Below are 72,089 nucleotides of genomic sequence, written 5' to 3' on the forward strand. Positions count from 1 at the left end.
AAATATAAGGGGTGCTTTTAGCAAGTGTGCCCATTGTAGCTAACTACTGAGTTTTTCTTATTTTGCTTTGCACATATACCGTACTGAGTTTTGCAATATGGGGTTATTGCTATATGTATATATATATATATATATATATATATATATATACGAAATGGTATGTGCAAATTTGGTGGGAACTTGAGAAAATTTGGCGGGAAATGAGGATTATTGGCGGGAAATTCTAATCCTCGAAAATGACAATTGCCTTGATTTTTCTCGTTTATGTGTATTTTTTCCGTGATTTGGGTGTATTATATCTCATTTAATACTCACGGTTTACGAAAAGGGCGAAGCTACTTGCGTTTTTCTTGCGCTGGTTTCCTTAGTGGCGTCGAAGGACCACTGTTTAGGGGGTTGGAGTATAAAATTTACCTTACTTCTTTTGGCTGATTTCTGTGTGGCTATGGGTGCGGCTGCGGCGGTGATGGCGATGAGGTGATGGTGATGGCGGTGGCGTTCGGCAAAAATTGCGTCAAAGCTAACTTATGCTTTATTTTTACTATTATAGCGGCCGTATAGATATTGCATGTAACGTTGGTTCACAGCCAGCAAATAAGGCTGTTAACACTTAGGACTTCACTTCACATACAAACTGATTTTCACACAAGAAATAATATTATGCAGTGAAACTATTTCTTTTATTATATTAGAGATTTTTAAAGGAGGCTTTACAAAGTTTTGTGTCACACACGGGATGGATAAATTGCGAATAAGTAATAAAATATAAAAAGAAATGTCAAAACAATAATATAAATGTATGTATGTACGTACATAGTCACATCTGTCAACCCATTGTTGGGGTTGCCAGAGAGGTGAAATACGCTCGCGCGTTAGCGTAAAATACAAACATTTCAAATTCTTAAATTTAATAAATATGTACGTAATATATGATATTACGTATTTGTACGTGCAAATAATTCAGAATGCGCACTTATACGTAAAAGGTACATATATAAATAAATGCAATATAAAATTCAGGTAAATTCATGTTTAGGTTTTCTTAAGCCTAATTTCTATTAAATAGAAGGGTTGGCTGTTGGCGACTACGACAGTCGCTCAAACAGCTTGCAAAACTTTTAAATTACCTTCTCTTAAAAGTGGGCGTTGCCACGCCCATTGTCCAAAATTTTGCTAATTTTCTATTCTGCGTCATAAGATCAACCCACCTACCAAGTTTCATCACTTTATTGGTCTTTGGTAATGAATTATCGCACTTTTTCGGTTTCTCGAAATTTTCGATATCGAAAAAGTGGGCGTGGTTGTAGTCTGATTTCGTTCATTTTAAAAAGCGATCTGAGATGAGTGCCCTGGAACTTACATACCGAATTTCATCAAGATACCTCAAAATTTACTCAAGTTATCGTGTTTACGGACGGACGGACGGACATGGCTAAATGAATTTCTTGTTTCGCCCAGATCATTTTGATATATAGAAATCTATATCTATCTCGATTAGTTTATGCCGTTACAGAGTACCGTTATGCGAACAAAATTAATATACTCTGTGAGCTCTGCACAGCTGAGTATAAAAAACACAGGTAATGTAAAATATCTTTCCTGTGGTACCTATAATGACGTATCACATAAATAAAAAAAATATATATTAAAATAAGTAGCAATCTTGTAAAATAATCTTCAGTCGCAACAAAAGTGTTTAAACATAAAGGCGCATAGTCACAGCAAAAATAAAATATGTTTTAAATTTAGTTGCAGCTTTTTGACATAATTTGCTATGAGCTATCTGTCAAAAAAGCTGCAACTATATTTAAAAGTTATTTTGTTTCTACTTTTACTATGCGTCAGAGTGTTTTGCAAAATGTCATGCAAAAATCTACAAAATATTAATATTAAATAATTCATGTGGCGAAACAAAAAAAACGCGACGAAATAAAACGAAAAGTGGGTAGCCCACTGTAAAAAATCACAATAGCTCGAAACAACGAGTGTTTGACATCAAACATACGAGCTGACATCTCCTATTTATTAAGACCGAGCTTCTTTTTTATTTGCGGTCAGCAAATTTAAAATTTTTCCTACAACTTATGCTTGGAAAATATTCATATATTTCTGATTTTGTCACAGCGACTAAGAGATCATATCATATCACACAGATATATTCGGAGAAATCGCCGTGATTTGTGGTGCTCTTTAGAGTAGGTAGAATCTTAAATCACGGATACATTCATTCATACTGTCTTCGCTAACTTTTCGCCTGCGACTGGATAGGGCTGACTACATTCACGACGGCGGTGTAGCCGCCACATCTGTCATATTATTTGTACATATGTTCTTATGAGCGTCGTTATTTTCGGCGCGACAGAGCAGCACGAAAATCAATCACGAAAGCTGTTGTAGCCAGATTAAACCTAATTCTATTTTTGGGAAGCGACAGTGAGTGGCGTCCTTTTTATTTTGTCAATAAAAAATAAAATAGAAGTAAATAACATAACAAAAGCTAAAATCATTCTTTTGGACGTTTTTTAAACATAATTAATATTTTTTTCTAAATTTTTCGCTACTGTTTGCTGTAATTTATATTGGTGGCTGCCGCTTTCAAAGTAATCAAAAAGCCAATGCTTGGCTATGGTTGTCGTCAAGCTTTGCTTTATTGTGGTTGTGGTCTGTAGACACCGTGTTGAATGTGATCAGCCCTGATAACACAGCAGCCAACTTACTCTGAATACATTCTGGTATAAAGTTTATGATCTTGATATTGAATATAGATTCTTCAAACTGAATAGGTTCCGCTATAAGTTCCATAAGCATTTAGCCGGCGTTATCAATATCTTTGGCCTGGTTTTGTGTTATATAGAGCATACCGACGGCTGAGGAGAATGTCACTCTTTCTTGTCTGCCGATTGAATAGCGACCAAGCTGAGTATACTTTTAAAGAGCACATATCTCAGGATTTGGTTGAATAACATCTCAGAATTAGTTTCAAGAACGCGCCATTGTAGTTTTGAAAAAAGTTCTGAGAACTTGTAATCTACACGAATGGAACATGAGTTCCAACCGTCAACTTGCGTTCTCTTAAAGACATGCCCTGCATGCCTGCAAAATATGAGTAGTGTAAAAAGTGGGTTCTTAAGACAGACCTCACGATCTTAACGTGAAAATTCCTGATTAGACAATTCTTAACCTACGGATTTTCATGTCGTGGAAAGCGGTCGAGATGATGGATTCGTTATCAGACTCTACCGATGTTTTTGATTTTTTGTGTTCTTTTGTTTGTGTGATGCAGTCTTGCAATATTTATATTTGGACAAAAAGTAAAAAAAAACTTGTGAAGAACTACAAGGAATACTCTCAAGGATCTCCCAATTCAAATGATACCAAGCATATTGAACAAAATCTAAACTCACAAAACGCAAGATCAATTTTTATTTTCAAAAGAAAAAAAAAAACTTTGTAAACAAAACTAAGGGCTTAATAGAATTAGAAACTTTAAATAAACGAGAGCTTAAAGAAAGAGAGTATTAAAAACCGAGTCAGATAAAAAAAAAAAAAACAGCAAAGAATGTGATTCACAAAAATGAGAAAAGGTATTAAGTGGGAAATTTACAAACAATTCTTTAAAATATGTTGTAATATGTAAATTATAATAAATGTAAAGAATATATATGTTGTAATCACCTGGCACGGTTGATAATCTCAACCCACTATTTTCAAGTATGTAGCTTTTAGAGTTGCAAGAAACAAAAAATGTTGTGCATTCTCTGCAATTATTTAGGTTAACATGTATGTACTGCAAAATGTAATATGTAGTAAAAGAAAAGAGTGATGATAGCCAACAAAATGCTAACATTATTATCTACATACAGATTAGAGGTACTTATGTAAATAATTAACTGAATTCAATATATATTTACTATATAAATATACATACCTACTATATATTATGAACTTAAATTATAATTATGAGAATATATTAAAAATATTAAAAACAAGTAAGGAAGGTTAAGTTCGGGTGTAACCGAACATTACATACTCAGTTGAGAGCTATGGTGACAACATAAGGGAAAATAACCATGTAGGAAAATGAACCGACGGAAACCCTGGAATGTGTTTGTATGACATGTGTATCAAATGAAAGGCATTAAAGAGTATTTTATGAGGGAGTGGGCCATAGTTCTATAGGTGGACGCCGTTTCGAGATATCGCCACAAAGGTGGATCAGGGGTGACCCTAGAATTTGTTTGTACAATATGGGCATCAAAGGAATGGTGTTAATGAGTATTTTAAAAGGGGGTGGGCCTTAGTTCTATAGGTGGATACCGTTTCGAAATATCGCCATAAAGGTAGACCAGGGTTGACTCTAGAATGTGTTTATACGATATGGGTATCAAATTAAAGGTATTAATGAGGGTTTTAAAAGGGAGTGGTGGTTGTTGTATAGGTGGTCGCCTTTTCGAGATATCGCCATAAAGGTGGACCAGGGGTGACCCTAGAATTTGTTTGTACAATATGGGTATCAAAAGAAAGGTGTTAATGAGTATTTTAAAAGGAAGTGGGCCATAGTTCTTTAGGTGGACGCCGTTTCGAAATATCGCCATAAAGGTGAACCAGGGGTGACTCTAGAATGTGTTTGTACGATATGGGTATCAAATAAAGGTATTAATGAGGGTTTTAAAAGGGAGTGGTGGTTGTTGTATAGGTGGTCGCATTTTCGAAACATCGCCATAAAGGTGGACCAGGGGTGACTCTAGAATTTGTTTGTACAATATGGGTATCAAAAGAAAGGTGTTAATGAGTATTTTAAAAGGGAGTAATCCTTAGTTCCATAGGTGGACGCCGTTTCGAGATATCGCCATAAAGGTGGGCCAGGGGTGACCCTAGAAATCGTTTGTACAATATGGGAATAAAAAGAAAGGTGTTAATGAGTATTTTAAAAGGGAGTAATCCTTAGTTCCATAGATGGACGCCGTTTCGAGGTATCGCAATAAAGGTGGACCAGGGGTGACTCTAGACTTTGTTAGTACGATATGGGTATCAAATGAAAGGTGTTAATGAGTATTTTAACAGGGAGTGGGCCTTAGTTCTATAGGTGGACGCCGCTTCGAAATATCGCCATAAAGGTGGACCAGGGGCGACTCTAGAATGTGTTTGTACGATATGGGTATCAAATTAACGGTATTAATGAGGGTTTTAAAAGGGAGTGGTGGTTGTTGTATAGGTGGTCGCATTTTCGAAATATCGCCATAAAGGTGGACCAGGGGTGACTCTAGAATTTGTTTGTACAATATGGGAATAAAAAGAAAGGTGTTAATGAGTATTTTAAAAGGGAGTAATCATTAGTTCCATAGGTGGACGCCGTTTCGAGATATCGCCATAAAGGTGGGCCACGGGTGACTCTAGAATTCGTTTGTGCAATATGGGTATCAAACGAAAGGAGTTAATGCGTATTTTAAAAGGGAGTGGGCCTTAGTTCTATAGGAGGACGCCTTTTCGAGATATCGCCATAAAGGTGGACCAGGGGTGACTCTAGAATGAGTTTGTACGATATGGGTATCAAATTAAAGGTATTAATGAGAGTTTTAAAAGGGAGTGGGGGTGTTGTATATGTGAAGGCGTTTTCCAGATATCGACCAAAATGTGGACCAGGGTGACCCAGAACATCATCTGTTGGATACCGCTAATTTATTTGTATATGTATTACCTGCCAAGATTTTAAGGGTTTTTTATTTCGCCCTGCAGAACTTTTTCATTTTCTTCTACTTAATACGGTAAGTGTCACAACGATTTTATAAAGTTTTTTCTAAAGTTATATTTCGCTTCAAAAAAACAATCCAATTACCTTACCATGTTTCATCCCTTTTTTCGTATGTGGTATAGAATTATGGCATTTTTTCATTTTTCGTAATTTTCGATATCGAAAAAGTGGGCGCGGTCATAGTGGGATTTCGCTCATTTTTCATACCAAGATAAAGTGAGTTCAAGTAAGCACGTGAACTAAGTGCATTAAAGATATGTCGATTTTTGCTCAAGTTATCGTGTTAACGGCCATGCGGAAGGACAGACGGACGACTGTGTATAAAAACTGGGCGTGGCATCAACCGTTTTCGCCCATTTTCACAGAAAAGAGTTAACGTCATAAAATCTATGCCCCTACCAAATTTTAAAAGGATTGGTTGATTTTTGTTCGACTTATGGCGTTAAAAGTACCCTAGACAAATTAAATGAAAAAGGGCGGAGCCACGCCCATTTTGAAATTTTCTTTTATTTTTGTATTTTGTTGCACTATATCATTACTGAAGTTGAATGTTGACATAATTTACTTATATACTGTAAAGATATAAAATTTTTTGTTAAAATTTTTTTTAGAAAGGTCGATTTAATATAAAAAATAGAATGGTGTTTTTTTTTCTTTTAAAAAAATGTATAAGTAAAACCATCTCTTGTTAACTTTTTTTTTATTTTGCTATTATTTTGTGACAAAAATGGTACCTAGCTATACTTTGGAAGTTATACAGATACAGATACTATGACTAAGTATTCTAATAGATTCGAACAAGAATCGTATTATCAAATTTTTCAGACACGCACAATAAATAGACATACACTTCATAAAGTTAATTTTTTATTTTTATTTATTTAGATTTAATATACAACTTTGCGGAATATTTGCTTACTTACTAGTTTGTTCAGGTAAACTACGCCTGTCCATGCTAGAGCGTTTGACGTCCGAAAACTTTGTTTTATTTTTATTCTCAGTTGATCAGAGCTCACAGAGTATATTAACTTTGATTGGATAACGGTTGGTTGTACAGGTATAAAGGAATCGAGATATATATAGACTTCCATATATCAAAATCATCAGTATCGAAAAAAAAATTGATTGAGCCATGTCCGTCCGTCCGTCCGTCTGTCCGTTAACACGATAACTTTAGTAAATTTTGAGGTATCTTGATGAAATGTGGTATGTAGATTCCTGGGCACTCATCTCAGATTGCTATTTAAAATGAACGATATCGGACTATAACCACGCCCATTTTTTCGATATCTAAAATTTCGAAAAACCGAAAAAGTGCGCTAATTCATTACCAAAGACGGATAAAGCGATGAAACTGGATAGATGGGTTGACGTTATGACGCAGAATAGAAAATTGGTAAGATTTTGGACAATGGGCGTGGCACCGCCCACTTTTACAAGAAGGTAATTTAAAAGTTTTGCAAGCTGTAATTTGGCACTCGTTGAAGATATCATGATGAAATTTGGCAACAACGTTACTACTATTACTATATATGTGCTAAATAAAAATTAGCAAAATTGGATGAAGAAAACGCCCACATTAAAAAAAAAAAATTTAATTCAAATTTTAACAAAAAATTTAATATCTCTACTGTATATAAGTAAATTAAGTCAAAATTCAACTCCAGTAATGATATGATGCAACAAAATACAAAAATAAAAGAAAATTTCAAAATGGGCGTGGCTACGCCCATTTTCATTTAGTTTGTCTAGAATACTTTTAATGCCATAAGTCGAACAAAAATTTACCAATTTTTAATTTGGTAGGGGCATAGATTCTATGGCAGTAACTGTTTTCTGTGAAAATGGGCGAAATCGGTGGAAGCCACGCCCAGTTTTTATACACAGTCCACCGTCTGGCCTTCCGCTCGGCCGTTAACACAATAACTTGAGCAAAAACCGATATATCTTTACTAAACTTAGTCCACGCACTTATCTAAACTCACTTTATCTTGGTATAAAAAATGGCCGAAATCCGACCATAACACGCCCACTTTATCGATATCGAAAATTACGAAAAATGAAAAAAATGCCATAATTCTATACCAAATACGAAAAAAGGGATGAAACATGGTAATTGGATTGGTTTATTGACGCAAAATATAACTTTGGAAAAAACTTTGTAAAATGGGTGTGACACCTACCATACTAAGTAGAAGAAAATGAAAAAGTTCTACAAGGCGAAATCAACAGCGTTTGGAATCTTGGCAGGAATACTGTTAGTGGTATTGCATATATAAATAAATTAGCAGTAACCGACAGATGATTTTCTGGATCACCTGGTCCACATTTTGGTCGATATCGCGAAAACGCCTTCACATATACATCTAAGGGCCACTCGTTTTTAAAACCCTCATTAATACCTTTAATTTGATATCCATATCGTACAAACACATTCTAGAGTCACACCTGGCCCACCCTAATGGTGATATCTCGAAAAGGCGTCCACCTATACACCTAATGCCCCCTCCATCTTAAAATGCTCATTAACACCTTTCGTTATTTACCCATATCGTACAAACATTCTAGAGTCACCCCTGGCCCACCCTAATGGCGATATCTCAAAAAGGCGTCCACCTATAGACCTAATGCCCACTCCCTCTTAAAATGCTCAGTAACACCTTTCTAGAGTCACCCCTGGCCCACCCTAATGGCGATATCTCGAAAAGGCGTCCACCTATAGACTTAATGCCCACTCCCTCCTAAAATGCTCAGTAACACCTTTCGTTTGATACCCATATCGTACAAACATTCTAGAGTCACCCCTGGCCCACCGTAATGGCGATATCTCGAAAAGGTGTCCACCTATAGACCTAACGCCCACTCCCTCTTAAAATGCTCAGTAACACCTTTCGTTTGATACCCATGTCGTACAAACATTCTAGAGTCACCCTGGGTCCACCTTTATGGCGATATCTCGAAAAGGCGTCCACCTATAAAATACTCATTACCACCTTTCATTTGATACCCATATCGTACAAACACATTCTAGAGTCACCCTGGCCCACCCTAATGGCGATATCTCGAAAAGGCGTCCACATATAGACCTAATGCTTACTCCCTCTTAAAACGCTCAGTAACACCTTTCGTTTGATACCCATATCGTACAAACATTCTAGAGTCACCCTTTGTCCACCTTTATGGCGATATCTCGAAAAGGCGTCCACCTATAGAACTAAGGATTACTCCCTTTTAAAATACTCATTACCACCTTTCACTTGATACCCATATCGTACAAACACATTCTAGAGTCACCCCTGCCCACCCTAGTGGCGATATCTCGAAAAGCCGTCCACCTATAGACCTAATGCCCACTCCCTCTTAAAAAGCTCAGTAACACCTTTCGTTTGATACCCATATCGTACAAACATTCTAGAGTCACCCTTGGCCACCTTTATGGCGATATCTCGAAAAGGCGTCCACCTATAGAACTAAGGATTACTCCCTTTTAAAATACTCATTACCACCTTTCATTTGATACCCATATCGTACAAACACATTATAGAGTCACCCCTGCCCACCCTAATGGCGATATCTCGAAAAGGCGTCCACCTATAGACCTAATGCCCACTCCCCCTTAAAATGCTCAGTAACACCTTTCATTTGATTCCCATATCGTACAAACACATTCTAGAGTCACCCCTGGTTCACCTTTATGGCGATATCTCGAAACTGCGTCCACCTATGAAACTAAGGATCACTCCCTTTGAAAATACTCATTAACACCTTTCATTTGAACCCATATCGTACAAACATATTCTAGAGTCACCCCTGGTCCACCTTTATGCCGAATTCTCGAAAAGGCGTTCACCTATAGAACTAAAGCCCCTTTCATTTGATTCCCATATCGTAAAAACACATTCTAGAGTCACCCCTGGTCCACCTTTATGGCGATATCTCGAAACTGCGTCCACCTATGAAACTAAGGATCACTCCCCTTGAAAATACTCATTAACACCTTTCATTTGATACCCATATCGTACAAACATATTCTAGAGTCACCCCTGGTCCACCTTTATGGCGATTTCTCGAAAAGGCGTTCACCTATAGAACTAAAGCCCATTCCCTTTTAAAATACTCATTACCACCTTTCATTTGATACCCATATCGTACAAACACATTCTAGAGTCACACCTGGCCCACCTTAATGGCGATATCTCGAAAAGGCGTCCACCGATAGACCTAAGGCCCGCTCCCTCTTAAAATGCTCAGTAACACATTTCATTTGATACCCATATCGTACAAACAAATTCTAGAGTCAGCCCTGGTCCACCTTTATGGCGATATCCCTAAATGGCGTCCATCCATAGAACTATGGCCTACTCTCTCTTTAAATACTCTTTAATACCTTCCATTTGATACACATGTCATACAACCGCATTCCAGGGTTACCCTAGGTTCATTTTCCTACATGGTGATTTTCCTTATTTTGTCTCCATAGCTCTCAACTGAGTATGTAATGTTCGGTTACACTCGAACTTAGCCTTCCTTACTTGTTTTGTATATCTTTGCTAATTTTTATCAATTCGTAAGTTAAATCATGCCCAAAAATGTCTTTAATTTCCTTAGATATCATGATGTTTGGTAATAGAGATAATATTTTTTGCTTATCCAAATTATTTGAGCAGTTTTCGATTTGATATTTCATGTTCTCCAAAATTTGTTCGTAGTAAGCTTTGATCTTCTGATAAAGTTGACAGTGAACCACCTCCAAGTGAATCCGAAATACTTTGCGCAATTTGCTGTGTTTTTTTTTTTTGCAGTATGAATCCCTTTCTAAATATTTTCGCTTCATTGGCGATGGATGGCTTCCAAGATGAGGAATAACATGCTTATTTATATTGTCGACGAGTTCGTTGCGTTCGAGTGACTTAGTATAGCTGCTGCGTGTTGGAAATTCCTTATATTCTTGCTACAATTCACCGCTAGTCAAGATTTCTTGTGCCTCTTCAATTTCCGTTTCAGTAGAACGCTTATTATCAGCAATCTTGATAGCATCCTTAAGTTTAAAGCGACAACTTTCGCAAATACGACAACGATGAATGTCGGAGACTGCTGGAAAATGCTCAGATATCAGCGCTGCTTCGTTTAAGCTAATGTTTCGAAGTTGAGAGGAACATTTTCTTGATAGCTGCACATATCTGTATTTATTAGTTGATTAAATATCAATGCCTAGTTTCGTTCTGGTCTGTGTCTATCCGTTGTGTTGTTTTTTATAGTCCATGGGTGCTGTGGCAGGTAATGTCAATCTATGTGTCCGTGGTAGGTAACGTTAATATGCGTGTGTGTGTGCGCGGTATTGATACGTCCGATTTGTTACCTTTTCCAAGGGTTGTTTTTGTAGGTATCTAGACATACCGCTTGTTAGCTAAACGGTAGGTTGAGGTAGGTAGAAATCGGTGATTTTTGCCGTTTGGTAAATTTTTCGTTTTTGCTTGTTCATTGTTACGTGTTTGGTTGCTGTACCTTCTGGCTTGTGCTGTTTTTTGTAAACTAGTTTTAAGGGTTCAAATATTTCGTCAGAGATAGTGTTGGTTTGTTCGTTTATTTTCCTGCCGTCAAATGTTTTTAACTTGTATATCTCCATGTTCTCAAGTACCTTTTCCTTGTACGTGAAGTATACGAGACGTTGTTTTGATGTTAGCTGGGGTGCACTCCACTGGAACAAAAATTGTTTACAGTGTATTTTTGCAAAGGTGATTTTAATACCTTTCTAACGGTATAAAAAATTTTCAAATTGGTTGATTAATTTACGCGTGATATCCAAATATGAGAAAGTAACCAAGAGATGCATTTACTTAAATAAATTAAAAAAAAAAAAACCATTTTAGTTTTCAGATATGTTATATATATTAAATAGGCCTTTCTAAAATAAAATTTTATTTTTCAAAATCGCTTGATCTTTGAAGTATTTTTTCAGTTTTAAATTTTATTTAAAAAAAAAAAATTTTTCAGTGTACTAAACAATTTTTACAGTGTAATTTTTTGAATGCTTATTTCAATACCTTTCTAACGGTATGAAGGTCTTTGAAATCGGTAAAGCCATTCCGTAGTAATCACACTTTAAAAGTACCTATTATCGTCATTTTTCTAATATTTTCGGATATTTCGATACCTTGCCACGCCCACAATTTTTCGAAAATGCAATTTCTAAAAATGAAGTTGTGTTTGGGTGGGTAAGATGTAACCCCATGCAAAATTTCATCAAATTCTGAGGGGGTCGGGTTCAACGCATATTGGATTTGATATGAAATTCATCATATGTACTACATATAATATGTCTCACAATATTGCTCCTTAAGAGCCAATTAATGGTGACTTATAACCATATAACCATAACCAGATAAAACAACTGATCGAACCTACCTTATGGAAAGCAATGTAATCGATTAATGGTTCCATACCATAACGCTAACGCCATAACCATACTATAGCCAACCAATTGGTTGGCCATATCCATAACCTAAAAATATTAGAGTGGGTGAATTTAATAACTTTTTGTGGAATATGTTTGTAATTTTTTGCGTTTTCTTAATTTTTATGAAATTTTCACGATTTTTGGGTTAAGGCACAATTAATCGATCACATTGGAGATGGTTATGGATATGGGTATGGTTACGACTATGGCGTTAGGTTTAAGGAAGTTTAATTAGCCCTTTAAGGAAGACCAGTTACAAGAAATCACTAAATACGACAGAATCACTTTTCTTCTGGGTATTGCAATAAAAATATTTTTTTAATAATTTGGGAAAAATTTAAACAACGTGACATCAGGACGGACAAGCGACATCTGTTTCGATTATACCTTGTAAATTTCTTCAAAGCCTTTTCCCCCGGGAGTCGGAGTCGAACCCGCACTCCTACGATAGTTGAAATGGTTACAAACGCATTCAGCTACGTCATGCCTTAGTTGTTGTAAAGTTTTTCCCAATTGCCTTCTTTTTGCATATTTTAATCTTTTACACATTGCATACGAAGTAGGAGTGCGGGTTCGACTCCCACTCCCGGGAGAAAAGGCTTTGAAGAGATTTACAAGGTATAATCGAAACAGCTGTCGCCTTATCCGTCCTGATGTCACGTTGCTTACATTTTTCGCAAATTATTAAATAAATTATAAAATTAAAAATTGCTTCAAATAAATGTTTTCATACATTTAAAAAAAAAAAGCAATACGGGCAATCCCCGATTAAATCATATTAAAATATTTTTTGTAGAGTTTTTTCTATAGGTAAAAATGCAATTTCCCCCTTTTTTCGAAGTTAGCCTGCAAAACATAAATATTGTTTTTCGCAGTCGGAATAGGACCGCCCTAATAAATATATTTTTAAAATTATTGCCGCAAAGTCCATAGTCAAAATAAAATAGGTTTTAAATTTAGTTGCAGCTTTTCGACATAATTTTCTATGAGCTATCTGTCAAAAAAGCTACAACTAAATTTAAAGCCTATTTTATTTGGACTATGACTATGCGTCATTGTCTGCCAGCTACAAAATAAAATTTGGGAGATCTGGTAACGCGACAACTCCCAAGCCATCAGAATAGAGCGGGTGCCGGTTCGGCCCTAACCTCAAAAAACGATCAATCACCCACATTTTTTTTTCTTTTTTAATTTAGTTTAGTTCAATTTTTTTGAGCTACTTATGATCAACAAGTAAGGAAGGTTAAGTTCGGGTGTAACCGTACATTACATACTCAGTTGAGAGCTATGGTGACAACATAAGGCAAAATAACCATGTAGGAAAATGAACCGACGGAAACCCTGGAATATGTTTGTATGATATGTGTATCAAATGAAAGGCATTGAAGAGTATTTTATTAGGGAGTGGGCCATAGTTCTATAGGTGGACGCCATTTAGGTATATAGCCATAAAGGTGGATCAGGGTTGACTCTAGAATGCGTTTGTACGATATGGGTATCAAATTAAAGGTGTCAATGAGTATTTTAAAAGCGAGTAATCCTTAGTTCCATAGGTGGACGTCGTTTTGAGGTATCGCCACAAAGGTGGAACAGGGGTGACCCTAGAATTTGTTTGTACAATATGAGCATCAAACGAATGGTGTTAATGAGTATTTTAAAAGGGAGTGGGCCTTAGTTCTATAGGTGGATGCCGTTTCGAAATATCGCCATAAAGGTGGACCAGGGTTGACTCTAGAATGTGTTTGTACGATATGGGTATCAAATTAAAGGTGTTAATGAGTATTTTTAAAAGGGAGTGGGCCTTCGTTCTATAGGTGTTCGCCTTTTCGAGATATCGCCATAAAGGTGGACCAGGGGTGACTTTAGAATATGTTTGTACTATATGGGTATCAAATGAAAGGTGTTAATGAGTATTTTAAAAGGGAGTGGGCCTTAGTTCTATAGGTGGACGACGTTTCGAAATATCGCCATAAAGGTGGACCAGGGGTGACTCTAGAATGTGTTTGTACGATATGGGTATCAAATTAAAGGTATTAATGCGGGTTTTAAAAGGGAGTGGTGGTTGTTGTATAGGTGGTCGCATTTTCGAAATATCGCCATAAAGGTGGACCAGGGGTGACTCTAGAATTTGTTTGTACAATATGGGTATCAAAAGAAAGGTGTTAATGTGTATTTTAAAAGGGAGTAATCCTTAGTTCCATAGGTGGACGCCGTTTCGAGATATCGCCATAAAGGTGGCCAGGGGTGACTCTAGAATATGTTTGTGCAATATGGGTATCAAACAAAGGAGTTAATGAGTATTTTAAAAGGGAGTGGGCCTTAGTTCTGTAGGTGGACGCCTTTTCGAGGTATCGCAATAAAGGTGGACCAGGGGTGACTCTAGACTTTGTTAGTACGATATGGGTATCAAATGAAAGGTGTTAATGAGTATTTTTAAAAGGGAGTGGACCTTCGTTCTATAGGTGTTCGCCTTTTCGATATATCGCCATAAAGGTGGACCAGGGGTGACTTTAGAATATGTTTGTACGATATGGGTATCAAATGAAAAGTGTTAATGAGTATTTTAAAAGGGAGTGGGCCTTAGTTCTATAGGTGGACGCCGCGTCGAAATATCGCCATAAAGGTGGACCAGGGGTGACTCTAGAATGTGTTTGTACGATATGGGTATCAAATTAAAGGTATTAATGAGGGTTTTCAAAGGAAGTGTTGGTTGTTGTATAGGTGGTCGCATTTTCGAGATATCGCCATAAAGCTGGACCAGGGGTGACTCTAGAAATTGTTTGTACAATATGGGTATCAAAAGAAAGGTGTTAATGAGTATTTTAAAAGGGAGTTATCCTTAGTTCCATAGGTGGACGCCGTTTCGAGATATCGCCATAAAGGTGCGCCAGGAGTGACTTTAGAATTCGTTTGTGCAATATGGGTATCAAACGAAAGGAGTTAATGAGTATTTTAAAAGGGAGTGGGCCTTAGTTCTATAGGTGGACGCCGCGTCGAAATATCGCCATAAAGGTGGACCAGGGGTGACTCTAGAATGTGTTTGTACGATATGGGTATCAAATTAAAGGTATTAATGAGGGTTTTCAAAGGAAGTGTTGGTTGTTGTATAGGTGGTCGCATTTTCGAGATATCGCCATAAAGGTGGACCAGGGGTGACTCTAGAATGAGTTTGTACGATATCGGTATCAAATTAAAGGTATTAATGAGAGTTTTAAAAGGGAGTGGTGGTAGTTGTATATGTGAAGGCGTTTTCCAGATATCGACCAAAATGTGGACCAGGGTGACCCAGAACATCATCTGTTGGATAACGCTAATTTATTTATATATGTAATACCTGCCAAGATTTTAAGGGTTTTTTATTTCGCCCTACAGAACTTTTTCATTTTCTTCTACTTAATATGGTAGGTGTCACAACCATTTTATAAAGTTTTTTCTAAAGTTATATTTCGCTTCAAAAAAACAATCCCGCACTCCTTACCATGTTTCATCCCTTTTTTCGTATTTGGTATAGAATTATGGCATTTTTTTAATTTTTCGTAATTTTTGATATCGAAAAGGTGGGCGTGGTCATAGTCGGATTTCGTTCATTTTTCATACCAAGATAAAGTGAGTTCAAGTAAGCACGTGAACTAAGTTCATTAAAGATATGTCGATTTTTGCTCAAGTTATCGTGTTAACGGCCATGCGGAAGGACAGACTGACGACTGTGTATAAAAACTGGGCGTGGCATCAACCGATTTCGGCCATTTTCACAGAAAAGAATTATCGTCATAAAATCTATGCCCCTACCAAATTTCAAAAGGATTGGTTAATTTTTGTTCGACTTATGGCGTTAAAAGTATCCTAGACAAATTAAATGAAAAAGGGCGGAGCCACGCCTATTTTGAAATTTTCTTTTATTTTTGTATTTTGTTGCACTATATCATTACTGGAGTTGAATGTTGGCATAATTTACTTATATACTGTAAAGATATTAAATTTTTTGTTAAAATTTTACTTTAAAAAAATTTTTTTAAAAGTGGGCGGGGTCCTTCTCCGATTGTGGTAATTTTTATTAAGCGTACATGTAGTAATAGGAGTAACGTTCCTGCCAAATTTCATCATGATATCTTAAACGACTGCTAAATTGCAGCTTGCAAAACTTTTAAATTACCTTCTTTTAAAAGTGGGCGGTGCCACGCCCATTGTCCACAATTTTACTAATTTTCTATTCTGCGTCATAAGTTCAACTCATCTACCAAGTTTCGTCGCTTTATCTGTCTTTTGTAATGAATTATCGCAATTTTTCGGTTTTTCGAAATTTTCGATATCGAAAAAGTGGGCGTGGTTATAGTCCGATATCGTTCATTTTAAATAGCGATTTGAGATGAGTGCTCAGGAACCTACGTACCATATTTCATCAAGATACCTGAAAATTTACTCAAGTTATCGTGTTAACGGGCGGACGGACGGACGGACATGGCTCAATCAAATTTTTTTTTGATCCTGATTATTTTGATATATGGAAGTCTACATCTATCTCGATTCCTTTATATATGTACAACCAACCGTTATCCAATCAAACTTAATATACTCTGTGAGCTCTGCTCAACTGAGTATAAAAATTCTTACAGACTAGATCAAAGATATTCAAACGATGTAATAAAATATAAATTATACTAGGCAAGATTACAATTTTTGTTAATAATATAGATCAAGACTTGGAAAAATCAGTAATATGTCTCTTTGCGAACTGCTAAATTCAGTAAGAGCCGGAAAATAAGGTCGAAATCGTAGTAACTCGATAGGCAAACATAAAAATAGAATGGCAAAATGAACGCATTGCTTACTTTGATTTGTAACCTATTTTCGTTTGCTGCTAATGTACCATTGCATTGCATACAAATTTACATACATACTCCCGCTATAGCAGAAACGATATAATATAGAGACATTGCATAGACGAAAAATCGTGTGAGGCAAGCTTCACAAAATTCTAGTAGGTCACATACACCACTTACCACAGCAGAATTTGTTAAACTACCACTGTCTGTATTTGTTATTTCATAATTATTTGTACACTTTTTATTCAGCTAATGTGTTCAGAAAATTAACTTTTACTCACTAAAACTCCAATCAGTGTATTTCTGTGCTTAAATTATGTTAAAAATTGTGTTAAAGTTTTTGGTGTGGTGAAAGTGACCTACTAGAATTTTGTTACGCTCCGCTGCTTTCCACCGAAGTTCGCGCATGCAATATCTTTATATAAAAAAATGTTTGGCTATATTTAGGCGGGAGTTACCCACCGACGTGTGCCGCACGTACGGACGTTTGTCGTACGAAGCACGTTTGACCGAACTCTCAAGCCCGTAGGAATCAATGTGTGCGGCTGTATACATGTACATAACATATTTGTGTGTGTTTTGTTTACAACAAAGCACTGTTGCCATTGGCCAGTTTGCATGCATGCTTATGTAAACATCAACTTTTTCCAATTTAATTTTTGATATTGTAAAATGCCGGAATACATATTAAATAAGTATAAAAAGATTACATATTTATAATCAGCACTTTTACATAATTATTTCGAATTATTTTCACAATTTTTCAAACTTTAATTAGGTGTTTTTGCATAAAATTGCAAACTGTCAAAAATTAGCGCACAAAAGTTTACTAGGCAACTCTGTTTAGTGAGAGAGCGATCAGCTGACACGTTTTTACGGAAAAATCAAAATTGTTTTGATTTCTACGTTCCGGACTATGTACGTACGGCCGTTGCACGTCGGTGAGTTTTCGTTTACATTGCACACTCATAAGATAGGTCGTGTCAGGTGACACGTTTTTGGTACGTACGTTCGTGAGTAACTGCCGCATTAGTCACTCATATTTGTTGTTTGTACACTTGATAATATCACACTAAACAAGGGCAAAGCCTACAAGACAGCAAGCATAAGAATGCTGCGATCCCACTTTTTGCTAATTGCTGTTCTATAACACATGTATGTTGAGATGTATGAATTATACAAATAGCGTTAAGCATATATTAGAGACAACCACCTTTTAAGAAGTTTGAATATATACAATAGAATATCGGTACTTATTGAATTATGTGAATTATATTTAAGGAACTGAAATTGTAAAATAAAGTTAGTCTATTAGCTGACCACCACGTCGTTCAGTTTACTCGGCCCTATTAATTTATAGTCGCTGCTGTTATTAGTGTTCTTGCTGTTTGGAGATTTCAGCGGTCACAAAAAACGCTTTGTGATCCTACACTCCATATTATCTGATCCTGACTCTGCAACGCGTATATTTTAGGTGCATTAATTTGACCAACCACATTCACGATAGTAGGACGTTTACTATTCGAACAAATATAAAATACTTTACATCGTAGACTTCTTGGTGGTTTGACGTTTGTTGCCATAAAGAGTATTTTAAAAATTTGTTTCAAACAACAGCAATATACACGAAAGAAAAAGCGTCGCATTGTCGATTATATGAATGAAAACGTACGCATCCATGTGAATCGTGGCTCAACACGTCAACATGGTGTTGCAGCTGGATTAGGTAGTGTCAATGCTGGCGCTAGTGATGGTGCAGCTAGTTCTGCAACGTTTTCTACACCACGTTCTGCTATACAATCTTAAAGAGATACAAACTTAATATCACAACCAGCAAACGAACGTATCAGTATGGTTTAGATCCACTGAAAAAATAAATTATTTTAAACATTTGTAGTTATGGCCATGTACACTGAAAGAAAAAGACTGGTAAAATCAACCGAAATACGGGCGAAATTTTTGTAAATTTGTATCTATCGCAACAAGATGTTGAATCAACTGCGAACAAATCGTTGATTCGTAATTGACCGTTTTTGAAGTCAAATAAACAAAAAAAGTTTTTTCATTATACTTTACCCATAGCTTTGTTAAATTAATTAATTATTACTGTCGCTCTAAGAATACCAATTAAATTAACAGATTTAATGTTAAGATGAGACTAACAGCGAAAGCCGTAGAAATTACAGAGATTTTTGTTCGTTCGAAATAACCAGCGTAAATTAAAAGAGTTTATTATCGAAATGACACTACCAGCGTAATCTATTGAAATAATACATATTTCTGTTTTTTCTGGATTAATAGCGTTACCTTTTTCATCAACAGAGTATTCTGTTCATATGACATTAATACCTGTGGAAAAAATAAAAGCCGGATAAATATATATTTAAATTTACGTAGTTTTTTATTTGTATAAATTACACATAAGTACATTTCATTTCTAATGATTTTTTTGCTAATATGTAGTAATATTAATTAAAATAATAATAACTTAAATCTGAATTCAAACAAACAAAAGTTTAAAACTTTTCACAATATTACGTAGTCTTTTTATATTTGTATAAATTAGACATAAGTACATTTCATTTCTAATGATTTTATTGGTATCTTTAGTAATATTAATTAAAATAATAATAACTTAAATCTGAATTCAAATAAATAAAACTTGTTCCGAATTACTATCGACGGCTTTGTACGAAAGTATGTTGCCATATATATGGGGTATTCCATCCCATTTCGACCAATTTTGAACCCGACCCCTTTAGAATTGGCTGAAAGTTTTTCTTCTTTTTCTAGCTTACGAAAAACGATTTTCAGAATTTTTTCAAATTTTTTCATCCCACTCAAAAAAAGTTATGAATTTAAAAAAACACCGTTTTTGTTTTCAAAATGCTATAAATTTTTCAAAAATTGACCGTTTGGGATCTTTTTTTTTAAAATTTGTTTTTAAATGTACTTTTCGGAAAAAATTAAAAATTTTAAAGTTTTTTTTGTAATTTTTCAGTTTTTCGAGATTTTTCGAATTTCGCAATTTTTTTTTCTCGTAAGAAACTTCAATCAATTCTGCAATCATCCCCACTTATCCCGGAGTGAGCCGATTTTTTTTTTTTAATTAAAAAAAAAAAATTTTTTTAAATGTTATAGCATTTTGAAAACAAAAACGGTATTTTTTTTAAAATTCATAACTCATTCAAGGTTCGAATCGAGCTCAAGGCCAGAACAATAATTTTTTCTAATGATAATTTTTGTTATTTTTTAAATTTTATAAATTTGAAAAATTGTATTTTGTTTTTGGAATAGTAAGTAGAAAATTTTTCAGACAACTTGCCATAGCTGCGCAAATAGATCCATTTCGAAGGGTGCTAAGCCTTCATCATCAGTACGCTTTAGGCATGCTGCGCTAACCATTTAGCTATACAGCGGTGGTTTGTTTGACTGGCAAATTTGCTACTTCTATTCCTTTTTACCAACTATATTTATTCAGTGTTGCTCCATCTGGTGCAAATCACTGATAATGCTGGATTTTTGTTTATTGTCAATTACTTTGTTTGACATTCCCAAGTGCTCATGGTTTATTAACAATTGTTTTTGTTTTTATCGACCTATTGATAAATCATTCAAGGTTCGAATCGAGCTCAAGGCCAGAACAATAATTTTTTCTAATGATAATTATTGTTATTTTTTAATTTTTCTAAATTTGAAAAATTGTATTTTGTTTTTGGGATAGTAAGTAGAAAATTTTTCAGACAACTTGCCATAGCTGCGCAGATAGATCCATTTCGAAGGGTACTAAGCCTTCATCATCAGTACGCTTTAGGCATGCTGCGCTAACCATTTAGCTATACAGCGGTGGTTTGTTTGACTGGCAAATTTGCTACTTCTATTCCTTTTTACCAACTATATTTATTCAGTGTTGCGCCATCTGGTGCAAATCACTGATAATGCTGGATTTTTGTTTATTGTCAATTACTTTGTTTGACATTCCCAAGTGCTCATGGTTTATTAACAATTGTTCTTGTTTTTATCGGCCTATTGATAAATCCACAATAATTATCATTAGAAAAAATTATTGTTCTGGCCTTGAGCTCGATTCGAACCTTGAATGATTTATCAATAGGCCGATAAAAACAAAAACAATTGAAAATTCATAACTTTTATTGAGTTGGATGAAAAAATTTGAAAAAATTCTGAAAAACGTCTTTCTTAAGCTAGAAAAAGAAGAAAAACTTTCAGCCAATTCTAAAGGGGTCGGGTTCAAAATTTGTCGAAATGGGATGGAATACCCCATACATATAAGTAAATATATGAATACATAAATACACATGTTTGCTACATGTATATTTGCTACATACATATTCACACACGCTTAGTACATGCTCTAGCGAAAATAATGGCACTGCACCGTTTTTTAAAACATATTGGCGTCGGGTTCAAAAACTTTGTTTCAACGTTTTCTTCAAAAATTTTCACCATATCGTTATATTATAATTATATTGTTACGAATGTTAGCAACACTTAGAGGTACTGCCATCTCTAAGCCGATACTAAGCAGTGACTGTATGCACATCCATAAATCTATCATGTATCTACATAAACGAATAAATCATTATGTCTACACATATGTACGTACACGCAGTGGAGAAGAGACGCACAAACACATACAGATATCTTAGCTGAGATGCTCCCAAAAGTATGCAATTGTAATTGTGGAAGTGTCGCTCACAAATACATGCGCATATGAGAAGCTATATACGTGCATCTGTAGTCCTAATTATGTGGCGGTAACTAAGTAAATTCTGGAAGCACCTAGAAGATGCCACGCGGAAATCACAGAGTATAAAAGCACCAGCAATAGAGGGGGAGGAGCAGTTTTGATTAAGACGCTATCTGGCAAGCAATAGCAGTATTATTTATTGCGAAATACTTTAATAAAGGCCATTTTTCCATTATTAAATGTTGGAGTTATTTATTCAACAGTTTAGTGATTCGAACTTAGTAAAAGATTGCAAATAAGGGGAATTGCAAGTAAATTCATTACAATAGCTGTCAGAAGAGGAATTGTTGAATAATTCCGAAGATTGCGAATACAACTTGGACATGGCAAAGTTGAGTGAATTGCGGATCCAGCAACTGAAAAAGGAGTTGGAGAACCGTGGATTTAATACAACCGGCAATAAGATCGAACTTCAAGCACAGCTACGATAGGTAATGGAGTCGCAAGGAATCGATGTGGACGAGTATGTCTTTTATTCTGATGGGGACGAGACAACAACAAAAATTGAAGAGAAAAACGAAACATCGCAGACAGTTACGAGCACAGACTTGAACATGATATTGGCTGCAATAACTGCTCAAACATCGACAATGTCATCTCAACTGGCAGAACAAAAGACAAATATAACATCTCAACTGGCAGAACAAACGGCAAATATATATCACAGTTGGAAGAACAGAAGCCATATTTGGCATCTCAACTGGAAGCGCAAGAGACACGTATATCCGAGATGTCGTAACGAATTTCAGCGCAGATATCATCTCAGATCTATACACAACTTGAAGAGCAGGAAGTCCGTATATCATCAAAGCTGGAAGCACAGGATACAAAAATCGCTCAATTTCAGGCAGAAGTCGAGGATTTAAAAGGTCGTATGGAGTAGTTGCAACTAAATCGCCCAGCAGTTTCTGCGAGTAATCCAAAGGTAAAAACACCATCCTTTGACGGTTCTGTACCTTTCCAGGTGTTTAAGATTCAGTTTGAGAAGACCGCAGCAGTGAACAACTGGAGTGCTGAAGATAAAGTTGCTGCACTATTTGTGGCATTGAAAGGATCTGCTGCAGAAATCCTACAGACTATTCCCGAGGAAGAGCGGAATAACTATAGAACATTGATGAGCGCTCTAGAGAGGCGATACGGAAGCCACGGAACCACTACCAAAAAGCTAATGAGACTTTGCAGGAGTTTGCGTCAGATGTCGAAAAGCTGGCATATTTATCGAATGCGGACGCACCCGTGGAATACACTGAAAGGGTAAAGATTCAGAGCTTTGTAAATGGCATACGGTACGTCGAAACGAAGCGAGCCACATACGCAAACCCAAATCCAACATTTACAGAAACGGTATCACATGCATTGACTTAGGAAACTGCCTCACTATTGAGTAAACCAGCATACAAAGCTCATCGTGTGGAAGTGGAAAGACCAGATTGGGTAGACACAATTTTGGAAGCGCTGAAGGGATCACAACGGAAAAGTGGCCTTTATTAAAGTACTTCACAATAAATAATACTGCTATTGCTCGCCAGATAGCGTCTTAATCACAACTGCTTCTCGCCCTCTATTGCAGGTGGTTTTATACTCTGTGATTTCCTCGTGGCATCTTCTAGGCGCTTCCAGAATTTACTTAGTTACCGCCATATAATTATAACTACAAATGCACGTATATAGCTTCTCATACGCGCGTGTATTTGTGAGCGACACTTCCACAATTACAATTGCATACTTTTGGGAGCATCTCAGCTAAGATATCTGCATGTGTTTGTGCATCTCTTCTCCGCTGCGTGTACGTACATATGTGTAGACATAATGATTTATTCATTTATGTAGATACATGATTGATTTATGGATGTGCATATAGTCATTGCTTAGTGTTGCTAATATTCGTAACAATCTTTATATATGTGTACGCACATTTGATATAAAATGTTTCCATTTTTTTAAATTTAAAACAAAAATCGGACTTACTTTTCAAATATAAATGAAAATAGTAGTCACGAAAATGATTCTCAATTCTTTCAGTTGCAGCTCATTCTCAGTTTTTGCTCTAGCATGTAAAGTTGCCACAATTGATTGTTTCGATCAAAACTTGTAGCATAAATGTTTGACATAACATTTTAATAGAGAACCTCTAAGCCATAGAAAAGTAAAGAATCAAATCGCTGGAAGGTAATTCACTACTGGAGTAACTTTACATGTAATCGGCAAGTTTAATTCTCGTAAAACTTTATTTTGAAACGATTCTGAAACATCAACATTAAAAAGGATGTTTTTTATTATCTTATTAGATACGTTCGCGTGAGTGAAACCTCGTAAAAACTTGAACAAAATTTTTCTAAGCGGGGACGCCCCTCGTCAGTGTTTGGCAAGCACTCCGAGTGTATTTCTGTCATAAAAAGCTCTCAGTGAAAACTCACCTGCCTTATAGATGCCGTTCGGAGGCGGCAAAAAACAAGTAGGTCCCATCCAGTCAATTTGTAGGAAGAAATAAGAGGAGCACGACGCAAATCGGAAGAGAAGCTCGGCCTTAAATCTCTTCGGAGGTTATCGAGCCTTACATTTTTTTTTAAATAGGTGTCCCGGTATCGCGTCATTTTTTGCAGTGTTATGCACAGCAAATTCAAAAAAGGATTTTTTCGTTTTGCATTGATAGCTGAAAAACTGGTTTTTTGTTGTTTTCCGAATTTGTGTGTTGTTTCGATTTGAAGGTTTTTTTTTTGGTGTTTTTTTTTTAACAAGTTGCACCATCGTCATAAGTAAAAAGTGGAAAGCGCAGTGAGCGTAAAATTCTCTTTGAAATTTGCTCATGCATTGACTGTTGTTCTCTGTTGAAATGACCAGTGAGATCAGTTGTGTTAACAGAAAAATCAGTTATATTGATTGGGAATCTGTCAATTTTACTGAATTTTGTTAACTTAAGAGCGAAAATATCTTTTCTGTTTAAATGACTAAAATAATTTGTTCGCCTGACAAAGAACTCGGTCGAAATAACCATAATTCGATCAATTCCACGGAATTTCCGTTAAGTCAAGAACAAGAGAACCGATTTGTTGATTTTACTAGCATCATTTCTTTCAGTGTACTACAACAACAAAAAGGGGATAGTAAGACGATGCAGTAAAATTGGGTATGTACAAAAGGAAACATGGTATTAACAAGTAAAGGTGTCTAAGTTCGGGTGTAACCGAACATTATATACTTAGCGTGAGCTTCATTTGTATATTTCATTTCATATAAATTACTTAACACGTGGCACCGCCTGTTTAAAAAAAAATGTTTCCCCATTTCCTCTTACAATAAAACTTGATAAGTGAAATATCACTGATTCAAAACAATTTTTGCTAGTTATAGCTTATTATTCTAGTCTACGACCCTTTTAAACTTGTTTTATATCTAAGTTGCCGTGGTATTTAACTGATCCCACTCATTTTTACTACACATTTTTCTGCTATAAGGAAAATATATGTACACAATTTCATTACGATATGTTAATTTTTCTTCGAGTTATGGCTCCCGAAACATAGAAAATTGCTTAGTTATAAAAGGGACGGTGCCACACCCATTTTCCAAAATTTTAGTTTTTTCCAATTTAGTGTTATAATTCAATTTAGAAAGTAAAATTCTATTGACACAAAGCTCCTTTTCGCTAAGATATAGCTTATTATTTTCGTCTACGACCCTTATAAAAATATTTAATATCAAAGTGGGCGTGGTCTTTAACCGATCTCGTCCATTTTTTCTAGAAATATTTCCTGCTTTAGGGAAAATTTGTGTACCCAATTTTATTGCGATCTGTTAATCTTTCTTCGAGTTGTGACTCCCGAAACATAGAAAATTGCTTAGTCATTAAAGGGGCGGGTTTTCTTATTTATTGCTATAAATCCACTTGGGAAATGAAATATCATTGATATAAAGCTCTTTTTTGCAAAGATATGGCTTATTTTATTCGACCTTTTTAAAAATCACGACCCTTTTAAAAATCTTTTATATAAAAGTGGGCGCGGTCCTTAACCGATTTTGTAAATTTTTCCTCAAAGCATTTCTTATAGTAAATGCAACCTCTCTGCCGAATTTTGTTACGATAAGTTTAACGATTTTTATTTATGATTGCAACTTTGATTAGTAATTTAAGTAATTCCTTATTGAAAATTCTTATCTTTATTTATTTGGTCAAAACAGCAAGAGAATTGGTGGAGTTTTCGCTGACAACACTGGCGAAAACAACAGAATTCCACCTCGCATCATAACAAGAGAATTCCACCTCATCTGTCAGCTACTTAATTTGCACAGCTGAAAATCGTGGTGAAATTCGCATACGCCTGAAAGTCTAAAAGAATCGTGGTGAAAGTCGCGTACGCCTAAAATTATGCAAGGACGTGCATTGAGTTTGGCCTTCAACGAGGTGGACTTCTACAACGCCTGCAACACTCAGGAGTCTATATGTTTTCCAAATATGGACCAAATCGGACCACAAATACGATTTTTTTGAATATCTCGATCCTTGCGCCACCTAGCGGCGATTTTTTTCATAGTTCGCGTTCTATTCTTGTATGTATTATGTGCTCCAAATATGAGCCAAATCGAACTCCAAATACGATTTTTTTGAATATCTCGATCCTTGCGCCACCTAGCGGCGATTTTTTTCTTATTATTGTATTGTCATCGGGCTCTGAACTATAGTCCAAGTTTCAAGCTTGTAGCTTATCGGGAAGTTACTTAAATTTCAATTGCAAAATTCGTGCCAGCCAGCCAACCAGCTAAATAAAACCGTTTAAAAAACTAACGTGAAGTAGTCCATATTTCAAAAAAAATGTAAATAACCATTATTAAAATACATAAAAGTAGCAAATTTAAAAGCTAAAGTGAATTGAAGAAAATTTTATGGAAAGAAGAAAGAGAACGCAAAGTGTGTTGCCGAGCACAAGAGACTTGGACCCGTCCGCTTTCCTCGTCACCGCCTCTTCTTCAAGTAACGAGTTTCAGCAACAAAAGTATTTGTTTGTAAAAAACGACTAAAGAAGCAAATGCACGTTCTCTTTTAAAAAATTAGCGTTGGTATAGCATATCAAAGTTGACGTAAAAAAGTGACATTTACATGTCCGTAGCTGTATATACCAATTTGTGAAGATAGTTTTAGTGAAATGTATTGCTTCAAACAAAGACCACTAATTTTTTATTGAGTTTCAGTAACTCGTTCCTTAAATTCCGTAATACTCTCTAAATTAATGGTTTAAGTTTAATATTTTTGTATAAACTACTTATGTATAACGCTTAATAAATTCTTTCATTTTTATAAAATGTAATAATACAAAATGCATAATATAAGAAAAACTTTACGTAAGCTGGTAAGCATTTTTGAGTAGGTATTTGTATCATACACATTGTCACAAACATTTTCTTGCTGTAATGAAAAAATATTATGACAACACTTCAAGGGAATCAGATATACGTCAATCAGGTATTGTAATAAGTAATATTTTTTTATAATCGTAATCCTTGATTTGTGTTCCTAAACACGTGAACCATCCACTATGCTTCGTATATACTAAAAAACAGAAACCCTAAAAATTTAGTATTAACATTACAAATTTTTATTTATTGTTTTAATAATGTCCTTCGGTGGTTTCATGATTTTGTTAATTCATTTAAAAAAGTTATTATTCAAATAAAGTTTTTTATAGTAATATTTCTTGGTGTAAAAAAAACTTTCAATCAATAATGTGTATAAAAGCAATTGAAAAAAAATATTTTCTTTTAACACAATTTATATTTTTTTCTGTTTTTTTAAATTCTCTAATTATCAGCAATTGGTTTAGGCCTTGAGGGCATTAGTAACACATTCACAATTGAATTACATTTTAATAAAAAACAAGTAAGGAAGGTTAAGTTCGGGTGTAACCGGACATTACATACTCAGTTGAGAGCTATGGTGACAACATAAGGGAAAATAACCATGTAGGAAAATGAACCGAGGGAAACCCTGGAATATGTTTGTATGACATGTGTATCAAATGAAAGGCATTAAAGAGTATTTTATGAGGGAGTGGGCCATAGTTCTATAGGTGGATGCCGTTTCGAAATATCGCCATAAAGGTGGACCAGGGGTGACTCTAGAATGTGTTTGTACGATATGGGTATCAAATGAAAGGTGTTAATGAGTATTTTAAAAGGGAGTAATCCTTAGTTCCATAGGTGGACGCCGTTTCGAGATATCGCCACACAGGTGGGCCAGGGGTGACTCTAGAATGTGTTTGTACGATATGGGTATCAAATGAAAGGTGTTAATGAATATTTTAAAAGGGAGTAATCCTTAGTTCCATAGGTGGACGCCGTTTCGAGATATCGCCACAAAGGTGGGCCAGGGGTGACTCTAGAATGTGTTTGTACGATATGGGTATCAAATTATAGGTATTAATGAGGGTTTTAAAAGGGAGTGGTGGTTGTTGTATAGGTGGTCGCCTTTTCGAGATATCGCCATAAAGGTGGACCAGGGGTGACTCTAGAATGCGTTTATAAGATAGGGGAATCAAATGAAAGGTGTTAATGAGTATTTTAAAAGGGAGTAATCCTTAGTTCCATAGGTGGACGCCGTTTCGAGATATCGCCATAAAGGTGGACCAGGGGTGACCCTAGAATTTGTTTGTTCAATATGGGCATCAAACGAATGGTGTTAATGAGTATTTTAAAAGGGAGTGGGCCTTAGTTCTATAGGTGGATGCCGTTTCGAAATATCGCCATAAAGGTGGACCAGGCTTGACTCTAGAATGTGTTTGTACGATATGGGTATCAAATTAAAGGTATTAATGAGGGTTTTAAAAGGGAGTGATGGTTGTTGTATAGGTGGTCGCCTTTTCGAGATATCGCCATAAAGGTGGACCAGGGGTGACTCTAGAATGCGTTTGTACGATATGGGTATCAAATGAAAGGTGTTAATGATTATTTTAAAAGGGAGTAATCCTTAGTTCCATAGGAGGACGACGTTTCGAGATATCGCCATAAAGGTGGACCAGGGGTGACCCGAGAATTTGTTTGTACAATATGGGTATCAAAAGAAAGGTGTTAATGAGTATTTTAAAATGGAGTAATCCTTAGTTCCATAGGTGGACGCCGTTTCGAGATATCGCCATAAAGGTGGACCAGGGGTGACCCTAGAATTTGTTTGTACAATATGGGTATCAAAAGAAAGGTGTTAATGAGTATTTTAAAAGGGAGTGGGCCTTAGTTCTATAGGTGTACGCCTTTTCGAGGTATCGCAATAAAGGTGGACCAGGGGTGACTCTAGACTTTGTTTGTACGATATGGGTATCAAATGAAAGGTGTTAATGAGTATTTTTAAAAGGGAGTGGGCCTTCGTTCTATAGGTGGATGCCGTTTCGAAATATCGCCATAAAGGTGGACCAGGGGTGACTCTAGAATGTGTTTGTACGATATGGGTATCAAATTAAAGGTATTAATGAGGGTTTTAAAAGGGAGTGATGGTTGTTGTATAGGTGGTCGCCTTTTCGAGATATCGCCATAAAGGTGGCCCAGGGGTGACTCTAGAATGCGTTTGTACGATATGGGTATCAAATGAAAGGTGTTAATGAGTATTTTAAAAGGAGTAATCCTTAGTTCCATAGGTGGGCGCCGTTTCGAGATATCGCCATAAAGGTGGACCAGGGGTGACCCTAGAATTTGTTTGTACAATATGGGTATCAAATGAAAGGTGTTAATGAGTATTTTAAAAGGGAGTGGGACTTAGTTATATAGGTGGACGCCTTTTCGAGATATCGCCATAAAGGTGGACCAGGGGTGACTCTAGAATAAGTTTGTACGATATGGGTATCAAATTAAAGGTATTAATGAGAGTTTTAAAAGGGAGTGGTGGTAGTTGTATATGTGAAGGCATTTTCCAGATATCGACCAAAATGTGGACCACGGTGACCCAGAACATCATCTGTTGGATACCGCTAATTTATTTATATATGTAGTACCTGCCAAGATTTTAAGGGTTTTTTATTTCGCCCTGCAGAACTTTTTCATTTTCTTCTACTTAATATGGTAGGTGTCACAACCATTTTATAAAGTTTTTTCTAAAGTTATATTTCGCGTCAATAAAACAATCCAATTACCTTACCATGTTTCATCCCTTTTTTCGTATTTGGTATAGAATTATGACATTTTTTTCATTTTTCGTAATTTTCGATATCGAAAAAGTGGGCGTGGTCATAGTCGGATTTCGTTCATTTTTCATACCAAGATAAAGTGAGTTCAAGTAAGCACGTGAACTAAGTTCATTAAAGATATGCCGATTTTTGCTCAAGTTATCGTGTTAACGGCCATGCGGAAGGACAGACGGACGACTGTGTATAAAAACTGGGCGTGGCATCAACGGATTTCGCCCATTTTCACAGAAAACAGTTAACGTCATAAAATCTATGCCCCTACCAAATTTCAAAAGGAGTGGTTAATTTTTGTTCGAATTATGGCGTTAAAAGTATCCTAGACAAATTAAATGAAAAAGGGCGGAGCCACGCCCATTTTGAAATTTTCTTTTATTTTTGTATTTTGTTGCACCATATCATTAGTGGAGTTGAATGTTGACATAATTTACTTATATACTGTAAAGATATTAAATTTTTTGTTAAAATTTTATTTAAAAAAAATTTTTTTTTTTAAAGTAGGCGTGGTCCTTCTCCGATTTTGCTAATTTTTATTAAGCGTACATATAGTAATAGCAGTAACGTTCCTGCCAAAGTTCATCATGATATCTTCAACGACTGCCAAATTACAGCTTGCAAAACTTCTAAATTACCTTCTTTTAAAAGTGGGCGATGCCACGCCCATTGTCCAAAATTTTACTAATTTTCTATTCTGCGTCATATGTTCAACTCATCTACCAAGTTTCGTCGCTTTATCTGTCTTTTGTAATGAATTATCGCACTTTTTCGGTTTTTCGAAATTTTCGATATCGAAAAAGTGGGCGTGGTTATAGTCCGATATCGTTCATTTTAAATAGCGATCTGAGATGAGTGCTCAGGAATCTACGTACCAAATTTCATCAAGATACCTCGAAATTTACTCAAGTTATCGTGTTAACGGACGGACGGACGGACGGACGGACATGGCTCAATCAAATTTTTTTTCGATCCTGATTAATTTGATATATGGAAGTCTATATCTATCTCGATTCCTTTATATATGTACAACCAACAGTTATCCAATCAAACTTAATATACTCTGTGAGCTCTGCTCAACTGAGTATAAAAATTTTATTACAGATATTTCATCTTCTAATAATAATGCACTTAAACAAAGTTCATGTGAAGCATCTGGATCTGCAATCAAAGCTGAAGTCGGAGACAAAAATACTATTCCAGACTCGTCAATTACGCATTTAGAAAAATATAATCTGGAAACTACTGAGGATGTTAGTCATCATAAACCTCTGAATTTTTTGTGGCAAAAGCGCGAAAAAATACCAAGGATAACGACAACCGATTCATGTATTAGACAAAAAAGCTTTGATAAATTCTTTAGCAAGCTCCGAGAACTTGAGTGGCCATAAGCTTTGTCAAAAAGAGTATTTTAACAAATTACGAGAGTATGAAAAAAAACCGGAAACTAATTTCCATAAGAATTTAGAATTACATAAAGAAGCTTTCGATAAAATTTGTAACTTTATTGATGAATATGTCATCGAAAAAAAAAATCATTTATTTTTTTCACTACAATATAATCAATACCTCTTTAGATATTATTACAAATATTGCACTTGAGAAAGGAGAAAAATATGTGATATTTTTACTCACTTTGAAGCAAAGCTAAAAAAATATATATGTACATGAATTACAATTTACATTGATACATAATAAAAAAGTTGTGGGGACGAAAGGATTTTTGGTTAATGATAGCTTATTAAATTTAATTGAAGAAAATTCAAAGTGCAGCCCTTATTCTACGATGACAAATTTTAAAAATCGAATTTGTTTGATGGAGATTGTGTTCCAAATTCAGTAATTGATGCTATTATCGACGAAGCGAATACTGTCGATGAAAACAGCACAGCAGGTGAGCTGCAAGAATTTTTTTCCACTTTTTTTTTTTAGTTTATCAGTTAATAATTATTAAATATACTTTTATTATTATTCACAGATAGTACCGATGACTTCGAAGAAGACGAGTATTCAAGCTGTGACAAACAGTACGATGAAGATACAAATTCAGATTTCGAATAAAAAAAATCAATATGTTTTTTACTTTTAAAAATACTTAGATTAAAAAACAAAAAAAATTATGTAATATTTTTACTTTGTGCATTTACTATTGTAATCAGATACGGTGTGTGAAAATCAATAAAAATAAAATTTTATTTAAGTGATTAGAGGGATAATAGTAAAATAATAATTATCAGATTTATATTCAGGATTAATTACAAATGTATGCATACTAATTTTTTGTCTATAATTAATAAAGAAGAAATAATAATTCGACGCAGAGCTGCCGATATACGATCTCACTCACACTTACATGCAGGCATGACGCTGTTCACTCGCACTCATGAAAATATTGTCGAACACCTGGCAGGTAGAAAGTCCCATCTAAACACTCTGCCTTTCTGACAATATTTGTTTAAAATTATAAATAATATGTGGTCAACATGAGCCAAAAACATTTTTTCACTTAAAAAAAAAAATGATTTTGCAATCACCTGGCAAAGTTTTAGACCCAACCAAATAATCTGGCCTATTTCTTTTTATAATTTTTCAAATATTAAATTTTAACATATTTAATTTTCAAAGTGCTTCAAAAACATTGTTAGCATACAAAAATTTATTTTTTTGTTAAATTCAAGGGTTGTTTCAGCCCCGTCACCCCTTAGCCAGTTCTATATTTAGATACCATTAAAAAAGCATTGTTCATAATTTTAATTGTGCCCATATATGTTGTGAGGACCAAATAAATCCTCATTAATTTGGCCCACACAAAACGACCCCACAACATATTTGACACGACATTAACACAACAAGTGGCCACAAAAGGCTCTAGCAACACGATCAACCAACAAATCTCAGCAACACAACGAGCGCTCGCAACATTCAACAGCAACACGGTGACCATGGCAACGCAACCATTTGAGCTAGCAACACCAAACACAACAGCCATAAAAGGAGCGACACAGCAGCACAGCAGTCAGTCAGCATGGAGCTGTGGTCTTGACCAGAGCTACTAGCGAAGTATATCCCTATTGCAGTTGACCTTCTCTATGCAATAGGAATCCACTTCATAGGAGCGAGTCGTGGAATGGTGATTGCGGTTGATCTTCTCTACGCATCACCCCCAGAGACCAAAGGCCCCGCCACAGTAACGCGCAACCGCGACAGGTGACACCCGCTCACCTCCGTCAGTAGAAGTACGCCGGCAGAGGCCGCAACAGAGCGGCAACGCACGTAAACCAGCAGTCAGTCAGCACGGAACTGTGGTCGTGACCAGAGCTACTAGCGAAGTATATCCCTATTGCAGTTGACCTTCTCTATGCAATAGGAATCCACTTCATAGGAGCGAGGCGTGGAATGGTGATTGCGGTTGACCTTCTCTACGCATCACCCCCAAAGACCAAAGGCCACGCCACAGTAACGCGCAACCGCGACAGGTGACACCCGCTCACCTGCGTCAGTAGAAGTACGCCGGCAGAGGCCGCAAAATTATGTGTTAAAGCTATGCTTGGTACGGCGGTTTTCAAAGAAACTTTGGTTTTGTTGCTGTTTTCGTTCTATTTATAGAACTACAACGAATTAACCAATTTTGTCTGTTTGTATGATTTTTAATAATCGGGGATTGCCCATATTGCTTTTTTTAAATGTATGAAAACATTTATTTGAAGCAATTTTTTAATTTTATAATTTATTTAATAATTTGGGAAAAATTTAAACAACGTGACATCAGGACGGACAAGGCGACAGCTGTTTCGATTATACCTTGTAAATCTCTTCAAAGCCTTTTCTCCCGGGAGTGGGAGTCGAACTCGCACCCCTACGATAGTTGAAATGGTTGTAAACGCATTCAGCTACGTCATGCCTGTTGTGAAGTCTTTCCCAATTGCCTTCTTTTTGCATATTTTAATCTTTTACACATTGCATACTTCGTATGCAATTATGTGTTAAAGCTATGCTTGGTACGGCGGTTTTCAAAGAAACTTTGGTTTTGTTGCTGTTTTCGTTCTATTTATAGAACTACAACGAATTAACCAATTTTGTCTGTTTGTATGATTTTTAATAATCGGGGATTGCCCATATTGCTTTTTTTAAATGTATGAAAACATTTATTTGAAGCAATTTTTTAATTTTATAATTTATTTAATAATTTGGGAAAAATTTAAACAACGTGACATCAGGACGGACAAGGCGACAGCTGTTTCGATTATACCTTGTAAATCTCTTCAAAGCCTTTTCTCCCGGGAGTGGGAGTCGAACTCGCACCCCTACGATAGTTGAAATGGTTGTAAACGCATTCAGCTACGTCATGCCTGTTGTGAAGTCTTTCCCAATTGCCTTCTTTTTGCATATTTTAATCTTTTACACATTGCATACTTCGTATGCAATTATGTGTTAAAGCTATGCTTGGTACGTAAGTTTTTATTGTTTTAAGAACTCCGCAGAATAGCATTACCGATTTGTGCTGAGTGCGCAGATATACGTATGTAAATGAGCCCTTAGTGACCAAAAAGCAAAAAAAAAAAACAGCAAATAATGCCAACTGACAACTACGAATGTATGTATAAGTATATATTTTATTCATGTATATTTAAATTTTTTTTCATTTTAAAAATATGAATTCTTCGCCTTTTTTTTCACTATTTATGTAAATAATGTACTTTGTATGGCTGCAGCCCATATTTAAATAATAAATACATCAAGCCTTGTATTGTATTTGTTGGCCTTTTAATTGCTTAATCGACTAAACTGAGATTTTATAACAATTAGTATGCAGAAGTTGGGTAAAGGGGATAGTGACACGTTTAACCCCTTTAATACTTTTTTTACACACGCTACTACAATTCACTAACACTAACAAAGCCCGCGCATGCGCAGAACATACATTTGCACAGTTTCAGCAAATAATGATTGACAGAAAATTTGCACATTAGGAAGATAGGAAGGTATTGATATAGAAGTATTATACATATGATTGTGCCTCAAATACCTGCTCAAAAATGTTTACCAGCTCTCCTACTACATATACGTTTTACAAAAAATAAAAGCAGTAAGACTATCAAAGGCCCGAAATACAGAACATTAAGAATATATATATATATAACAAGTAATGCAAAATTTATCTTTTCATCAGACTATTTTATGTTAAAAGTCCAATATGAAGCTTCAAAAGTCAATTGAAACGAAAATATAACTATTTCGCTTATAACCAATATAGTAAATATCCCCCTCTTATGAAGACTCATACGCTTTCTGCCACCCTTCTTTAAAGTTTGTAAAGCAAAAGTGCACAGGGGAGCCCTAGTTTCGCCAAGAAATATTTGTGCGTCTCATTATTTCTTGGGCAACGACCCTGTAAGAACAAATTCAACTAAATAGTATGGATAACAGTGCCTGTATTTTTGAGTTTTTATACTCAGTTGAGCAGAGCTCACAGAGTATATTAAGTTTGATTGGATAACGGTTGGTTGTACATATATAAAGGAATCGAGATAGATATAGACTTCCATATATAAAAATAATCAGGATCGAAAAAAAATTTGATTGAGCCATGTCCGTCCGTCCGTCCGTCCGTCCGTTAACACGATAACTTGAGTAAATTTTGAGCTATCTTGATGAAATTTGGTATGTAGATTTCTGGGCCCTCATCTCAGATCGCTATTTAAAATGAACGATATCGGACTATAACCACGCCCACTTTTTCGATATCGAAAATTTCGAAAAACCGAAAAAATGCGATAATTCATTGCCAAAGGCAATTAAAGCGATGAAACTTGGCAGATGGGTTGACGTTATGACGCAGAATAGAAAATTAGTAAGATTTTGGACAATGGGCGTGGCACCGCCCACTTTTACAAGAAGGTAATTTAAAAGTTTTGCAAGCTGTAATTTGGCAGTCGTTGAAGATATCATGATGAAATTTGGCAGGAACGCTGCTACTATTACTATATATGTGCTAAATAAAAATTAGCAAAATTGGATGAAGAACACGCCCACTTTTTAAAAAAAAAATTTTTTTAATTCAAATTTTAACAAAAAATTTAATATCTTTACTGTATATAAGTAAATTAAGTCAAAATTCAACTCCTGTAATGATATGATGCAACAAAATACAAAAATAAAAGAAAATTTCAAAATGGGCGTGGCTCCGCCCATTTTCATTTAGTTTGTCTAGAATACTTTTAATGCCATAAGTCGAACAAAAATTTACCAATCCTTCTCAAATTTGGTAGGTACATAGATTCTATGGCGGTAACTATTCTCTGTGAAAATGGCCGAAATCGGTGGAAGCCACGCCCAGTTTTTATACACAGTCCACCGTCTGTCCTTCCGCTCGGCTGTTAACACAATAACTTGAGCAAAAACCGATATATCTTTACTAAACTTAGCCCACCTACTTATCTGAACTCACTTTATCTCGGTATAAAAAATAGCCGAAATCCGACCATAACCACGCCCACTTTATCGATATCGAAAATTACGAAAAATGAAAAAAATGCCATAATTCTATACCAAATACGAAAAAAGGGATGAAACATGGTAACTGGATTGGTTTATTGACGCAAAATATAACTTTGGAAAAAATTTTGTAAAATGGGTGTGACACCTACCATATTAAGTAGAAGAAAATGAAAAAGTTCTACAAGGCAAAATCAACAGCCCTTGGAATCTTGGCAGGAATACTGTTAGTGGTATTGCATATATAAATAAATTAGCAGTACCCGACAGATGATTTTCTGGATCACCTGGTCCACATTTTGGTCGATATCGCGAGAACACCTTCACATATACATCTAAGGGCCACTCGCTTTTAAAACCCTCATTAATACCTTTAATTTGATATCCATATCGTACAAACACATTCTAGAGTCACCCCTGGCCCACCCTAATGGCGATATCTCGAAAAGGCGTCCACCTATAGACCTAATGCCCACTCCCTCTTAAAATTCTCAGTAACACCTTTCGTTTGATACCCATATCGTACAAACATTCTAGAGTCACCTCTGGCCCACCCTAATGGCGATATCTCGAAAAGGCGTCCACCTATAGACCTAATGTCCACTCCCTCTTAAAATGCTCAGTAACACCTTTCGTTTGATACCCATATCGTACAAACATTCTAGAGTCACCCCTGGCCCACCCTATTGGCGATGTCTCGAAAAGGCCACCTATAGACCTAATGCCCACTCCCTCTTAAAATGCTCAGTAACACATTTCGTTTGATACCCATATCGTACAAACATTCTAGAGTCCCCCTGGCCCACCCTAATGGCGATATCTCGAAAAGGCGTCCACCTATAGACCTAATGCCCACTCCCTCTTAAAATGCTCAGTCACACCTTTCGTTTGATACCCATATCGTACAAACATTCTAGAGTCACCCTTGGTCCACCTTTATGGCGATATCTCGAAAAGGCGTCCACCTATAGACCTAATGCCCACTCCCTCTTAAAATGCTCAGTTACACCTTTCGTTTGATACCCATATCGTACAAACATTCTAGAGTCACCCTTGGTCCACCTTTATGGCGATATCTCGAAAAGGCGTCCACATATAGAACTAAGGATTACTCCCTTTTAAAATACTCATTACCACCTTTCATTTGATACCCATATCGTACAAACACATTCTAGAGTCACCCCTGGCCCACCCTAATGGCGATATCTCGAAAAGGCGTCCACCTATAGACCTAATGCCCACTCTCTCTTAAAATGCTCAGTAACACCTTTCGTTTGATACCCATATCGCACAAACATTATAGAGTCACCCCTGGCCCACACTAATGGCGATATCTCGAAAAGACGTCCACCTATAGACCTAATGCCCACTCCCTCTTAAAATGCTCAGTAACACCTTTCGTTTGATACCCATATCGTACAAACACATTCTAGAGTCACCCCTGGCCCACCCTAATGACGATATCTCGAAAAGGCGTCCACTTATAGACCTAATGCCCACTCCCTCTTAAAATGCTGAGTAACACCTTTCGTTTGATACCCATATCGTACAAACATTCTAGAGTCACCCTTGGTCCACCTTTATGGCGATATATCGAAAAGGCGTCCACCTATAGAACTAAGGATTACTCCCTTTTAAGATACTCATTACCATCTTTCATTTGATACCCATATCATACAAACACATTCTAGAGTCACCCCTGGCCCACCCTAATGGCGACATTTCGAAAAGGTGTCCACCTATAGACCTATTGCCCACTCCCTCTTAAAATGCTCAGTAACACTTTTCGTTTTATACCCATATCGTACAAACACATTCTAGAGTCACCCCTGGCCCACCCTAATGGCGATATCTCGAAAAGGCGTCCACCTATAGACCTAATGCCCACTCCCTCTTAAAATGCTCAGTAACACCTTTCGTTTGATACCCATATCGCACAAACATTATAGAGTCACCCCTGGCCCACACTAATGGCGATATCTCGAAAAGACGTCCACCTATAGACCTAATGCCCACTCCCTCTTAAAATGCTCAGTAACACCTTTCGTTTGATACCCATATCGTACAAACACATTCTAGAGTCACCCCTGGCCCACCCTAATGACGATATCTCGAAAAGGCGTCCACTTATAGACCTAATGCCCACTCCCTCTTAAAATGCTGAGTAACACCTTTCGTTTGATACCCATATCATACAAACATTCTAGAGTCACCCTTGGTCCACCTTTATGGCGATATATCGAAAAGGCGTCCACCTATAGAACTAAGGATTACTCCCTTTTAAGATACTCATTACCATCTTTCATTTGATACCCATATCATACAAACACATTCTAGAGTCACCCCTGGCCCACCCTAATGGCGACATTTCGAAAAGGTGTCCACCTATAGACCTATTGCCCACTCCCTCTTAAAATGCTCAGTAACACTTTTCGTTTTATACCCATATCGTACAAACATTCTAGAGTCACCCCTGGCCCACCCTAATGGCAATATCTCGAAAAGGCGTCCACCTATAGACCTAATGCCCACTCCCTCTTAGAATGCTCAGTAACACCTTTCATTTGATTCCCATATCGTACAAACACATTCTAGAGACACCCCTGGTCCACCTTTATGGCGATATCTCGAAACGGCGGCCACCTATGGACTAAGGATCACTCCTTTTCAAAATACTCATTAACAGCTTTCCTTTGATACCCATATCCTACAAACACATTCTAGAGTCACCCCTGGTCCACCTTAATGGCGATATCTCGAAAGGGCGTCCACCGATAGACCTAAGGCCCACTCCCTCTTAAAATGCTCAGTAACACCTTTCATTTGATACCCATATCGTACAAACAAATTCTAGAGTCAGCCCTGGTCCACCTTTATGGCGATATTCCTAAATGGCGTCCATCCATAGAACTATGGCCTACTCTCTCTTAAAATACTCTTTAATACCTTCCATTTGATACACATGTCATACAACCACATTCTAAGGTTACCCTAGGTTCATTTTCCTACATGGTGATTTTCCTTATTTTGTCTCCATAGCTCTCAACTGAGTATGTAATGTTCGGTTACACCCGAACTTAGCCTTCCTTACTTGTTTGAATAGAATTTGCAATTCTATTTGAGCACCAATGTTCTTTTTCTATTGTTTAGTGTATATTTTTTTTACTTTCCTTTACTTTCTTCTAATTCACTACCGAATCTGACTTTCGTGCCTTTCAGAAAAGTGACGCCGCTTTATAGAGAACTAAGAGATAAAGAAATGTCAAAATTATTTTGCTGCAACATATTTCTCACACAAGAAAAATATTCAACATTTTTTGTGGGTGTTTTCTTATGATGTGGATACCATGCTTATGGTCATGAATCAACTAAATGGTTGGCTCATCTCTACAGCAACAACATAACTTTGTTTAAATTGTCAAAATCAGCGCGTTGGTGTTAGATGAATGGAATGGAATGAAAACATAAAAATTAGCAGCTTTTGTGTGTAGTAAGAAAATTTTGTCAATGTATTGGTTTCATTTTGAGTTTGCCATCTCCTTCTGACAATCCCTACTCCAGTGAAATTATTAATTAAATTTAAAAAAAATTATTGAAAGAGAAGCTCGGCCTCAATCTCCTCGGAGGTAAATAGTGCCAGTATTTATTATTTTTTTTGTTTGCGAAGCGCCGTGTCCACGTTGCGCACTCGTAATTCATTCGCCACTCCTTTAGTCAAGTTTACTCAATCCTTTTGATCTGTGCTCGATTAAAATGTGTGAGGCTAAATCTGAAAATTTTGTGCTACAAAACTTGGTTTAAAATTTAGATTATACAGGTCTTCGTGAAAGTAGGTGGCCATCATTTAGGTCGTATAAAATTAAAAATATTAATAGCCTTACAAGTGTATTTTAACTTTTTGGAAATATGAAATGATATATATTTTGCGGTATTATAATTTATATAATTGTTCGATATTTCGGCTTCAATCTGAAACCATCATCAGACTATCCTCTTTTTCTATTCCTGAGGATGGAAATATCGACCAATTATATAAATTATAATACCGCAAAATATATGGTGTTTTATTTATCCTTGCGGCCTTGAGCTCAATAATTAACCAAAAAGTTAAAAAAAAAATACAGTAGTAAATTTACAGGTTTCCAATTTAGTTCAAAAAGTTTTCAAAACGCGCTTAATTGAACTCAAATATATAAATTTTTAAAATCTTGCAACAACATAGCTCAACTATATGGTTGGCTCATTTCATCAGCTGATTTTATTTTTTCATTGCACTGGAGTTGGGATTGTCAAAAGGAGATGGCAAATGGAAAATGCAACCAAAACAATGACAATATTTTCTTACAACACACAAGAATTGCAAGGTTTTATGTTTTCATTCCATTCGCCTAACACCAAACACGCAGATTTTGACAATCTGAGCCAACCATATAGTTGAGCCATTAACAACAACAATTCCTAACACATATGCAATTAAAGTTAAATTAATATGATAAGGTTGCAATTTATAGTAATGGAAGTAAACAAAAAAAAATTTAAATACTTTTGAAGTTTATTGGAACAAATTGGAAAGAAAATGATTTTCCGATTTTGAAGTTTGATTCAATTCTTTAGAATTAATACTTTTTAAAGTAATTAATTTTTTTGGATCCTTTAGTGAAACAGTCTTCGGCTAATTACTGTTTAAAATTACTAAGTAGTGTAATTGTAATTGCATTACTAATATCTGTTGAGTGTGAGATTTCTGCATTACTTTGATACCATACAATCGTAAGATACTATATATACTATATTCCTATATGTCGATATTGATTTTAAATCATAGCAACTCATTATGTTTAACATTTCACATCCATTCTCTTTTTTTATAACATTTCATAGTTTCACACTTAAATCTTTTCACTTAGGTCTACGTACATTTTTTTTCTTTATCGGAGTTGGGTGATAATTACTGTACTATTGCAACCACGATTACTATTACGTTGGTAGTAACTTTACATTTTTTAAAATATGAGGCGGACGCGTGCGCATATTGCGCAACAAATATAGAAGTCGCATATCAAATATCAACAGAAATCAGCTGTTCTATCAAACATCTATTGCGCTTGCACTGCCATCTGGCGAATGCTAGCAACTGCCGCTAATGCAGGGTTAGTTCTAATCAAATATTAGCAAAAGTGCCATAGTACAAAAAGATTTCTTTGCGTGCTCACAATCCCTTATTTTTAACAAATTATTTTAATAAAATATAGCTAAACAAAAGCACTACGACTAATAATGCCCAAAGCTCGCTAATAGCCCGAATCTCCATCTTTACAACCAAAACTTTATTTATAGATTTGGATTCAAAGATTCCAAATAAGAGCGAAAAAGGGACCCGTATATAAAAACAGCAATTAGAAATAATATATATGATAAAAAAGGGAATGAAAGGAAAAATGAAGAGGAAACGAAAAAAATAAGGTTGCGATAGGAAAACAAAGTTAAGGAAAGCTAAGAAACGGAAACCGAACCAGGCCAGTATCCGAATCTGAAACTGTAACCGAAACTTGTGCTGAGTTTGGAACCGAAATTTTAACAGAAATTAAACTGTAATTAAAGCCAAAACCGAACCTGCGCTTAAATCGGACCTGAGATCAGACTAAAACTAGAGTCGAATTCGATTCTTATTTGAATTCGGAAAGTGAACCGAAACTGGAGCGAGACGAAAATCAGACTTAAACCCGATCTATAACCTATACCAGAATCAAATCAGAATCTAAATCCGAGACCAGATAGACACAGGACCAACATCTGAAGTGAATATGGAGCCAAAAGGAGCTGAATTCCGAACTGAAAGCGTAGTCGAACCTGAATTCACAAACGAAATTTAAACCAAAGCTGACACTGCAAATTGTCCTAACTAGCCATTCACATATGTCTCATCCTTAGGAACTTGATTATTAGCTGTCAAATTAATTAGTCCTCACATTTGGAAATGACACCCTGGAGACGGTTTTTACACTAGGAAAAAAATTTGTTCATAATTATCAATTATCGAAGCGAAAAATTTGTATGGGAAATGTAGTTATTTAATTACCGATTAGGAGTTAAGGCTGTGTGCGAGTTGACCTAAATTTCTACCTAAGTAGAGAAAAATCCTAAATCACTGGAAACTGTCGGTAAGTCAGTGCAAAATAAAAATATAGAATTTTTATGAGCATACTTTTCAACCTAAATTGAAATGTCAAAACCAAAAGTATTGAATTCTCAATATTGTATATGCAAATAAATGGCTCTTGTCCATTCAATTTAAGTAAATCATAGATCATAGAGCGATAATCCCTGCTGCGATTAAGGTCCGATCGATTGTACGTGATGGTGAGCTCAATTTTGTCCAAGCTGATGTTGGCGACACAAGAATTGGATCCTTCTCAAATATGGACCGCAATCTGAACATATTTGGCAGCCAAGTGCACTAATTGGCCTAAAGAAGTTATTGGAGGCGTAGCAGCATCACAGAATTGAATTCGAGATTGTGGAAAAGGTCATAGTGCACGTGCTCCACTATGTCCGAAAAAAGCCTTATAAAACGGAGCCACTGCATTTTCTTGAACTGCTATCTTGGGATAGATACTTACCGCGGACCCTAATTGACCTCTGTTCTTTTTAAGCGTGTAGCAACAACACTGTGCTTTTGAAATTCTTTCATAAATATAGTTAGTTGGCATTGATTTTTAATTGTAATATTTTTTCTTGCCATCAAATTTCTTCTTTTATTGTCATATTGTAATTGAATTATTATCGTGTAATTTTTAAATCTTTATAAAATTAAAATATTTTTTATAAATCGGGTTTGTTTTAATTTAAACAACGCGATAAAGTGGTGACCCAGAAAAAGTTGTATACGCTATTTAAAAACGGAGCGGTCATTGTCGCATACGCATCACGAAACGCTACGCATACGGAACATGAAACGCTACAAACAAAAGCTGTTGGTTGGTTGTGCAGTTCCGCATCAAGTTCATCATCAATCAACAATTCAAAAACAAAAACTTTGATCATAAACATCCAAAATAAAATAAATTTTATACAATTTGTTGTGCAATTTAATCGCACTTAAACATGACATTATTTAGATCACCAACACAAAATGAGAATTTGGAATATCATGAACAGATCGTACCAGGTTTTGCACCTCCAACACCAATTCAAATTTCGTCATCTGCAGATTCTTTGATGGATTCGGATACACCATCATCATTGAATGTACATGCAGCGACTATACAGAAATTCCCAACGTTTTGGACCAAAAACCCAGCAGTATGGTTTTTTCAAGTTGAGACCATTTTCTCATTACAACGCATAACTGCGGATGAAACAAAGTTTGCTAGTATTGATCCAGGTACGTTAGATTTAGTAAGTGATGTGTTGAAATTTGCATCCCCTGGGATGAAGTACGAAACTTCGAAGGCACGTATCATTGCTGCTTTCAGTGAATCTTCTGAACGCAAGCTTAAACGCCTTGTAAGTGGTCAAGTTATGGGTGATCAACAACCTTGTCATTTTTGCGATCGATGCAGAGCTTAGGCCGCGGTCAAGTTGGTGATAACGTTCTGAAATCGCTATTTTTAGAACAGTTGCCTGAAAACGTACGGGCAATTCTCAGCATCAGTGATCAGCAAGATATTAATAAACTTACACAACAAGCTGACAAAATTATGGACATGGCTCGTCCAGCAAATATTGCCACTTTAGACAAACAACAGGGTGAATCGCTTTTAGAAAACATTTCAAAGCAAATTGAAGCGCTTGAAAAACAGTTTTGAGCTCTTAATTGTAGTAAAAGCAATTTTCGTCAAAGATCTCGATCACGCCATGGAGTAACAATCCGAACTACTGTTGGTATCACAATCGGTTTGGTAATAAGGCCTGAAAGTGCATAGCACCTTGTAGTTTTGTAACAAAAAACTAAATAGCGTGTCGGATCTCGCGGCCACCGATATCGCATATTCTACGTCTGGCCGCCTATTCGTTTATGATAAATCAACCAGGAAACACTTTTTGATTGACATTGGAGCGGATATCTCTGTAATTCCCATGGATAAATATTTATCAAAAAAATGTGTAGAAGGTGGCATCCAACTTTTTGCTGCAAATGGTACGCAAATTAAAACTTTTGGTACCAAAATACTTCAACTTGATCTTGGACTTCGCATATCGTTTTCTTGGTTGTTTGTTGTAGCAGATGTTACTAAATGCACCATTGGGTCTGATTTCCTCAAACATTTTCATTTGTTGCCGGATTTAAAAAATTGCAGATTAGTTGACGGAAAAACACTTTTGACAGCACCTGCTAAAATTTCTGTTGAGCCATCATTCGGTATAACAACAATTTTAAAGAAAAACAGTGTCTATCATAAATTATTAGAAGAATTTCCTGAGATTCACAATGTAGCACTTTCGCAGTGCAGTAAAAATAATAACGTTCTTCATCATATTGAGACTACAGGTCCTCCATTTCGGGCAAACGTAAGACCACTGGATTCAAAACGTTTAGCCATTGCAAAAAGGGAGTTTAAGTTTATGTTAGACAATCATATTATTCGAGCATCAAAAAGTAGTTGGTCCAATCCTTTTCATATGGCTCCAAAAGCAAATGGAGAGCGGATACCATGTGGCGACTATCGTTTGTTGAATAAAATAAACGTCCCTTCATCACAGATTACGTACATTGTCTTCATGGACGAAAAATTTTCTCGAAGTTAGATCTTATTCGGGTATACCATCAAGTGAATGGTAATCCGCAGGATATAGAAAAAGCGGCTATTATTACGCCGTTCGGTTTATTTGAATTTCTCAAAATGCCCTTTGGATTGAGGAATGCTGCACAAAGTTTCCAACGCTTGATGGATGAGGTATGTCGTGGTTTAGACTTGTCAACTTTCCAAAGCCACAAACAATTTCCGATTTGCGACGGTTTATTTGTATGCTGAATTTTCATCGACGTTTTCTACCTCAAGCAGCACAACATCAATCCCCACTTAATGAATACCTAAAAGGCGCAGTAAAAAAAGACAAGCGACTCGTTCAATGGACATGTGAAGCTGAAGATGCTTTTAACAAATGCAAAAATTTGATTGCAAATGCTACCCTTCTCGCTCATCCAGTTAGAGATGCAAAATTAGCACTTAAAGTAGATGCATCAAATCTTGCCATTGGATCAGTAGTGGAAAAACAAGTTAATGGATTATGGCAACCCCTCGCTTTTTTCTCACGTAAGCTTAGCCCTACTGAATGCAAATACAGTACATATGATCGAGAGTTATTAGCTGCTTACAATGCTGTAAAACACTTTCGTCATATTTTAGAAGGTCGCGTTTTTACTCTTTTTACTGACCACAAACCACTTACATTTGCTTTTAATCAAAATCCTGCAAAAGCTTCACCTAGGCAATACAGACACTTGGATTATATCGGTCAGTTTACTACGAATATTGTTCATATTGCTGGTGTGGACAATTCGGTTGCAGATGCGATGTCAAGGATAAATGAACTTTCTATAATTGATTATAAGCGACTCTCTGAGGCTCAGAAAACAGATGAAGATATACAAAAATTACTTCTATCAACTGATTCTGGACTTAAGTTAAAATTGATACCATTACCAGGTTCTACAGCAGGCTTGACATGCTTCATAATCTTGCACATCCTGGTGTTAGAGCTACAAGGAAATCAATTGCAGATCGTTCTGTTTGGCCACAACTCAATAAGGATTTTAAGATCTAGACCAAACATTGTTTACCTTGCCAGTCATCAAAATTAAATAGGCACACTCATTCTTCAATTGGTGAGGTTCCTTTATCTTCAAAGCGTTTTTCAGAAGTACATTTGGATTTGGTTGGTCCTTTGCCACCATCTGAGGGTTTCACGTATCTATTAACGATTATAGATCGTTTTTCGCGATGGCCAGCAGCCATACCAATAACAGATATTACAGCGGAGACTATAACCAGAGCTTTTTTTGATGGTTGGATTGCAATATTTGGATGCCCAAGTATAATTATTTGTGATCGTGGTCGTCAATTCACTTCGAAAACGTTTCATGACTTAGCTAGTTTTATTGGAGCATCTTTTCATCCACAAAGTAACGGCATGGTTGAAAGGCTACATCGAACTTTTAAAGCTGCCTTGATTTGTCAAGCTAATTTGCAATGGTCAAAAAGTTTGCCTTCAGTACTGCTTGGATTAAGGACAGTGTATAAAGATGATTTGTGTGCGTCAGTAGCTTAAATAGTATATTGAGAAGCGTTGCATATTCCGGGCGAGTTTTTGTGAAATGTCACAAGTTCCGATGTCGTTTCCACTGAGTTTCTAGAACTTCTTAAAATAATAATACAAATTATTCAACCACAGCCTATTTCACCTCATACCAACAATAAACCATTCGTTCATGCGGATCTGTTTCAATCAAAACATGTTTGGGTTCGTAATGATGGTTATAAAAAACCCCTGCAACCAAAATACTCCGGTCCCGTTACGGTAATCAAACCTACGAACAAATTTTTCACAATCAAACTTGCAAAAGGAGAAGAAACAGTATCTATAGACAGATTGAAACCGGCATTTTCGGAAGTACGCGATTTAAATGAAACCAACAATCAATTGAGCAAAAAGAAATTCCATCACATGTTCCAAAAAGAAGAAAAGCCGCTTTTCGCTAGGAAGGGGGTAGCAACAACACTGTGCTTTTAAAATTCTTTCATAATTATAGTTAGTTGGCATTGATTTTTAATTGTAGTATTTTTTCTTGCTATAAAATTTTTTCTTATATTGTCATATTGTAATTGAATTATTATCGTGTAAAATTAAAATATTGTTTATAAATCGGATTTTTTGTATTTAAGTGAACTAACACGATAAGTGTGAAAACGCATCAAAAATACCAAATTTCCCGTATTGTTATTATTTTCTTAGCAGAAATAAACAATTTAGGTTTTCAAATCAACTCGCACAGTTTTGACAGCTTTTTCCTAAATTATTGCAGTGCTGGAAAGTTCGAGTGGAATATTAGTTGAGGTACCTAAAATTTAGGCGAATTCGCACCCAGCCTAAGTACGAAAATGAAAATGATATTGTTATATGTAAACTAGGTCCACATCAAATCCGAAACCGGCCCGATTCATAGAAATCAAAATGTAAATGAGTATCGTTTTCCTAGTAGTATCAGCCTATGGTTTCCTCCGAAAAGTTATTGGACTCATCGTTATTTCAAAAAATGTGAAATCACACTTACTGAAATGGTAATCATAGTGTAGTCGTAATATTTATCGCCGAGCTCTGTATTTTATTATATGATTTTTTTTCTATTTTATATTGATTCAACAAACTTTCTTATTAGATGACTTCATTTGTATTTAGTATTGTGTGTATGTAAATGTATGTAATTAATTGCTGGAATTCAATTGAATACTTTATGTAGGACTTGCTTAAATTCACGTTTTAATGAACGTTTCGTTTCGGCAATTCGCTTCTAGGAAAATAAATTATTGCGACGCTTCAACGAACCGAATTTCTTTTCAGCTTCCAAAAGCATTTTCTCATTGCGCACTACCTCAAATGGTAAAGTTTTGGATTGTCGATCGATTTCTTGATCGGATGGAAAATCTTCGAAACTCATATTGGCAAAACCAGTTTTTGCCGAATTTTGTATTGTATTCGATTGGAAGCTATTTGACAACGCCACATTAGCAGACTTGGCAGCACACTGCCGCCACAGCTCGCAGTTGATGTGGTATTTTTGGAATGTTTTGTTGTTGCACTTGCGATGTTCGTGTTTGAACGATGTTTGCTATGACAGCCTTTGTCGCGCGCGTCATTATCATCGTCATCATCATCATCATCATGCGACTGACTTTGTAAACGTTGATGCTTTTGTTTGCTATTTGACGTAAGCGATGACGTTGAACCGAGCACGCTTGCAGATACAATTTTTTATATGTATGACCTTTGACCTTTTGTGTAATTTTCGCCGGTAAAGTTCTTACGCCCAAATGGAATTTTTCTTTTTTAGATTTTGTTGTTGCATGCGTGCCGCCGCTGCCGATGGTGTTAAGTATTGCTGCTGGTGGAGTTGTTGTTTGAGCTGCGTTTGCGCCCAACTCGGTAGAATGCGATTTATGTGGTACAACGGGCTCCGCCTCATCATCTGAAGCAAAGTCCGAACAACTTTCTTGAGAAATTTGCACAAAACCATTATCAGCAATAGGAAATAATGTTTGATAATTGGGATTTTGCAGTAAATGTGGTGGTGGTGCAACGACGGCACTGATAGAGGTGATTGAACTATTGGTTTTCGCGCCAGTGGCGCTAATGGTACCGGTATTCGAGGAGGATAAGGAAGGCATACTGCTTGGCATAGTCAATACGATATTATGTGTGTTGGGCACAGGAGCGCAAACTTTAACTGTTTTCTTTTGTATAGGGGCGACGGAGTTTTGTGCTGCCAGAGCAGCATTGGGCGTGGGTATATCGGTAGTAAAATGCTGCGTGTCATTTGAAATATTGGTTTTATTGGATGTAGTTGTTGTTGGAGGCAATTTTATATATACGCTACTACTCGGCACCGCTGCTGTACTGGTGACTAGAGAAGACGCTGCTGCATTAATTAAATTGTTGCGATACAACAATGTATTGGTCGGCAAAGGTTCGGGTGTTTTATTGATAAAAATCGAATGATTGATGGTGACAAGTTGTAGTGCTGTTGTATGTGGTGGCATAGATGCTGTAGGTTCGTCTGAAAAGGTTGGTGTGGGTATGGATGCGGATGTGGCTGGTTGCTGTTGGGCTTGTTTGATTTGCACCACACTGCTATTGTTCTTATTTGCGCTATCATTAGCACAATCATTGGCACTTACAATAATACATTTACGAATTACCTGTGGAAATGGTTCCGAACCAAAGAGATCTTGTTCTGCTAGTGGAGACATCTCATTAGTGTGCAGCAGCGGCGCTGTAGGCACAAATATTGCAGCAGCAAGCGACCTAGCAGCGGCTTTAGGAGCGTCCGCTACTGTGGATATCACAGTAACTGTACCAAAGCTGGATGCGCTTCGTATATGTGGTTTGGGTGTTACAGCGTGCCGTGCGCTATCTGGCACAACGAAAGGATTAAACACTGGTTCATTAAACTCATCCAATTGTGGCGAGGGACCAGCTGGAAAGTTAGCAAAATTTTCTAACGAACTAATGCGATTAGCAGCGCTCTTTACTGGTGTTGAGGTCAATATTTCCATTGTTTGCGCTTGTGCTGGTGGTGGTGGATTACGCGCTTTTTGCGGTCCACGCGAAATTTTCGTAGTACGTTTTTTTATTGGTAAGCCAACAGGCATTTTAAATGGTGCCATCGCAAGTACACCCAATTCCACTGACTTTTCGGTATTTACGCCTGCTTTAATTTTATGCTGCAATGTGTCACCACTTTCGGGTGATTCTTCTGTCTCATTGCTACTTTTACCTTTCGAATCAGAATTAGCAGAACCATTATCTAGCTCATCATCTAGCAAAAGTGGTTTATCGCCAAGCTTATTTAGGAAATCTGTCGAATTTGGACTTAATTCGCTTTCGTCATCGTGTGCCGTTATAAGTCCACTCGCTTCGGCAGCAGCTGCTACGGCAGCCGCCGTCCTATCCTTCTTGGGCATACGAACCTTCACCAATACACGACTTACATCATCTTCGTGCGTTGTAACACTCTCACATTCGGCATGATATGCCGAAGAGCTGCACGTCTTTACACTTTCACTTATACCATCTATATCCATTATGGGACGCAGTAATTTACGTGCATGCAAATCATTTTCATCAAATAAATCATCATCTTCGGCACGTAAATCGCTAGCCGAACCAATAGAGTCGTCGCTATCTGATTTTGTGCCTCCGCTTGCTACTGCGGCCGCGGCAGCAGCTATTACCGCTACCTGTTGTTGTTGTTGCTCATTCTGCTCTAAGGCGGCATTTACTTGTTGGGCAGCTTGCTGTGCGGCTGTTGTTGGTTTTTTGTAGAATGTCTCAACTTCTTCACAATAGGCACTTTGATCTGGGTCTTGTCGACTTTATGATAGGCAGCTTGTTGTATTTTATGTATTGTATCAGGTATATTATTGGTAACGATTTGTTTAAAAATTGCTTTTGTGCTACTCGGACCCGACGTATTCTCGTAATCTTCTTGAAAGAATTCCGAATCAGAATCATCTGAAGTGGGTTGATCATTGCTACGCAATTTTTCATATTTATTACGATCTTCCAATGGTAGTTTGACAAACCCACCACCTGGTAGCGCTACACTGGCTAATGTTGTCACGGTGGCACAATCACCGCCACAACCATGCATATCACCATGCATGCCACCAGCGTCGCCGCCTTCAGAATCGGTTTTTAAATTATTTATTAATGAAGTTTTCTCCTCACTCGATACTTCCAATGTGGGCGAGAGTAGCCATTTTGATGAAGTTGTCGATGAAGTAGTGCCACAAGCTGCTGTCATATTTGTACTAGAGCCACCGCTAGGCGAAGCCATTGATGCGCTGGAACCGCCAACACCGGAGAAGATAAATTTTGCTGAAAATGAGATTTAAGTTCTTTTATGCAGTATAAAAATATGAATTACCTAGCGTAGCTGTGCATATGAATATATGTATGTATGCGTGTAGGAGTTTTTTAAGTTCGAATGTGTAGTTTAAGTTCTAATTATACTTGCATAGCAGCGCAGGGCATAGCATGGAAGATCACGCAAGGAATATCTCTCTATTGACGCTGTTAAGGCAGATAATCTTTTCGCGATAGCCCACTGCTCTGTTACCGATTGAGATAGAGAGAGCCGCCGAGGTGAAAGGACTGAGACCGAGTGGCCCGTACTCGTCGCTCTCTTGTCTGGCAATCGGTAACTGGATTTGTGTAAACAAGGTCAGAATGACTTCTGTTTATTCAATTCTCGTTGAGTGACATTATCGTTACAAATAGCACAATTCTAAAACAACTCTCATCTTGTTTATGGTTTGTACGCTATGTAAACTCTCAATGTAATATCCTGCGCTGCGCTGAAAGTATAAATTGTTTTTTGGTAACTATAATCAAACCGATGGTGGTCAATCGCCACTGGTCATGAGTGTATAGGTTGTTCCTTCGGAGTCAAAAACACGGCTAATACATATTTTTTCAATCCACGTAACTATAGAGAAAATGAGAGAATTCAACTCACTTCATGGGACTAATATTTTTGTGTCTATGGCATCACTGATGTAGTGGTTTATTCGTTGATCAACAAGCTACGAGGCAACACGAATATTTTTAGTACTCAAAAAATAATTTCGTAAATATTCTATACACAACTTATTTTATTGCTCGATTCTAACAAAAAAATTTAAACAAAATACTTATATTGCTATCATTAATTAGTTAAAGCATTCTGCTCATGAGCTTTTGTTTTGCAAAGTATGGTTTTTGATGTTGCTACTCTGCTTCATTGTATACAAAACGAGTATGATATCTTATACGTCAACTGCCAGACAGGATGTTCTTTTTAGGGTTTTGCCAGCGTTTTGACAGGACGTTCAATATGGCGGCGCATGCCGGCTATCTTGGACGGGTGATAGAAAGGGACGTAGGTATTTTAAAAATCAAGTGATCGTTTTTATTGGTTATTTTGACGTCTCTGATTAAGATATCACACTTGTCTTATACATAATGCTTTGCTTGTTCAGTGACTACTAAACGAAAAGAGTTAATAATCCTCGTGTTCCAATGGTACATGAACCAGATACGGATATAGATTTAACATGCAAATACAACCACAATGTGATCCATATGATTCACATTGTTGTTGCATTTGCATGTTAAATCTCTATCCGTATCTGGTTCATGTACCACTGGAACACGAGGAATATCTGTGAAGTGAGTACTTCACTAGCGAACGACCTCTGCCCTAAGTTAATAGTTTTATATGACGGGAATGAATGATCGAAAACTGCTTCCATTATTATACTCAGCGTGCTTTATACAAAGAGTATATTAACTTCGATTGGATAACGGTTGGTTGTACAGGTATAAAGGAATCGAGATAGATATAGACTTCCATATATCAAAATCGTCAGTATCGAAAAAAGATTTGATTGAGCCTTGTCCGTCCGTCGGTCTGTTATCACGATAACCTGAGTAAATATTGAGATATCTTCACGGTACACGAGCTTATCTGGACCCAGAATAGATTGGTATTGAAAATGAGCGAAATCGGATGATAACGACGCCCACTTTATATATATATATAACATTTTGGAAAGCACAAAAAACCTGATTATTTAGTAAATAATATACCTAGAATGTTGAAATTTGACATGTGGACTGCTATTGATACTCTTGATAAAAATTTTAAAAAATAGTTTAAAATGTGCGTGGCACCGCCCACTTGTGATAAAATCAATTTTACAGTTATTATTAATCATAAATCAAAAATCGTTAAACCTATCGTAACAAAATTCGGCAGAAGGTTTGCGTTTACTATAAGGAATGGTTTGAAGAAAAATTAACGAAATCGGTTAAGGACCACGCCCACTTTTATATAAAAGATTTTTAAAAGGGTCGTAGACGAAAATAATATGCTATAAAAATAAATAAAAATAATAAGCTATATCTTAGCGAAAGAAAGCTTTGCATCAATGGAATTTTACTTTCTAAATTGAATTATAACATTAAATTGGAAAACACTAAAATTTTTGAAAATAGGTGTGGCACCGCCCCTTTTATGACTAAGCAATTTTTTATGTTTCATTAGCCATAACTCGAAGAAAAATTAATATTTATTTATTTATTTATTTATTATTTAAAGTCGACGACAAACTATGGTCGACTGCATAATATAAAAGATATATAAATATACAACTCAAAAGATAAAATTTAAGATATATCAAGATTTCAACAATGCTATATTACAAACAAAGAAATATTAATGAACATTACTATTTAATTTCAGAATATAATAATAATAAGAAATATGAGCAGAAATAAGATCTTATGCTAAATCTTATACTGGCGGAATGCATCAGATTCCGCTCAGCATGATTTCCGAATGCAGTGGATTCCAATCTCCCTGTTGGAATGCAACAAGATTCCAATCAGCATGTCATGGGAATCGGGCAGTGCTAAGAGTAATGTAATGAGAATACGCCATCACAAGGCATAAAAAAGTAACATAACCTGTGTTGTTGGAATGCACCAGATCCCATAAGATTATACTGCCGGAATGCATACGATTCCGGTCAGTGACTCATGAAAAAGCATGTTTTTTACGTTGTTAGAATGCACCAGATTCCAATCAACACAGTACTGTCTTGTTCCTTCTTAATGATACATGTTGATAAATGTTCCTCCATCCTTAAGCGAGATAGTTCTTGTTTTTTATATAGTGGCAAAAGTACATTCAAGACTGATGCAGCTATATAAGTCATTGTAGTGCGCGCACCAGATAAGAAGAGGATTATTTTTAGCAAAGTTTCGTCGACAAAGGGGTAAATAGAAAGGAACGTAGTGTCTGTATACTATAAAGGGAACCGCAAAAACAAGCGGCTGAGGAGGTCCGCAGAATCAATTTCTCCAATAATGAGCTTATGGATGAGCAATACCCCCAGTAATATTCTCCGATTTTCCAGAGTGGGTAAGTTAATAAGAAGAAGTCTACTTCTGTATGGAGGAAGGTGGAGACTTGAGTCCCAATTAAGGCCGCGCAATGCACATATCAAAAATTGCTTTTGAACTGACTCAAGACGCTTTATATGCTTTTGAGAAACAGGGGACCAAACGCATGAGCAATATTCGAGTATTGGACGAACCAGCGATGTGTAAAGAACCTTAGTGAGGTACGGATCATCGAACTCTTTAGCCCATCTTTTAACAAATCGAAGTAAAGCCAACGCTTTGTTGGCTATAGATGAAATATGCACGTTAAAATTCAATTTCGGATCAAAAAGGACACCTAGATCATTTGCAATAGATATACGCTCCAAAGGCGTACCATCTATTACATAAGATTTCAATGCTGGCTTCACTCGGTCACTATGTCATTTGCTTACATTTAGAGCAATTTAAAGCTAGTAAATTTGTTGTGCACCAACATTGGAACGAGTCCAAGTCCGCCTGAAGAAGATCCAAGGAACTCAAATCGGTAGGACAGTGAGTGTAGCAAAGTTTTACATAATCCGCATACATTATAGTATGGGAATATAATATTGTCTGTGGCAAGTCATTAATGAAAAGGGCAAAGAGCAAAGGACCTAGATGACTTCCCTGGGGTACGCTGGAGGAAACTCCGAACGATTCCGACAGATTGCACTTGAACAGGAGTTTTTGGGTCCGGTTAGAAAGATAGCTTTTCAGCCACATTAATAGGTGAAACGGAAAGCCCAGTAAATCAAGCTTATGAATAAGCAACTCATAGTTGATGGTATCAAATGCTTTGCTGAAGTCCGTGTAGATGACATCCGTTTGCTTGTTCGCTAAAAATCCTTCCATAACTATAGAGGTGAATACAAGCAAATTTGTGGTGGTTGACCTTTGACGAATAAAACCGTGTTGGCATGGAGATAAAAGAATAGAACACTGATATTGGAGTTGACTGGTAACAATCTGTTCAAAGACTTTAGGAATGACTGAAAGTTTAGCAATACCCCTGTAGTTTTCAACTTTTGACCTACTACCTTTTTTATGCAGGGGTATAATAAAAGACTGTTTCCAAAGTGCCGGGAATGGCGCAGATCCCAGAGATAGCTCAAATAATTTTAAAATAGGCTCATACATGTTTTCGGCGCAGTACCTAAGCACGCAACTAGGAACACCGTCCGGTCCCGGAGAAAAGGTGGGCTTCAAAGTTTGAAGACTCTGAAGAACAATATTACCATCAATAGCAGGATTCCTTATGTAATTCGAGGGATCTAAGCGATAGGGATATTGACCGGAATGAAAACTTCTGGATGAATACGTGGACTTACAGAACTCAGAAAATAGTTCAGCAACGTCGTCATCAGTACAAGCTTTTTTACCTCCAAAGGTTAATGAGGAAGGATACCTAGAAGTTTTCCGCTTTGAATTTACGAAACTGTAAAACTTTTTGGGATTTCTAAAAAATTGGGCGTTACAACAACTCAAGTAATTTTTATAACAAAGCTGACGATGAAAGTTAGAACGAGCTATTAGATATTTAGAGAGGTCTGCAGATGCTCCAGATTTCTTGAATCTCTTATAAAGCCTAGGTTTAATGTTATTAAGTCTGATAAGTTGCCTTGAAAACCAAGGGGACTTATTCGAACATAGGGTATAGCGAGTAGGAATGCAGGTATAAAGAAGCCATCAAGCGTACTGTAAAATATAGAGATAGCCGAATCGACATCAGTGCAAGCATAGAAATCCGACCAATCATGGGAAGCCAACAGATCATTGAGCATAATGAAATTCGCTTTGTAGAAGCATTTAGATCGGGGACGAGACTGTACTTGAATCCTACGGGGTAGGCTGATATCAAGTGATATCTCTAGCGTAGGGTGAAGAGGGTCTTCTGGAAGGGATAAAGGTGGTATTTGCGTAAGGGCAGTACCCACCGAGCCATCCACAAATACTAAATCCAGCATTTTATCTCCACTATTTGGAACATTGTTAATCTGTAAAAGAGGTGAGTCTAACAAGCAATTGAGAAACTCATATTGAGCAGTGGGAGTTAAAAAGTTTGAATCACTTATATTGAATCAACTAACTGTTGGCAAGTTAAAGTCACCAACAACAACAAGTCGATCATTATCTCCCAACTGCGAATGCAAATCGCAGATGGCCGAGCTATGACTAGCATAAACATCCATATCCGAACGAGGTGGTATATACGAACAGCAAACAATTACGCTATAGCTACCGAATGAAAGCCTAACTGCTATGAATTCGATATGAGAGATATTGTCCAGCGAAATCAACTCAGATGATAGGTTAGATTCAACAGCAATAAGGACACCTCCCGCTCTAGAGATGCGATCACGCCGATAAACAGCATATTTATTTGAAAAAACCTCAGAATTGTAATTATCAGGCTTTAGCCAGGTCTCCGTAAGAGCTACAACTTGTGCAGAAAAGTTGAAAGAATTAAGGAAGAATGGAACAAGTTTTGATCGTAAACCACGAACATTTTGGTAATTAATGAGATGACGGGGCAGATCAGCAATTACCTTTGTGTTGTTATTACTGTGTTCGTCATACTGTTTTTTGGCTGTAATAAAACAGGTTCGGCCCTCGCCTTTCTCGTGAACAAGTGAACCATAGTATGCTTAGGCCAAAAAGAGGAATCAAATACCTTATCGAAATATTCATCTGAAAGGGATATTTGAAATGAGGAGATGTCTCTCTCATATTTAAAGTTAAATTTATACACATTGATGTTACTAGTGGGTGCAACACCAAGTTTAGAGCAAATGTAATGAGCAATGTCATTTTCGGTAAACAAGGCGTGTAATCGGGACACAAATACAGCCCTACGAGGTGGCACCGCAGTCACCTGCAAAGGAGTAGCGGGATAGCGCACCAGAGAGCTGGGAAAGTGCGGTCGTTATAGAACAGTTGACAGAAAACGCATTGCTTGACCTAGCGTTGGTTATCGAGCCCGTACTATTTTTTTCAGGTACACTTGTATCGCTAGCAACAACCCCAGTATCGGTAACTGTTATTGTTGGAGCTAAAGATACCGGTGGAGGTGTAGGATGAATTGGGGATTCCACCGAAATCAACATTGGTGATGTAGAACAAACAGCCACAAAGGTACCACTATTAGTTCGTGCATCGTATAATTTGCCAGAGATCGTCTCACTGGAAGTCTCGACACAGCCTTGTGGAGATTCTTGTGGAGATTGCTGAGCTGCATTATTCATAACGTCTTTGGTAAGCCTGTTCTTATCAATCAAAACGGTTGAAGGGACATTCGTAGGAGGACAGCTTTGCCATTGACTCGAAGACAAGTTGGAGTCATTGTTGGGTATACATTTCTTACGTTTTGGGGATTCAGATTTCACTTTCAATTTTTTAAAGTGAGCCTCCATCGTTTTGAATCTTTCGTTAAGGTCACGAAACCCAATAAAAATGTTGTTGAACTCTTTCTGAGTTTGCCTCATAAAAGCTGTCATTTTCTACGGAACGACAGTCATGACATGTGCAGTTCAGTCCAATTTTGCTGGATATTAGGTCAACCACCCGAACACCTATGTGAGAGAACCCGGCACAGATAACATGAGCCATATTATCACAGAGCCAACAACAAACATAAGTATCACCACGGGAAATTTTCTTTTGATTGGTGCACTTCTTGACACAGCAATCCAACATAATTGCAAAGTTTAACAAACCCAAAAGAAAAATAGGCAAAAGAAACTATAAGTATAGGATAAATTGAGCTGTTCAAAAATTATGGGCGAGAGTTAGTTTGGAGCACTGGATGCAAATCGCAAGACAGCGTATAGCAGCGAACACAACAGAAAGCAAAAAGGGCACACAATGACTTGCTAATAGCAGCTACCAACAAAAGGGTATGCAGTTATCACAAATTTTTGTAAAAATCTATGATATATGAACACACAGACTGAATGTTTAAATTGCACAAAAAGCCACTATGTATATTGCACTGTGTAAAGATTTAATACGAAATTAAACTTATAAACTGTTTTCTATTATATTAATACATATTTATAAAAGATAAAACTTGTTTACAAAGTAAAAAGAATAACAATTCATAGAGCGATCCCATATATCGTAATGAAATTGTTTACACATACTTTCCTTATAGCAGAAAATATTTCTAGTAAAAATGGATGGGATCGGTTAAAGACCACGGCAACTTACGATATAAAACAAGTTTAAAAGGGTCGTATACTAGAATAATAAGCTATAACTTAAGATCTTTACATTTTTCGTGCAACAGGACTCAAATAAACTTGTTGATTGGTGTAATTCCAACAATCGCTACCTTAATGTTAAAATATGTTTTCATATGTCTTTCTTTAAGTCTTCCAGCATTAATTCCAAGTTGTACGATATATCAGATGGTCAACTTGCCTGAGTACAGGAATTTGTTGATTTAGATGTTGCTTTCCTTCGTAGATATGCAAAAGACTTTAGAGATCCCTATAACAAGAAGGCACTCTGTATCTCCCTAGTACGTTCAAAACTAGAATCTGGAATCTGTCTGGAATCCTATTCTGTTCTTGCCGCCACATTAAGAAGGGTTGAAAGAAAATGTATTCGGTTTTGTTTAATTTCTCTAAATTTTTACGATCAAATTCTATACTGTTACTCGGATGCAAGGTTATTAATCTGCAATTGCTCTTGTTTGTCTATAACCTAATTTGTTTGGACTGCCTTGAATAGCTTAGGCATACGATTAAATAGTAGTGAGGTATTTATAAAACATATGTTCAATAAATGCAGCGGTTGCCAATCTATGACCCAACATCCCGGCCCCGTTGAAAGACATTTCAAACCGGCAGAGGTGCCAACTTATGAATCGGCCGCCGAATGACTCCCTTTGATGTACTAATATCGACCACCCGAATTTTGGAATCTTTTCGTGGAATACAGTTTATAATTCTGCCAATTTGCCATTTTTGTGATGGTAAATTGTCTTCTTGGATAATAACCATTGTATTTTCATTGATATTTGGACGTTCCTCAAACCACTTTGACCGAGCTTGAAGCTCATTGATGTAGTCGCGTGACCGCCGATTCCAAAACGCCTGTTTGATTGCAGTTATTTGATTCCACCTTTGTAAGTTGTTGATGTTGTCTGACAACTGACGCTCTGGAAAATGCCCCGGAGTTAGCGTTTCATAAACATTGGGATCGCATGACAATGGTGCGATAGGACGAGAATTTAATACTGCCTCTATTTCAACCAGAACTGTCGTTAGCTCCTCAAATGTCAGTCTTGCGTTTAATATGCTGCAATTAAGGTGACACTTGGCCGATTTAACTGCGGCCCCCCATATACCGCCAAAATGTGGTGCCCTGGGGGGAATAAAATTAAAGTTCATTAGCACAATATCTTACTATTGCATCTCGATTTTCGGTTTTGAATAAAAACGCCTTTAATTCATTGAGTTTATTGCAAGCACCAACGAAATTTGTTGCGTTATCGCAAAAGATGTCGGAAGGAAGCCCTCTTCTGCCAATCATGCGTTTTAGTGCCGCCAAGAATCCGTCGGTAGATAAGTCCGATACAAGTTCGATGTGAACCGCCTTCGTTGCCAGGCAAACGAAGATGGCAATATATGCTTTATATGGTGTTTTACTACGAATTCGCAAATACACATTAGATGGTCCACAAAAGGCGATACCGCAGCGTGCAAAAGGGCGAGATGGAGTTAACCGTTCAACCGGTAACTGTCCCATTATCTGGTTCATTAGCTTTGGCTTATAGCGTACACAATGTACACATGACCTGACGATGCGCCTTGCTACGTCGCGAGCGTTGATTACCCAAAACTGGAGTCTTATGAGTGATACTAGTGCTTTGGGTCCTGCGTGGTAGTGCTTCAGATGTAGATGACGGAAGTAGTGCATAACGAAGTCGCATTTGTTTGGTAATAAAATTGGGTGCTTTCTTTCCTCTGGGATATGTGCATATTCTAGTCTGCCACCAACCTTCAGTATTTGAAACCCTTCCACGTATTCAAGAAAAGGGCTCAAGTAACGCAATGGGCCATTCGTCGTGAGATCCTTATGCAAAAGATTAATGTCATTAGCAAAATGTTTTTGTTGTATGTTCCAACTTATGCAAAGCAACGCGTGATGCAATTCTTGCGATGAAAGTGTATGACCATCATCAGGTTTGATACGGTGTCGTAATTTGTTAATAAAGCGAAACATCAAGGCTACTAATCGAAGTGCGCTAGTGTAACTACTACGCTGATTGATGATTTCTAAAATGTAATTGGTACTAATAGTTGCATTGAAAGCTGATTTTCGTTTCTCGCTCTCTACAACTTCCATGTCAATGTCGCCGCACCTGCCACTTGGCCACTTGTCTGGTTTTTCATACAAAAACGTTGGTCCATTGTACCATATTGACTTGGCAAGTTATTCCACAGTCGCTTCTCTAGACACCAAATCGACTGGGTTGCAATGTGTCGGGACATGTTTCCAATGAGCGCCTGTAGTTAAATCTTCAATTTCCGAAACCCGGTTTCCTACAAAGGTCGAAAGTGTTGCCGAATGCATTTTAAGCCAATGTAATACGATTTGGGAATCTGTCCAAAGAAATAAGGTAAACGAGTTATTTATGATTGGTTTAATTTTTTCTATGAGACGAGCAAGAAGAAGAGCGCCACAAAGTTCTAATTTAGGTAAAGTTTGTTTTTTGATGGGTGCAACTCTGGACCTTGCGGTGAGCAAGTTGACGATGGTAGTTCCACACTTTTTGGTAACACGGGCATATATTGCACAACCATATGCACGAATCGATGCATCACAGAATCCATGTAACTCAAGGGACACCATGTCGTCCGATAAACCATACCTATTCGCCTTAATTGAAGAAAGTGAAGATAAACAATCTAAGAAGTTTTTCAAAGCGCTTGCAATGTTCTGTGGCACCGATTCATCCCAATCCAACTTCAGCAACCATAATTCTTGCAGTAAAATTTTGGACGTAATAACCACAGGAGCCAAAAGACCAAGTGGGTCGAACAGCGACGATGCTACAGAGAGGATTGATCATTTTGTAAATTTGCGTGTGGATCCGAGTTTTTCATCGAAAGAAAAAATAAAACAATCAAGATTTTGAATCCATTTTAGGCCCAGTGTGCTTGTTGGCGTCTATGTTCAGATCCTTTGCACAGTTGACTTCTCTGAATTTATAATGATTGGAATGCCACTTCGATAATTCAAATTTTCCTAATTCTAACAATTGAGTTACCTCCTGTTTGATTCGAGAGAGTTCGACCAGGGTATCAGCACCACACAATAATTCATCTACGTAAAACGATTCCTTCACGATTTTCGTCCAATTGGAAATCGTTCTGAATGCTGCTCAGCTAGATATATTAAACTCCGTATAGCCAAATATGGAGCGGACGCCATTCCATACGTTACGGTATTAAGTTCATATGTGTTAATATCTTCAGTCGGCAAATTCCTCCATAGGACGTACTGGAACTTTCGATCGTCTTCGTGCATCAGCACTTGTCTATACATCTTAACAACGTCAGCTGTGAGTGAAAACCTAAAAAGACGGAAACGAAAAAGGAGAGTAAACAGTTCATATTGAATTATAGGGTCAACCCTTTGAATATCGTTTAATGATTTTTGGGTTGTTGTTTGACAAGAGGCATCAAACACGACTCGAAGCTTCGTTGTTGTACTTGTTGGCTTTAACACACAGTGATGTGGGATGTAATAATGTGGTTCGCTTAGGTTCGGGTGCTCTACAATGCTCATGTGTCCCAAACGCTCGTACTCGTTCATAAATTCCATATATTGTTTCCTCAGTTGTGATGATCTCTCTAATCGACGCTCTTGTGCATGAAATCGTCTCAATGCCGTTGTGTGAGAATCGCCCAAACAACCTGGATTATCTTTGAAAGGTAATTTCACAACTATTCTACCATCGGGTTTCCTTGACACTGTTTTGTTGTACAACTGGTCGCAACTCTGCTGTTCACGAGTCCAAGCATCTGGTTTACTCGTAACTTCTTCCAACTTCCACAACATTTCCAATTTGGTGTGTAAACAATCGAAAACTGCAAATAAACAAGATGATTTGAATAAGTTATTATTACCCGTTTGGTAACGTCCCGAAACCACCCAGCCTAAGAGCGTTTTTTGCAAAAGAGGTAAGTTAGGTCCAAGTTGTATTTGACCAACAGACAGCAGACTAAAGAATGTTTCTGTACCCAATAGCATGTTTATTTTCTTTGGTACATAAAACTCATCATCAGCAAGTACAACGTTGTTTGGTATATTCCATGCTGAAACGTCGATTTCAGGATCTGGTTGATAAGCGATGTTCGATGTGATGCAAAACGTTGATGGGAGCTCGAAACCAGTAACTTGCGACCGTATGTTCGTTGCGGTTTTGTATTTGATGTTTGTTGATGACGCACCGATGCTTTGAATTTCTATGTTCTGCTTGTTTCTTGGTAGTAACAATCTTTGCGCAAACTCATCAGTTATAAAATTGACTTGCGAACAAGAATCCAGTAGTGCGGTGCCCAACATATAACTACCTGTTACGTCACGAACAAGAATTTTTGCGGTAGCGAGGATTACATTTTCCGACGATGAATTGTTCATATGTGTATGTACAGCTGCTTCTTGTGAAGTGGATGTTTGAGCTGCGGCTTGTTGGCTAGACGTGGACACCCGATGAAGTAAACTATGGTGTTGTCGTGCACAAACCTTGCATCTGTGTGTTGATGGACAATGGGCTATTTGAAATCCCTTCGAAAGGCAATTGAGACACAATCTCATTTTCTTTGTATTGTCGTAGCGTTGGGTGACATTCAAAGATTTAAAACGTTCACAATTTGGAACCCTGTGGCCAGCGCTGGAACAAAATTGGCAAGACATACTGGAGCAAGAAAACGTGTACCCCTTTGATTGATTCCTTGACTTTGTTGTTGATTTGCTGCTACTTTGTGCGAATGGACTACTAGTGTGCGTGTTACTCAGAGACTCCAAATATTGACAGTGTCGTTCCAAGACCTGTGTACACTCCTCCCATGACGGCAACGTTTTAAAGTCCAGCGATTCCTTCCATTTTTTGTTGGTCTGTTCATCGGATTTCTGCAAAACCATATAAATTAGCATAGCTTGGGATATTTGCCTGTCAGTACCTAACGACGTCAGCGAACCATAAATAGCAGACGCCTTATCAACTACACTTCTAAGCTGAATACCGTTTGGTTTTGTAACCGCAGGCAAATCAAATAATGACGATATACCTTCCAAAAATATAAGGGTCTTGTTGTCATACCGTACCTTAAGTCGCTCTAAAGCCTTTGGGTAGTTTTCATTTGTCACCTGGAACGCATCAACAGTTTCTAAAGCTTGGCCTTGGAGACAATTTCGCAAATGATTGAATTTTTCAATATTTGTTAAATTGAACTCTCGATCTATAATTTGTTTGAAAGAGGTAATAAAGTTTTGATAGTTCGAATACTTGCCGTCAAAGGATGGAAGCTTGAGCCGTGGAAGTTTAGACGTCGATTGTAATACGCAAGTTGTGTCCGAAAGTGAAACATTGTTATCTTCTGACAATTGCGTTTGAATGGCTAGTTTGGTTGTTATGTACAATTCTTCCAGGTCAGCGCGTCCTCCATCCTCAGCATCCAATCTTTCGATGTCAGTTTTAATTAAGAGAATCTGCTTAAAATAAGACTCGAGGATACCCAGGCGACATTTGTATTCTGCAGTTGAAAGGGGCTTTCCACCTGGTCGTAGACTGGAGTCAATGATATTTTTTATGCGCGAAATGTTTTTCTTGGTGCTAGCGCGTTGCTGTTTTAACTCTTCGAAAGACATCGTAAAGCAGAACAAAATCAATGCAAAGAGAGCGTTTTCTTACGTTGTTAACGGCAATGGCAAACCTTGTATAGATATTGCAGTGTCTCACCCGTTTACAAATGAATATATTAACAGAGCCAAATTGGGCAAAGACGACGTAGCAAGGGCAAGTGGATGATATACAGCGATATGCGTTTGATGAGCGCACGATGAGCGAGCTATAATGATTTCAAAATTTTATATACTTACTGCAACCAATGTTGAAGACACTTCAACCAAAGTATTAGCAGCTGCAAGTTCTGGCGACAACGATGTACTGACGGCAAATCAGGTGATATGCAGTGATGTGCGGGCAACCAATGTTGAAGACACTTCAACCAAAGTATTAGCAGCTGCAAGTTCTGGCGCAACGATATACCGCCGGCAAAGCAGGTGATATGCAGTGATGTGCGCTTGATGAACGCGCGATGAGCGAGCTATGCTGGCACTTTCAATTATGCTGATGTCCAGCGATGTAATTGTTGCAACTATAATGCTATGATGTTGTCTAATGGTGGAGTCTAATGCTGACCACCAATTCCAAAATCCAAGCGCAATTCGGTACCAAAAATTGTAGGATCACAAAGCGTTTTTTGTGACCGCTGAAATCTCCAAACAGCAAGAACACTAATAACAGCAGCGACTATAAATTGATAGGGCCGAGTAAACTGAACGACGTGGTGGTCAGCTAATAGACTAACTTTATTTTACAATTTCAGTTCCTTAAATATAATTCACATAATTCAATAAGTACCGATATTCTATTGTATATATTCAAACTTCTTAAAAGGTGGTTGTCTCTAATATATGCTTAACGCTATTTGTATAATTCATACATCTCAACATACATGTGTTAGAGAACAGCAATTAGCAAAAAGTGGGATCGCAGCATTCTTATGCTTGCTTTCTTGTAGGCTTTGCCCTTGTTTAATGTGATATTATCAAGTGTACAAACAACAAATATGAGTGACTAACTATAGCGGGAGTATGTATGTAAATTTGTATGCAATGCAATGGTACATTAGCAGCAAACGAAAATAGGTTACAAATCAAAGTAAGCAATGCAAGTAAAATGATTGGATGAATGACTTGTGTTATTCTGGCCTTGAATAGCTTAGGCATATAATTAAATAATAGTGAGGTATGTATAAAACATATGTTCAATAAATGCAGCGGTTGCCAATCTATGACCCAACATGGAGGTTTGCTGGATTTTTAATCGATTTTGTTCCTTCCTCTTCTAGACAGGGAATGATGAAATGTATAAGTGGGAGTTTTCTAGCGACATTGCGCCTGTGGTAGCATCCTCCCAACGAATCATGCGGCCAAGCACTAAACCTACAGGTATTGCTGTTAATCAAATTAATAATAAAACTGGATCTTATGTAGCCATTTTAGGTGCATAATTGGGATAATTTGGTGTGTATGTGAATAAGAGCTTACACGATAAATCACTGGATTCCTACTCATTATTACATTCTTCGGTTGCAATGCATAGCTATGCTGAATTTATGAAAGGTACATAATATGTTGGAATAGCGACTGCATTTACAAACCTTCGATTTCACTGCCATATGTAGATTCCAGTGCTTCAATTTCATTCTCTTGATCTTCTATGTGGTATCCGCTCTTACCGTAGTACAGGTTTACAAGTATGATATATGTGAGAAGGAAACAATTCCTTTTTCTTTCTAACAAACTGCCGTTTAACACTTCGGCCAGTGTCAAACTATTGTGGAACTCAGTGGAACCTGCGTGGAACATGCGTTTGACACTGAACGAAGTGTCAAAATTACCGGGGCTGCTGTCGTGGAAAGCGACGCAGGGAAACGAAAAAAGGAGCGGCGGAATATCAGATATGGATTGCTCTGATGGTAAATTTTTTTGAACGAATTTAGTATGAAAATGTAGTGCACCTATATGGGTCCTACAGAAAATTATACAAAATTCGTCGATTGGGGTATCTGAGGACTCGTAGTTATTCCAGTATTAAGATTACAATCACGGGTGCTAAGTTTTTGTACCCATTCAAAAGTTCTCCGCAATAAACAGTTTGAAACCGAGGTCGACTGCAATAACCCGTCCAAAAATGTGGAAAGAGAACTGAAAATACACCTTTTGTCCTGTTATCAATAGTTCAAAAGCGAAAAAAGTATTCGAATTATTGGAAGAGAGGCAAAAACGCGTCTATTAATACCTCCTCCGACGGTTTTGGTCATGTTTTAGCAATCGTCCCCGGCAATAGAGTATCACAATTTGTTAATTAAAATTGTCCAAAACATATGGATTTTAAAGAGAGATGTAATTAAGTCCTCTTTTGAAAGTAAATAAGGAAATTTCTTTGCAATTTAACAATAAAAATTTTACGCAGTTTTAATTAGCAGCTCTACACTCTTCTTGGACCTAAGAAGTACAACAGTGCCAATAGCATCCACAAAAAAAGCGAACAAGAGTAAGCGTTTTATCAGGTGAGCGTGGCTGTGTATGTGCGTGCTGCTGCTACATATCCTACTTGTAGACTTTTACAATGGCTCATATTTATTATGTGCTAACAAATTTTTTCCTCTAAAATCTGATACAATTTACGGCACATGAAATTTAATTAAAATGTTTTCTGCGAAAGACATTGCATCATCTGTTTTGAGCCAGTTAAGATTTTTGATGTTAGAATCGGTGTTACCATTTTGGTCTTTTTCAGCCAAAGCTGATACTCATTTTTATGTTTGGTCCGACTTCTATCTTGGAAATACCACAGAAGATTGCCTTAAGTGAAGCACTACGTTTATACGAGCGCGTACGTCGTCTTGATTCAATTCAATCAAAATCAAAACAAAATGCTATTACAAGGTGGTAATGCCGTCATTAGCGGATTTAGACAGTCTTTATGAAAATCCCAATCCCAAGCGACCAGTGGAGCTTTCTTGCACGATTTCTGACAGTGAAAACAGTTTTTTTTTTTTTTTTTTGAAAAAAGCGTCTGGGCCATCATCGACACCAACATCATTCAACATTTTATTCCCCACCAGTGACTTCAGGCCAACCACCATACAGGGTATCCAGACCACATTTGTTGAGGATACGACGTGCAACCAATAAACGCAGTGCAATAAGCGGCAGCATATTTGGTCAAATCGACCTTTACCAAAAAGGAAAAGGTGTTTTACTTGTAACATAACCTGAAAATTTTGTTCGCTTAATTGTCGGAGCACTCATTTGTTAAACAAATACTTACTTTAACTCCAGATTTGGGTAGCTCATTGGAATGGACAGCACCAGCACTACTAACACCAGATTCTGCGCCACCGCTAACTTTGCCAGCAGATCCCACACTAGACGTTAAGGCTTTCTTTCCCGATGAGCGCACCGCTCTGTCTTTACTATCCAACTGCCCACCAGCGGCACCTGCACAAACATTACCGCTACCAGAAAAGGAATTTCGTAAGACTGCGCATAAAATGTGTATATATGTTAACTTTTTTTTTTATACTCAGCGTGCTTTGCACACAGAGAATATTAACTTTGATTGGATAACGGTTGGTTGTACAGGTATAAAGGAATCGAGATAGATATAAATTTCCATATATCAAAATCATCAGTATCGAAAAAAAATTTGTTTGAGCCATGTCCGTCCGTCTGACCGTTAACACCATAACTTGAGTAAATATTGAGATATCTTCACCAAATTTGGTACACTAGCTGACTTGGACCCAAAATAGATTGGTGTTAAAAATGAACGAAATCGGATGATAACCACGCCCACCTGCTTATTTAGTAAAGAATATACCTAGAATGTTGAAATTTTACGTGTGGACTGATATTGAGACTTTTGATACAAATTTGAAAAAATATAAAAAGATGGGTGTGGCACCGCCCACTTGTGGTAAAATCAATTTTACAAATATTATTAATCATAGATCAAAAATCGTTAAACCTATCGCAACAAAATTCGGCAGAGAGGTTGACCCTACTATAAGGAATGCTTAGTGAAATCGGTAAATAGAAAAAACTGCACATTTTAAAAAAATGGGCGTGGCACCGCCCCTTTTATGACTAAGCAATTTTCTATGTTTCGGGAGCCATTACTCGGAAGAAAAATTAACATATCGTAATGAAATTGTCCACACATATTTTCCTTATAGCAGAAAATATTTCTAGTAAAAATGGATGGGCTCGGTTAAAGACCACGGCAACTTAGATATGAAACAAGTTTAAAAGTGTCGTAGAATAGAATAATAAGCTATAACTTTGCAAAAAATAGTTTTGAATCAATGATATTTCACAAGTTTTATTGTAAGAGGAAATGGGAAGACATTTTTTTTAACGAGCGGTGCCACGTGCTATGTAGAAAAGTAATTTATCTGAAATGAAATGTACAATTGAAGCTCTCGCGGAGTATATAATGTTCGGTTACACCCGAACTTAGACACCTTTAGTTGTTTTATATAATCTTTAGCTAGATCCCAATCATTTGCGGCACTCAACAAATATTCAATACGTGTTACTTTCTCCGCAATAACAGCAGGATGTACCGCTTTTGATTGCGCTGCTGTGGTGGCTCATACTTACGATCGTATACATATTGAAAACGCCATTGCGCTTTATCCCCCATAAATTGTTGACCGTGCTCACGCTTGAATTCTTTGTTCCACAATTCACTTTTTTATGTGCCGCCAAATTCGGTGATGAAGCAATGGATGAGCGCTTGTAGGAAAAGTATTGTATTATTTATATTAGCTCCCCATTTCGTTAGCCAGGAAGGTAGGTTGAACTGGCCGGTCCATGAGGACCTCACATAGACTGATTGAGTCCGTAGTGTTACCAGAAGTTTGTTTAAACGACCAAACTGAAAAACCCTATCAAAAACCAGGACCTATGTTATAAAATAACTCCGTCCTCCATACTAGAAGCTTCCTAGGACTTAAGCCACTTTGCTGCTTCTAGATCTGACAGCTGCATCACTCCTAATAGCTGGAGTCTTAGCCTGGCAAGGGCAGGGCACGAGCACAGAAAGTGCTCGATCATTTCCTCCTCCAACCCGCACTTCCTACATCTGCTATCACTGACCAAGCCTAGCTTAAAGGCATGTGACGCCAGAAGGCAGTGTCCAGTCAGAATACCCGTCATGAGTCTACAGTCCTCTCTTTTTAATGATAGGAGCAACTGTGTTAGTCTAAGGTTGTAAGACCTACACATAATGTTCGACACTTTACAGCCCCGCGCTTGAACCCACGCCTTTCCCGCTTGGTCGATCATGTGCACCTCTCGCCTTCGCTTAATCTCGCCCAATCTAATTGGGACATCTACGGAGCAAGCTTCAAGGGATGCGCCCTTTTTAGCTAGTTCATCCGCTTTTTCATTCCCATCTATTCCCATATGCCCTGGGACCCAATATAGATGTATGCTTCTCCCTGTCCCGATTCTCTCCAGAGACTGCTTACACTCTAACACGCATTTAGATGCTGTGCTATGCGAGATTATTGCCTTAATTGCTGCTTGGCTGTCAATATAAAAGTTAACACGGTTGCAGCTTAAGCTATTCTCTTCCAGGGTTTCTACTGCTTTGCTTACGGCTAATATTTCCGCTTGGAAAACGCTACAGTAATCCGGCAGCCTGTAGGATCTGCTTATTTCCGGATCAGCGCAGTATACCGCAGACCCTACTCCTTCCACTACTTTGGAACCATCGGTGCACACATGTATCGCCTCGTCCGCCATTTGCGCACCCTTGCGCCAACCGTCCACCTCTATTGTGGCCTTAAGATCTCCCTCGAAGCGCAGATAGGGAATCATGTAGTCTGTTCGTCTTGTGATTGATGACGCTATACTACTATGGCCATATGGTCGGCGCTCAAGCTGCCCCGAAGCACCGAGCCTGGTTGCGGTCATTAGCGCTTTGTTCTTTGCTACCAGGTCTACAGGTGGGATGTGCAAAATGGCATACAGTGCAGCCGTCGGGGTTGTTTTCAGGGCTCCCGTAATGCTAAGCATCGATAGTCTGCATACCCCCTCTAATTTTTTGAGGTATGATGTTTTTTGTGTGGCTTTCCACCAAACAAGAACTCCATAGTATAGAATAGGGCTTACAATCGCTGTAAAAACCCAATGAGAAAGAGAGGGCGATAGGCCCCACGTACACCCCAGCATTCTTTTACATGCGTAAAGTGCCGTTGAGGCCTTCTTGACCCTCTCCTCCACGTTGAGCTTCCATGACAGCTTACTGTCTAGGATGATTCCTAAATATTTTGTGCAAGGTTTCTCCTGTAAGGTCACCCCTCCTAACTTAGGCCTGGTCCAATTTGGGACCTTGTACCTCTTTGTAAACATGACCATATCCGTCTTCTCCGCATTGACTTTCAACCCGACATTAGATACCCAGGTATGAATATCGCGAAGCGCCCGATCCATCAAAGAACTAATCGTTGGAAGGCACTTTCCACTTATGACAATTGCAACGTCATCTGCGTACGCCGTAAGTTTTACGGGTCCCTCATCGAATTGCCTGAGCAGTTGGTTGATGACCAGCGTCCACAGCAGAGGTGATAGCACCCCTCCTTGCGGCGTGCCCCTGTCCACTGATTTCGTGGCCTCGTACAATCCCCATTGTGATGTATATTTTCTGCAATTTAACATGCAGCCAATCCATCTGATTAAGGCAGGATGTACTTTAATGTAATTAAGACCATCCATAATCGCCCATTTTGCAACATTATTGAAAGCCCCGGCAATGTCCAAGAAGACTCCTAGAGCATACTCCTTATATTCCAGGGATTTCTCTATGCTTATTACCACCCTTTGGCCATCACCGTGGTGTGATGGTAGCGTGCTCCGCCTATCACACCTTATGCCCTGGGTTCAACTCCCGGACAAAGCAACATCAAAATTTTAGAAATAAGATTTTTCAATTAGAAGAAAATTTTTCTAAGCGGGGTCGCCCCTCGGCAGTGTCTGGCAAGCGCTCCGATTGTATTTCTGCCATGAAAAGCTCTCAGTGAAAACTCATCTGCCTTGCAGATGCCGTTCGGAGTCGGCATAAAACATGTAGGTCCCGTCCTGCCAATTTGTAGGGAAAAATCAAGAGGAGCACGACGCAAATTGGAAGAGAAGCTCGGCCTTAGATCTCTTCGGAGGTTATCGCGCCTAACATTTATTTATTTTTTTTTTATTACCACCCTTTAGCCAAAATCATTAAAATGTAATAATTGACCGTGCAATGGTGGATCAATGAAATCAAAGACATACATCAAGAGATTAGGTACATCCACTATTAGATCAGGTAACTCGTCTGCCAGATCTATAAAGACTTGTGTGATTTGTGCCATATATCGAACTTCGTTGTGTATTTCAAGCTGCCAATTGCCATGCGGCGACTCTACCCAAGTGTGGACGGACATGAAGGGCCATTGCTTAAAACTAGAACGAGAAACGTCATGAATACAGGATGTAAATAAAGTAACCTTTGTGCCCGCCTGTGACTTCAGATTTAACTGTAATGTGGTATAGCTTCTGGGCGGTATAAGCTTGTCCACATGTGGCGCATTTATTTCGCAACGTTGCTGTTCTGGCTCCGTTTTCCAAATACGCGCAACTTTTATCATCGCCGCCGCTTCCATTAAACCACAACCGAACGAGTGGCTAATACGACGTCCAACGCCATTTTTAGACCATGTAGGCTTTGGTAAATTTGCTGGTTTCGCTGTACGCAGTACAATATGTTATAAATCACACCAAGTTAAATTCGTATTTGATTCAAGAACCAGCGCTGCTATACCCGCCACCAACGGTGGCGACGCTGAGGTACCCGTATGTGATAATACACGAGTGACGTAAGTCTGTCGTCACCACCTGGTTCTCACTCTGTCCACCTTTACTATAAGTGGTCGCTAATCTGGAACTGCATTTCTCCGAATATCAGGGTACGTTACCCTGTTCGGTGGCACTAGATATCCACAGTGTCCAAATGGAATTTGTGTAACCATCACAATTACAATTGTTCAATTCACGACCACTATTACCCGATTCATGTTTGTGGTAAATAACCTGAAAA

The 72,089-nt window shown here is 37.3% G+C and overlaps 1 protein-coding gene across 1 annotated transcript; it reads right to left on the reverse strand.

Annotated features, from left to right (window-relative positions):
* Nucleotides 1–47,899: 47,899 nt before the first annotated feature.
* LOC137241664 (uncharacterized) lies at nt 47,900–60,493 on the reverse strand. Its single transcript, XM_067769164.1, is given in 8 exon segments — nt 47,900–48,190; nt 48,307–48,421; nt 48,424–50,412; nt 50,455–50,495; nt 50,498–50,764; nt 50,816–51,052; nt 59,082–59,509; nt 60,162–60,493. Coding segments are annotated over 8 exon segments (3,633 nt in total). The 3' UTR covers nt 47,900–47,966.
* Nucleotides 60,494–72,089: the final 11,596 nt, after the last annotated feature.

The sequence above is a fragment of the Eurosta solidaginis genome, chromosome 2, assembly GCF_040869045.1.
Source record: "Eurosta solidaginis isolate ZX-2024a chromosome 2, ASM4086904v1, whole genome shotgun sequence".
Lineage (NCBI taxonomy): Eukaryota > Metazoa > Arthropoda > Insecta > Diptera > Tephritidae > Eurosta > Eurosta solidaginis.